The sequence below is a fragment of the Balaenoptera acutorostrata genome, chromosome 2 (genome assembly GCF_949987535.1).
Source record: "Balaenoptera acutorostrata chromosome 2, mBalAcu1.1, whole genome shotgun sequence".
Taxonomy (NCBI): Eukaryota; Metazoa; Chordata; class Mammalia; order Artiodactyla; family Balaenopteridae; genus Balaenoptera; species Balaenoptera acutorostrata.
The window spans coordinates 158,777,370-158,848,291 of NC_080065.1; the positions used below are offsets into that span (position 1 = coordinate 158,777,370).

At 48.5% G+C, this 70,922-nt stretch overlaps 1 protein-coding gene and 1 long non-coding RNA gene across 3 annotated transcripts; one reads left to right on the plus strand and one right to left on the minus strand.

The window, feature by feature from the left end:
* Positions 1-13,768: 13,768 nt before the first annotated feature.
* On the minus strand, positions 13,769-23,721 carry BOD1 (biorientation of chromosomes in cell division 1). Of its 2 annotated transcripts, XM_057541077.1 has the most exons (5): positions 23,253-23,721; positions 21,713-21,775; positions 19,556-19,680; positions 15,535-15,731; positions 13,769-14,558 (listed from the first exon to the last, which is right to left on the minus strand). In XM_057541077.1, exons 1-4 carry the CDS (start codon positions 23,487-23,489, stop codon positions 15,536-15,538), a joined length of 621 nt encoding a protein of 206 aa, XP_057397060.1. In that variant the 5' UTR covers positions 23,490-23,721; the 3' UTR covers positions 13,769-14,558; position 15,535. The 2 variants fall into 2 exon arrangements, with proteins under 2 accessions (XP_057397060.1, XP_057397061.1); XM_057541078.1 differs by lacking the exon at positions 21,713-21,775 and having other exon boundaries at positions 23,253-23,719.
* A 156-nt stretch (positions 23,722-23,877) lies between these two features.
* LOC103007615 (uncharacterized) lies at positions 23,878-34,410 on the plus strand. The gene is made up of 3 exons (XR_451762.2): positions 23,878-24,008; positions 24,409-24,557; positions 33,549-34,410. It is a non-coding gene; the product is annotated as an uncharacterized LOC103007615 (long non-coding RNA).
* Positions 34,411-70,922: the final 36,512 nt, after the last annotated feature.

The following is a 70,922-nucleotide window of genomic DNA, read 5'->3' on the forward strand; positions in this document are numbered from 1 at the left end:
ATCATGTCTGAACATGAACCAAGGGAGCCAACTTTGAAGCCCAAGTGTGGGACACCACTGCAGAAACAGCAGATACAGAAAAGCAGGGACCGCCCCACAGTGGTTTATGTGTCCATAGGGCTGTGCAGAACTGGTGTTCAGCAGTGCCCCCTTGTGGTGCAGAGAGGCAAGAGCTCTTATCAAAGAAGGATGTGGGCTTTCCAGTTCTCCCTGCATCCGGTATTTCAGAAGCAGGACTAAGGCCCTGGCGTCTTCGGAATATTCAAAAGCAAGATATTAAACTTTATAATAATAGAGTTTGAGAGGGAGGGAGGATTCAAGTGATGAGTTAGGAAAAAAGAGATATGCCCAGATTCATATTGGTGATATAGGGCCTACCAGTTCCTCAGGAAAAGAATACATCTGCATAGCCGTTAAGCAACTTGGTAATAAAAGGATTTCACCTGTTCACATTGGCTAACTTTTAAATATATTCACAGTACATAAGAGCACAGGCACACCTGAATATCCACAGAACATGGCACAAGACTTTAGTGGTTCTCTCTCTCATAAAATAAAATGCTTCAAATACTTTTTTTTACATAAATTTGTTTATTTTTAATTTTATTTTTGGCTGCATACGGTATTTTTCTCTTTTTGGCTGTGTTGGGTCTTCGTTGCTGCGCTTGGGCTTTCTTTAGTTGTGGCGAGCAGGGGCTACTCTTCGTTGCGGTACGCGGGCTTCTCATTGCGGTGGCTTCTTTTGTTGCGGAGCACATGCTCTAGGCGCACAGGCTTCAGTGGTTGTGGCTCGCGGGCTCTAGGGCGCAGGCTCAGTAGTTGTGGTGCACGGGCTTAGTTGCTCCGCGGCATGTGGGATCTTCCCGGACCAGGGCTCGAACCCGTGTCCCCTGCATTGGCAGGTGGATTCTTACCCACTGCGCCACCAGGGAAGCCTGCTGTGAATACTTTTTAAAAGTGAAAATCCAAGGCAGAACAAGAACAGGGGCCTCTAAAACGCGTGGCCTGGAGCAGGGGTCCTTTTTGCCCAGGTCTAGAGCCAGGCTGCCTGAGCTCAATCACGGCTCCACCATCCACTAACTGTGAGCTTGGGGCAGGTTATTTTCTCTCCTTGAGCCTTACTTTCCTCACCTGGAAGATAGGGGTAATGATAGGACACACCTTACAGGACTGTCATGAGGGTTAAATGAGTCCATCCATGTAAAACACACAGAATAAGGCCTGACACATGAGAGCTATTATTTTTATAAAACTCAGCCACTCTGCGTGCTTTCAAAATCATCCACTCACACATAGCAGCAGTGGTCAATGTAGCCTTTACTCAAGATTTAGTAAGTGGGCCAGAGGCCTGGGGTTACATTATGCTTTCCACAGTAAAAACCCTAAAGTTCTCCTTTCAGGAAGTTCTGTTCTCTGCATTCTCTTTGGTTATCCTGCCAGCAGGCTGTCTCTCCGGTGGCCCCCTGGCAGCCCCTACCATTCTCATTCCTCATGAACAGAATTTACCCTCTTTGTCCTTGGAGAAGACTCATTCCCTTTCCTGTCTCCTGGTCTCGGAACCATTCAGTCATATCGTTTTTTTATTTGCACATGTGCTATGGGTCTCACCCTCCATCCCGATCATTCTATCAAAGTACTTCTTTCAAGGAGATAAAGCGTTCTCCCTCTGAGGATCCTGGCAGAGGACATTTTCTCCGTCCTTCTATGTGCGGGACTGAAAGCAGGGCCTTGACGGGCTTGTGAGGCTCAGCTACACTATTTCAATGCTGCCTCTGCACCCACAGTTGAAGTGAGCTCCCCAGAGGCAGGCCTGACCCCTTATTACAGACACCAGGGCCTGGCTTCCAGAGGCACAGACGGCGGGTGTGTGTGGAATGGCTGTGTGGGCGCTGCCCTTGGTCTCTGATGGGTCCCCAGGAGCAGGTGGTCTCACCAAGCTCCCTCCCGGGAATGGCCCCTTTCTAGTTCCCACTAGTCCCTTGCATTTTTTATCTTCACCCGAGGGCTTCTGAGAAGCTCTGCTCTCTGCTTTTCCCTAGCAACACAATGTTCTCAGCCTTGGCGTTTAAAACCACCCCTTTTGCGTTGTTTCATCTTAAATAGAAAGGGAGCAAAGCAACTCAAGCGCCAAGATTAATGGGGAACACCCCCCCCTCCGCAAGGGTTCCTGATCAAGGCCTGATGTCCATCTCTGATGTAAAACAAAATATAAATTAAGATTTTGTGCAAAGGTATCTAAATCCACAAGCAACCGAGAGGTAATATTTTTTATCAGGTCAGATACTAGCTTAGAGAACTGCATAATTTTAAAGGTTCACACAATGTGACCTCCAAAAATGAATTGAGACAGCTATGAAGTAGAGTTATAAATATATGTATATATATATATATCTTTCTATTATATTGAGAACTAAAACCGAATCAGTAAATAAAGGATTTTGCAGCCTTCAAGCCATTATATTACTGCCACTTGGGCAGTGAGCCCTGAGGGAACTCAGGATGGAAACAAGGATTGCCCGCCATCTAGCAGTCATCAGACTGCAGCCGCCCCCGGACTGTGCACCTGAGAAAACTCAGGATTAGAAAGCAGAGGATACTGGCCCCAGATAGCTGAGGTGCATATCAAAGGAATGACTTCAGTGAGCCCAGGCTCTTGCATCTTCCCATACATAGAAGAGCACTAAATTCCTTAATGTGAGATATCTAGTTTTCTTTTATTAACAGTAACCTTTTGTTCTGAACTATCTGGTTTTGTTGCAAAAACTCCTATATGTCCTGGCTCCCCGCCTTCCTCTTCAGAACAGTTTTCTCAGCATTATCTGAGTTGCTGTCTCCCAGGCTTGAAGTCCTAAGAATGTCCGCAGAATGAAACAACTCTCAACTTTTAGGTTGTGCCTTTTTTTTCAGTCAACCATATATACATATAACTTTTTTAACTTAACAAACATTTCATTGGAACTTGTTTTGTGCCAGGAAACGTTCTAAGAATGTTACAAATATTGACTCACTGGCTCCTCATATCAGCCCTCTGAGGCGGGCACTACTATAACCCCCATTTTACAGATGGGAAAACTGAGGGACAGGAGAATGAAGTAACTCACTCAAGAACACACAGCTGGTTGGGGGCAGCTGGGATGAGGAATCTAGGTCGTGGGGCTCCGGATTCCAAGCTTTTTACACGTATACTGTCCTAGAACTTCAAGGAGCCTAAGAAGTAATCTGTTTACCTGTGGGTCTATTCAATGACCAGACTCGTGGTGCTCACCCATGCTGGGCCAGGTCCATGCCGGGTGGTGGCCCCACAGAGGGGAAGGCGTTTGTGGTCCTCACCATGTCAGCATCTCAGTCCCAGGTCCACACTCAGCCCTGCCACTTAAGAACAATGCAATCCTTGGGCACCTTACTTAACCTCTAGTCTCCATTCTTTCAGTTGTAGAATGAGGATCAGACCACTGACCCGATCGGGTGGTCTTGAGGGTGAAATGAATGAGCACTTGCAAAGCAGTATGTGAAGTCCTGATGAGTGCTCAATCCACGCCCTTCTCCTTCAGAGAAACATTTCCCACTCGGATTCTTGTTTCTATATCCATTTGTAGAGCCGTTCAGCAAACTTGCTTGTTTCACTGGGTGTTGGAGTGTGATTGGTGCTGACAAAAGAAGGGTCAGCAGAGCCTGCGTGGCTCTGAGGGTTCACTCCAGGGCAGGTAGAAGTGATTTTCCAGGGTGGAGCAGGGTGAAACCTGGGGTTTGGAGCCAGACTTGGATTCCAATTCCAGGCACCCCTCCAACTTTATGATTTGGGGCCAGTCGTCTTACTGAGACGTCGTTGCTTCATCGGTGATGGTACCCATCACCTCGGATGGTGAGGGTATTCACGAGATGCTGTGTGTAAGGTGCCCGGGGTGTGTACTTTTGTCAAGGCTGCTGTTGTGGTCACTCCTGGGGGCAAGGCCGGCGGGGGGCACTGAGAGGCAGATGCTAGCTCTGGGGTGGGGCGGGTGATGCCAGACCCAGTTGGGGTGGCGAGACAGAAGCTGGGGACTCAGCCTGGATGCCCTCTGGCTTCAGCACCCGTCTTGCGGCTTTGCCTGGCCAAGGGTCTTTCGTGGCCTGCCCTGTCCCTGGGCTCGGTCGTTATTTCCATCCAACCAGGCTGCCACCCTCCACCTGAACTCCTTCGAGGCCGGTGGCCTCCAGGGCCAGCAGGGAGCGCGTATTTACTTACACTGCCTCTGTCTGTTTATAGCGGTGGCACTGATGAGACCAGCGCTGTGGTTGGGCCTGGGTGGCTGCCCCACAAAAACAGGTTTCAGACCACACTCGGCTGGAAAACTGGGGGCAAAAGCAGGGTGAGATAGAGGTCAAGGTCAGGCCAGGATCTAGCTCAGGCCGAGAGTGAAACAGACAGGCAGTAATAATAACAACTACTCTTTTTAAAGTCCTTACTACATACCAGATAGTTCTCAGGGCTTCACATGCATTATCTCAGTAATTTATGCCACATGGAGGAGCTCTGCCACACAGAGGAGGAAACAGAGAGGCTGAGAAACTTGTCCAAGGCTGCTCAGCTACTTCTTAGGGGAGCTGGGATTTGAGCCTGATCTCTCTGAAGTCGGAAGTCTGTGCCTTCTCCAGCTTGGTTATTTTGCCTCCCCAGGTAAAAATTAATAACAGTATTTCTGTTTAAAGAATTTCTATAGTCCTCAAGGCAATTTTATAGACGAGGAAACTGATGCTCTGAGAGGACCAGTCGCTTGCCCACGGTCGCACAGGTGGAAGTGACAGAGCTGGGGCTCATCACCCAGCTCCTCCAAATTGCGAGGGAAGGAGCCAAGCAGCTCTCTTCTGATAGAAACTTTTCCTCTAGGAAAATGCATGGCGGAGTCTCACTGGTTCCTTCTCCTGTCATGACCACGTGGAGTGGATCTGAGAAGGACGGGTCTGCCATCTCTCTTTGGCTCTACGATAATAACTGCAGCTTGGTTGAGTGGTGATTAAGAGCTGCGTGCTGCACGTTATTTCATCAATTCCCTCAGCAGCTCCGTGAAGTAGGAACCACCATTTCCCCCGTTTTACTGAAGAGGAAACGGAGGCTCAGGGCCTTAGGAAGACTTGTCCCAGATCACCCAGCTACTGAATGCGGTGCATTCACCCAGGTGGGTTTCACTTCAGAGCCCAGACCGGTTGCCGCTGCCTCCTGCCTTCTGCAACACCCCCCCAAAACTGCTGGGGACCCTCCTGTCCCCCAGCTCTCCTCTCTCCCTGGCTGTGTCCACGCCTCACGCTTCCTATCTCTCTTTTCCCTTTCCCCCCATCTTTTGGATCTTGCTCTAGTTCCACGTCTTCAGCTAGGCTCCCTGATTTCCGGCAGGAGACAAGCCCTTGCCCCAGCTCTGTGGCCCTCAGGGCAGCAGGCAACCAGGCTACTTCACAGCTCTGGACTTCAGTTTCTGTAAAATGATATAATGGCTAGTCTGCACTCTGGGGTGTTGGTCAAATGAGTCACCAACAACAACGCCTACCGCTTCTGTTGCTACTATGAGCAATCACAATATTTAATGAGTGCTTACTATGTGCTCTGCAGGGACTGGTGCTCTGCAGGCACGGGTAACTAAGGGATAAATGATGGAAAGGGGTGAACTAAGGGACGTGAGTGTTTCTGAGTTTCCTCTTAGCTGCTGTTCCCTCCCCTATTCCTATTCCTCTCCTATTTCTATATCCTATTCCTTTTCTATCCCTGCGGAGCCTGGCCATGAGTGGAGTGCCACATCTCAGAGCCCATGGAACGAGAAAGCCGCCAGATAACAGAGGTAGTGGTTGAGTGAGGCGACCCTGTCCCTCGAAGATGTAGCTGTGTCACTCCTCACGAATGGATAGGCCACAAGTCAGTCTTACATGAGGGAACCTAAAAACCATCCCCTAGGTAACCTCTGGTAACCATGCACCTTCTATTTCCAATTATTTTATTTTATTTATTTGTTTTTGGCTGCGTTGGGTATTTGTTGCTGCGTGTGGGCTTTTCTCTAGTTGTGGCGAGCGGGAGCTACTCTTCGTTGCGGTGCGCGGGCTTCTCATTGCGGTGCCTTCTCTTGTGGCAAAGCACGGGCTTTAGGCACGGGGGCTTCAGTAGTTGTGGCACACGGGCTCAGTAGTTGTGGCTCGCAGGCTCCAGAGTTCAGGCTCAGTAGTTGTGGTGCATGGGCTTCAGTAGTTGTGGCTCATGGGCTCTAGAGCACAGGCTCAGTAGTTGTGGCGCACGGGCTTAGTTGCTCCGCGGCACGTGGGATCTTCCTGGACCAGGGCTCGAACCTGTGTCCCCTGCATTGGCAGGTGGATTCTCAACAACTGCGCCACCGGGGAAGCCCCCTGTTTCCATCTTACAACAACCCTTGACAGATTTGTGGAAGGCCTGCTCTTGCCTCCCTTGGCCCCTCCAGTCCCCTTCACTCTGCACTTGGGTTTATCCCACCGAGGAGACGCCCCCCTGGCCAGGGGGAACAGCCCTTGTTGGAACAGTTCAATTCTAGGGCCCTAGCGGGGTGGCAGGGCTAGTGTGAAGTCGCTGGTCTCCACTCACAGGTCCAGTGCCCTGGTCGTTGCCTTTCTCTGTCATATGAGATTAGAGTGGGCACAGAGGTAACTCTGCTCTCTCAGCACAGGCCCTGGCATCCTCTACCTCTTTTTTTTTCTGTTCTGGAGGCATCTGATGAGAACACAGCCTGGCTCTATAGGCCCTGGTAGGACCTTCTCCATATCTCACGCTGTCCCTCCCTCTCTAGCTCCAGGACTCAGCTCTGCTCCACTCCACGTGCCCCTCCTGCTGCCCATCTTTCTCCCTCTCTTCCTCTGTCTCAGGTGGGAGAGGCCTGCATCCCCCTGGAGTGGTAAGTTCCAAGACTTGGGTGTAGCACAGGGAAGCAGGCAGAGCCACCTTCTTCAAGCTGGCTTTGGTTCAAGGCCGTGCCATCCAAGAGCTGGCTGGGGTGAACACAGCCCCCGTGTGGTCCAGCTTGTCTCCCTGGAGTTCTGTGTCAGGGTTTGGGGCCAGAGGCTCTGCTGATCATAATGGACCACTTTGCCAGCGTCAACTGTGCAAACATCTCCTCGAGGACTTGTAAGGAGGTGGGAACCTGGGCCAAGGCAGGAGAGAAGTGGTCCTGGGTCTCCAGGTTGCATAGGACTCATCTTACAACTGCAAACCACAAAATGTTCCCAGGGTGAACTTAATGAGGAAAAGTGCAGTGACGTAACACAATACTCCTTTTACGGCGATTTCAGCGAATAATGTTCTCTGTGTTTTCATCCACGCTTGCCAAGCGTTTATGGAGAGATTTGTGCTTGGAATGGACATCAGTGAAATCCTAGCTTATTAATAACTTATGGAACATAAATAAGTTTCTGATAGTTTCCACAGCTTGTGGACTTTTGCCAAACTGGTGGGTATTTTCCAGGTGGTATAACTTGGTGATGAGGAATATGCAGACATCAGAAAGACAGGCGGCCTGCCACCCAAGGGGCTGACACTGAGCCATGGCAAGAGGACCCAAAAAGTGGATGGGGCGGGGTGGGGATGATGAGACAGCATGAACAAAGAAAAAAGAAAGAGTGAGCTTGACCCCAAGGCCTCTCTCTGTGGTCCACACCGTCCGGGAAGTGACCCTACTGTTTCCTCTTGCGGACAGGCCTGAAGTCGGCCAAGCCACCTGCTTCACCGGGCAGGGGCTGTCACGTGTTGTGGATTCGATTCCACTGCTCCTGCCGTTTCATCTCTTCATTGTCACCATCCGCTGGCCCATTCATACCATAGGACTTTGAAGTGGGGATCAGGTCAAGGGTTTGCAAAGTCACAGGGCCACCAGGTGGGACTGAGCAAGGTAAGCGTGCATGGAGATGGGAGAGTGGGGGCAGAAGATCAGATTGCGGTGCCGGAGGCAGAACAGGGTGAGGGCGTCAGTGGGAGCTTGAGGTGGTGACAGTGATGGGAGATGGGTTCTGAATAGTGGTACTGATCCAGTGTTAATGTGTTTAGGATAATGGAAAAGCAATAGAAAAATAATTACTCTTAAAGGAAGGAAGGAAACTGAAGGTCTGCAGGTTAATGGTAGTAATGTATTAATGTTAATTTCCTGATGCTCTTATTGTGGCTATGTAGGAGACTGCCCTTGTTTGTAGGAATTACATGTTGAAGTACTTGGGGGTGATGGGGCATCAGGTCAACAACTGCTCTCAAATGGTTCAGGAAAAAGAGTTATTTGTACTATTCTTACAACTTTTTGGTAAGTTTGAAATCATTTCAAAGGAGAAGGAAAAAGTTTTAAAAAGATATTAAACATCTACTAAGAGTCAGGCATCTTTGCTCAGTGCTGTGGTTGAAAGCTAGGCTTTGCAAAATGTGCTGTGTGCATGCCACGGAATATTATACAGCCTTAAAAAGGATGGAAATTCTGACACATGCTGCAATATAGATGAACCTTGAGGACATTATGCTGAGTGAAATAAGCCGGTCCCAAAAAGACAAATATTGTACGATTTCACTTACATAACGTACCTAGAGCAGTCAGACTCACTGAGACAGAAAGTGGAATGGCGGTTGCCAGGGGTTGTGGGAGGGGGAATGGGGAGTTATTGTTTAATGGGTATAGAGTTTCAGTTGGGGCATATAAAAAGTTCTGGAGATGGACGGTGGTGATGTTTGCATAACAAGATGAATGTACTTAATGTCACTGAAAAAATGGTTGAGATGGTAAATTTTATGGTATGTATATTTTGCCACAATAAAAGAAACTGGAGGGGGAAAAAAAGCTAGGCTTTGGAGGTGAACAGCTTCTCAGCTCTGACACTTGTTACTGAGATCTCAGGTGAGTGCTTGTTTCTTTCTTTGTTACTGGTGACAAGGACACTGTCTTCATGGTGCAGAGTCAGAGACCCCATGGGGAAGCCCTTCGTGTAGCGGCTGTAGTGGACAGCATAGAACAAGTTCTCAAAACAGACTACCTCCTCTTATTCTGATCATTACGCATCACTGAATCCATAACTCCGCAGCGCGGCTGCCGTTTTCCCCACTACCCCTCCTCCCACCTCCCAGACTTGTGGACTATTCAGCCCCCAGCCCACTATCTTTCCCTTCCTAGGAACTTCTTCTGTGGACAGTTAGAGAGGTGGAGTGTATCCCAGCTGAAGACAGACATGAAAACTTACATGCTTATATATGCACAGACTGTCTCTGGAGGGGTCTGTATAGACCGGGTAACAGCGAGGGTATCTGGGAGCCTGGAGGGACACGGTGGGAAACCTGTCCTGTTAAACCCATTCGTACCCTTGGGATGTCTTCCCACATACAAGCATTATTCCTTTAAATAAATAAGATGATTAGCTGGATCAATCAATTAAACAAATTACCCAAAGAGGGACCCTCAATGACGACTGAGTTCCTTTTGGAGGATCTGTCTTTAGGCAGGTAAGAGGAGTTCAGAGAAAGCCTCTCCCTGCATTTGCTCGTTTTCAAGGGCCTACAGCTCAAAGGAGTCAGTGTGCTGAAGCAGCTTATTTTCTGGAGGCAGGTCCTCAACTCCCACCGTCATATTTTGGAGCGGCATATTCTGCTACCCTTCACTCTCATTTACAAAACGTTAAGCTGCATACACTGATTAGTTCCACAGATAAGCCTTCTTCTGGCCTTAGCTCGGGGAGACTGCCTCTTGGGGCACCTCTGAGAGGCTTCTGAGAACACTGGGTGCTGGTTTCTGCCTGCTTCCTCCTTGTACCTCACACCCGCCTCTCCATACCGTCTACATCCTGTCACCCTCATGCATCCTTGGGTGGTTCTATGTAGACACCCAGACAGGGATGTGAGGGAACTGCAGACCCCCCTCCTATCTTGAAAATTCTAGAACCAAGATCGGGTAGCTTAACAATCTAGTCTCATGGAAAATTAAGGTCTAGAAGACAGCTAAAGAGATGTTTTTGAATAATTTAAAATAATCACAAGATAATGACCCTCTAGGGCAAGTACTTCCGACTCAAATGTCCTCAGGGGCCAGCAGGGTGATGGAAATGGGTGAAGCCGGCCAGTGGCATCTGCGTGTCCCACTCATCTGAAATGGTGGGCTGCTATCAAACTTGGGCTGATTGTTATCCAGTGGGAATATGAAAGTGTTTCCAAACCTTGACATTTTCCTTTAGGAGCCAGAAATACAGATCTATATGGAAATCTCCCCATTTAAAAATATCGGTAATTAATAGGCAACGGTCACAACTCCTTGGCCAACAGAACATGGTTAGAGGGCACAGCAGAGCAGCCTGTCAGTTGGCAAACTCTGCCCTGTGACATGCACTTGAGTGAGGGGAGCAAAGGCTGGCTAGAACTAAGGGCATGTGTTGAGATGTAGAAGGAGGTCAAGTTGATTTGAGTTGGGCCTGCCTTTGGAATGAAGGGAGGACCCCGGAGGACTGACAAGCTGGAACTTATTCTGTTAGGTAATAGGGTGGCAGAGTAGCAAACGGCGAGGGGGACGGGGAAATATGGGCTTTGAATTCAGAGAGGCTTGGCTTCAAACCTTGCTTCCCTACTTAGTAGCTGTGTAATGAGTAAGATGCGTCACCTCTCTGAGTCTTGGTTTCCTCATCCACAAAAGGGAGGATAGATCCTACCTAACAGGGTCATGAGAATTAAATGAAGTTGTGCCTACGAAAATGTCTACCACCTCGTGGGGGCCTAGTTCACTCGCTTCTTCCTTTCAAAGGTTTGTGAGTGAGGACGATAATTGACGAGAGCAGTGTTTCAGGAGGAATGGCCAAATGGCAGCTTGGAGACTGGAGTCAGAAAGACTGGCTAGGTCTCAGGCGGTGTGACCAGTTTGAGAGGACAGGTAATTATTACTGCACGGCCTTGGAGTTGAGCCCATCCCCAGGGACAAGACCATAAAAGCTGACCCACTGGCTCCTCCACGGGTAAGGTGATGGACAGTGTGCAATGCACAGCGCCAAAGAAAGCTTGGCTGCACCAGCTTTCCCGTCTGCTTCCCAACCCATCTTCGGCAGCCTTAGGGCAGCCAAGGGAGGCAGAGCCTGGCCTCTGGCCAGTGCTGATCCAGGCGTGATTTTCGAGCCCAAACCTCAGTGCCGGCCTCAGGCACCAGCCAGGCCCTGACCTTTGCTGGGTCCCTGCACATCTCTCCTCTGTCTTTAGGAGCCACTGAAGGCCCTTCTGCAGAGCTCCTGGCAAAATTCTGACCTGCTTAGCAAACTCATCTTCAGAAGATGGCTTATAGCTTTTGAAAGCTTAGGAGGTTTAAATTACATGCAGACATTTCTAAGCCAAAATGGCCAAATGCACAGTCCTTGCAAGGGACTAATGGGAGAATTAGCAAAAAAAAAAAAAAAAAAAAAAGAGAGAGACAGAGAGAGATGATAGTCTTGCACCTCAGGAGCAGAAGAGACACTGATTTTATACACTATGTAGACACTATGTTTATCCACTTATCTAATTAAACCGTCATTACCAGTCAGCATCACTGACTTTCCAAAGTTGTCCTGAAGTGAAAATGATTTTTAGTGTGCATTAGAATCATCTGGAAGGCTTGTTTGCCCCTTCACCAAGTCTCTGAATCAGTAGATCTGGGATCAGGACTGCATTTCTAACAATTCCAGGGTGATACTCATGCTGCTTGCCGGTGGTTGGGTGATATGCTTTCAGAAGCACTGCTGTAATGAATCTGCTAGTATTTATTCAGCCCACAGTGCTAATGGGTGTTACAGAATGCATGGGAATCCCAACATCCATCCCCTGATGAGTAGACAGAAGTTAATGTTGAACGACAGAAATAGGATAAAACAATGATTGATTGAAAATCTGATCTAGGAGCCACAAACTTCACTATAAGCCAAGAAAGAGTTAGACAGTCACGACCAGGTGGACATGGCGGTTTGGCAGTACCAGTCAAGCACTTAGGCTGGTAACTGGGAACATGCTGGGGGCAATCGTCTCCAGTAGTAATTGGAGACACTGCCCCAGGTCAAAGAACTGGACTACAAAAATGAGCATGGGGTTCTTTGTATCACTGTGACTCTAAGGCTTTGATGGTTTCTAAAGGTTGGTAATATTTGGTGATGTCTTACAAAGGTTAGTTCTGTGCTTCACGAGGCTCTTGCAAATTGCAGTGGTTTTTCCAACTATACGGAGAGAAGCCTTGAGGTGCGAGACAACTAGATTCTTGTTTAGGAGTGAATATAGCAAGGGTGTTTTGGGATATTTTTGGTGGCCTCATCTTCCTCAGGGAGGAATTCTTCTACCTTATCTCAGAACACATGTATTTTCTAGGCTCTGCATGCCTCACCTAATACACAAGCATGAGGACTCCGCTGAGAATGCAAATAGGCTTAGCGGGTGACCCGTTATTAAGGAGAGGGCAGAGGTGGCTCTGGGCTTCCCAGCCCCTCTGGTGCCGTTTGTCTGGTCTCATTTTCCCGGCCTGCCGATTTAACTACATTTGCTCAAGGGAATATGGGCACTACTTCCATTTCAGTTTGGCTCAGCTAAGAGTCAAAGTCAGCCCTCTGTCCCAACAGTAGTGATGTTTAGTTACTCCTGTAATCTGATGATTTCATTTGAAAAAATTATCTCTAGTCTAGAGTGACTTAGTGGCTGTAACACTGATTTACAAAAAAAGAACAAAACACCTTGGTATCTTGGCATATTTAACATTCTGTGAAAATTAGGGTGTTTCTCATCAGCTGGTACACCCTTCTCTAGTAATGGAAAAAAAGAAAACTGAGATGGACCAAAAACCGTCCACCAAAAAGCATACACAACAGTCACTTGGGCTTTTGTGGGCAGGACGCCTTCTCTGGGTTGCTCTATTCTAACCTGTCACTGGGTTGAGGTCGGTGTTGGATGGGCAGGATTTTGGCCGGGTCGACAGAAAGGGGCTCTGCTGAGGCCTCCCTCCGGTGGCAGAGGCCTCCCAGGGAAGGAGGCTCATGGTCTTGAAGAGGGGATTCTACTCTGAGAAGCTTCCTTGCAGAGCACAGGACTGGTAAGACTGGTCATTGCATGTTTACCTATTAGTGGAGTGAAGAGGACTAGAGGGGCCCTTCTCTGGGTACTGAGGACTTGGTAGTTGAAGCCCAAACTGAAAAGGACACCAACCTGTTTCAGCTGGAAGCAGAACACACTTCAGAAGTAACTGCCGCCTGCCCTAAACACGTGGTCAGCTTGCTTTAAACTAAGGGTACATGTTGCCCAAACATCTTGCTAAATATGGAAGTGCAGTCCTAACTTACAGGTATTGATGGTAAAGGTGGAAGTCTAAACAGGTTAAAGTCTGAGTAACAATATCCAGGAGTAGACTCAACTAAGAACGAAAGACACTTAGTTTGAAGTAATTTTTGATATCATCCAAGGCTTGGGATGCAAAATGCCGAGTCATCACCTGGAACCTGTCAGAAACTCTCAGGTCCTCCCAGAACTTCTGAATCAGAATATGCATTTTTTTTCTTAAAATCCCCAGATGACACTTCCGTAAACAAGTTTGGGAAACACTGATAGAGCACACTATGCTCAACTAAAGACCGGCATCAGGAATAGTCCGGGGAAGAGAGGAACGTCTTGCTCACTTCCAGCTACACCCACTAGCTGCAGGACGACGGTAGTTCCAAAGCATGTCTACCAGCCCTTCACTGCCATTAAGTCGTGTTGTCCACAGGAATGGCATGCAGGCCGAGGAAAAAGGTTACACTGCACACCTGGGGTCTAAGAATTAGTCGAAGCTTCAGAGTATCAAATGATTTAATTACAAAACTTAAGCCACTTATTAATTATTCACCTTCTAAAAAACATAAACATGAGGATAAAATAAACACACCCAAGACTCACTAGCCCTTGCAGGATAGAAAGAAGCCCTGGATAGAGAGCCTGCAAATGTTTTTCCTTATACTTAAGTCTACATTTCCTCATGCATTCTAGGGGCCCATGTTTTGACACCTCTTATAGGGGAAAGGAAACGTAGGCTAAAGAGTCATGGACAAGAGGGTCACGACAACCTTAAAGCTATCTGATGCTAATGGCTTGTACACTCTTATTTGCAACTCTGAGAAACAGTATCAAATAAGCATTGTCAAATACCTACCCCGGCTAACCTTTACTGTCATTCTTTGAAATTGCATCTTTGGGACTGGTTATGTTCCTTCATTGTAGCTCTTGCTTATCCCCAAGAACAAACCCTAAAATTCATACACAGTCTCTAAGTTCAAGTACAAAGGTTTGTTTCAGGACAACCCCAAGTTGATGTAGTGTTTCTTAATGTATCTGTAGTGTCTACTGGGTGTCACCCCTTGGACAGGCTGGCCAGAGGGCAGCACGACGTGGGGCCCACATGGTCAACTCTCCTACTGGCCCACTGGCTCCCTACTTTATCTGGACACCGCCCCAAAGTCAACGTTGAATTGTGAAGTCAGTGATGACCTTGGCCTGTCTTCACTCTGAAGTTGTACTCTTATGTAACTGAATCCAGTTCTTCACCATTAATTCAATGGAGCTTCCAAAACGTGTCAGCCATATTCTAAAAAGAAAAGATAATCATATCAAAATGTTAGTTTTGTGTTATGTTTAATTTTATGTCCCCAAAGGAATTAAACTAGAAAGAAAGACTTGAAATGAATGTTTTACACTCCATAATGGAACTGAGGTCTTCTCCTAATATAGATAGGTACAAAGGGACAATTTCTCTCGAGTGCCCCACGTGAGCCTGATGTTCTCACTTTGTTCACTCACTGATGCTTATTTTATTTATCAAAAGTAACAGACATCTTAAAGAATCTTATAAAGAGAACACCGAAGTAGAATGAGGGGATGAGGCACACCCTGATGGTTACCAACAATGGCTAAGTTAAGAGTCCGCCACTGCTTACTTGGTGATTGCTGCTTATGTTTACTAATGTCTCCCAAGCTCTGCAAAAAGCATTGTTTTCTGCATCTAGCTGATTTTTAAAATTAAATTTCAAATTCAAAAAAAAAAAGGAGTGCTCATATCAGAAGAGTCCCACGGTAACTGACAATGGTGAATTGAAATCCTTACTAAATACAAGGAAACCCAGCAGGGCTTAAAGCAGACTCTGAGCCCCATTTAGGATGCCGCTTTAGAATGCATTGCTTGATTTTATATAAAAACTGTAAACCCAAGTTAACTCATGTCCAGGGGAGAGCCTCATTTAAACAATTTCAGAACAACAAGACTTTCATCTGAATTTGCCTTGTGCACACCAATCATCCCAGGTGGTTTCTAATGAAACATCTATTCACAGCTTAAACGTTCAGCTCTGCTGGCACAGAAAATCATACTCACGGACACAGGAAAACATTACTAATTAGTTCTCAGTAAAAAATGACTCATAACAAAATGAAGTCCATTTGCAGTAAATACTTTTCTGAACAGGCAAGAAACATGACCCTCAATAATGGCTTACCCCTTTTCTATCCATTTTCTATATCTATAAGCCAGAGGTGAATGTTCCTGGACAAAAGATGGGATACTGGACCTTAGGAAGCATCCTGGGATGGAGCTGGAGGGTCCTGGCTTTCAGGCTCTGGAGGGGGTGCTGGCACAGCTTCTTTTTTCTGGGCCGCCAGGAACTCGTGAATTGCTCGTTCTATCTGTGGCCTGAAGATGTGGTTTAGTTTGGGATCCACCACCTGGGAAATAATTCTGTCCACTCCCGCTTCCAACATCCCTGACCTTGAGGAGACAAATAGATCATTCCATTATTTAGCCTCCAAGTGTCATGGGAGAGCCCAATAAATGTCCACCTGGTCCAAAGTACAGCCCCTTGAGGGAGTTCTTTCACAGGGCGGTCCACTTACCACATAGGGTTCAAGCAATGATATCTTTAGAGGGCAATTCACGACCAGCGGCTATCATTATTCCTAATTCACAATCTCATCCACTCCCACCTCAACCTTGTACAAAAGAACCAAACAAAACTGTCCCAAAGACAAAGAGCAAGTAACAATACGGTAGGAAAGAACCGACGGCACGGGGAGAGTTGAAAACCTCAATCTGTCAAAGCCAGCAAGCCTCCCACTTGACTCCATTTCCTTCAATATCTATCCTCTCACAAGTCAAAGCGGGAGAAGCAGCCTCCAGCAGCAACCTGGCTAGTAAGCCCTAAATCTTATATAACACAAACCAGTCAGGGCTGGGAATGTTCACGGCACCACCAGCAATTCAACAAGGCCTTCGGCTGTGGTTGTTACCTATGATACATACTAGGTAACCCGGAAGCAAACAAGTAAACAGACAAGAAACAGACTGGTTCTCAGCTCCTAATGGGCTAAAATACATCCCCGATTCTTTCTGAAATAGAGCAAAAATTAGTCAAGATGTCTATATTCAAACACCAGGGGTGGGTAGTGAGGAAGATTATGGTCATAGGAAACAAATCTCATTTGAAAAGTTTGGAAAATAGTCCATGCAGGGTCAAACTGAATTGTTCTCCTCAAAGGATTAAAACAGTCAAATACCATCACAAGCATGGTGGACAGGTTTTACTTACTTTCCTTTAGACTTGAGTTCTTAGGCCATTCAAGCTTTTGCTTGGGTAAAAATAGGTCCTGCAGTAATGGGGCAAATGGTGTGTCAGGGTACAGCCAAGGAGACAACTGGGTAACACACACAGTGATAAGTGAGATGAGAAACAGGCCTTGAACTGGTTAGGCTGAGTAGTGAATAAAGTGCTTCCTAGATCCAGTGGTAACTGACAGCTTATCAACAGAAAGCCTAGATGTAAACAGACCACCACTAGAGTACAGGGGCACTTTTGGGCAGACCCCAACAGACAATGTGTGCCCTTAGAGATGAGCACCGTGGAACACAGAGACGTCAGCAGCAGGCCATGGGTCGGTGGGGAAGCAAAGCCACCTCTCCTTAGGCACAAGCCAACGGCTGTCCACCTACACCACCCTGCTTCCCAGGTCAGATTCACAGGGGACTTTACTGGAGGTGAAAGCCTGACCAAGGAAAACAAAGTACCAAGAGTGTAGCTCCCTTTCTTGGAGATTTTAAAAGTGTTTGGAGAAAACAGCATCTTGTCAGGAGCCTAAAACAGAAGATGAAATGAACAAATATGCAGTTAAAAGACTTATCAGTCATAATTAGGTTCAACAGTAGAGGTTGATTTCCCGTTAAGCCCTCCATGCTGCAGAACTGGGATACAGCTTCTGGGCCTGAACGGCCAGGCCAGCCAGCCAATGCTGAGGGCTGCAGTGTTTCATCTATAGGGTTAAGTAGCAAATCTTCACTTTAAAACTTCATTAGAATTTGCCTCAAATTCAAAATGTTAGCAAGAATCACAGAGAAATGTCTCAGTATCACATCCAAATTCATGTTTTCAGGTTAAATACATTCTAGATCAAATCAAAAAGGAGGAAATATTTACATAGGTGGTAAAACTATGAAAAAAAAAGCAAGGAAAGAACGACCATCCAACTGAGAAGTACGGTAACCTTCTGAGAGGAGGAAGGTATATCAAGAAAGGAGGGAAGCAGGGCCGGGGTGTTGTGGAGGGTGCTGGTAAGTTCAATTTCTCAACCTGGGTGGTGACTACAGGGATGTTCTAGTTACTTGTTATACTGCATCTCTGTTCTAAGCACTTTTCTGTGTTGCACTTCATATTAAAGGTATATAAAGAGAAGCGCCACACGCATACCTCCAGAATGACATCATTGTGCGTTAGAAATTAACAGTAATGTTGACAGTTTTCATACCATTAGTGGCACCCTTTCAAATATTTCAAATATTTGGTGTTTTGATTTCGTTTCTTAATATGCTTGCCAATCTTTTAGAAGGTAGGGTTAAAAAAAAAAGTTTCATCTGATTTGTTACTGCAGCTGTCAAACAGGTTTTTCGTAAGGATTGGCAGTAACACATATAGGGACCAGTGCCAGACATGAAATAGTTGCTCAGTAAGTGGAAGCTATCGTCCCCTTCTCCCTGAAGGATCCCTGTGCCACAGTCTGCTCCCTAGAGAAACAGAAAGGCAATGGGTGATAAATCCAGAATGACAAGGCGCTGGGCATCTTTTGGTATCATGCTTCTTCCCTAACTCTGAGAGCTTTTATAAATTTTAGTTTCGTTTAAAAAGATTCAGATTTCATCAGCCGTACAGCCATACTGAAAGTGCCAGCTTGTTAATAAGCATCCTTTTCTATTTTACAAAACTTATTTTGCAATTATATATCCACAGAAAGTTGCAAAGAATTACATAGGGAGGTCCACGCACTCCTTTACCCAGCCACCCTGAATGCTTGTACTGTGCACAGCTGCAGTACAATATCAAAGCCAGGAACACAGGCAAAAGGAAAAATTCTGTAACTATGTGTGGTGATGGATGTTAACTAGACTTACTGTGGTGATCATTTCACAATATATACAAATATTGAATCTTTATGTTTGAAACTAATTATACCTGAAACCAATATGCTGTATGTCAATTACACCTCCAAAAAAAAGGGGGTGGGGGCAAAAACCCAGAAGACCAGCACGGGTACTCTCCTGACCTCGTTTACATCTCAGTTACAGCTGCACTCATGTGCGTCTGCGTGGGTAGCTCTGCACAACTTTATCATGAGGAGCTTCATGTAACCACCACCACAATTAAGATACTCACCTGTACCCCACCCCCTTCATGCTACCCCTTTCTAGCCACACTCACCGGCTCCCCTGACCCTAAGCCCTAGCAGTCACTAATCTGTTCTCCATCCCTATAATTATATGTTAGTTCACGAATGTTACAGAAATGGAATCGTGCACCACTATATTTTTGATACTGAGTTTTTTTTCACTCAGCACAATTCCCTGATATTTCTGTTTTTAAAGAGGAAGGCCTCACAAGCTTTTAGATATTCTCGGAGAGATAGTGGATCAAGAAAACCTGAACATAAGCGCTGGTATTAAGAGCAAAAAAAGGATTCTGAATGGATTAGAAAAAGCTTATCTTAGGACACTGGATTTCATGAGCCACCACCACTTTTGTGCCAGTGACACTGAGAAGTCACTTGGATGAGCAATCAGTAGCACCTCATTAACTAAGGTTCAGTTTGCTACTGTGAAGAATATACTTTAATAAGACTCCATGCCTTCCTGAAAGCTGCCATTACACTTTAGAGGGGCCGTGTGGATTCAGAAAATTTGTGTAACCCACACTGACTTGTGAGAAAATCCAGCTGCTCTTGCCCAAGACCCAAACATTGATGTATTGGTATGAACTCCAGCGTATGTTCACATTACACTGAAAACTTCAGAGAGTATGAAATATGTCTTACAATTTGGAGTATCTTTCCTGGTAGAGGTGTGCATGGGAGGCCTATGTGGGTAGCAAGAATTTCAATTGAGCTCTTTTGCTTACTGAACCTTAATTTTAATAGGGGCGGGGTCTGCTGTAACTTGTATGTCATATTTGCTGGAAAGTACCATGCTCCTTGACCAAACAGTGCCTTGCACTGGCCTTCTTGCGAGTCACACTTGTGATTACTGCCTTTTCGCTCTCAATTCTGCTTACTTACTGAACCACACTCTGCCTCAGACCATTTCGCAATTGGTTTTTGTTCATCGTAGGATTCCACTCCTGCTTGTCCAGATGTGTTGACACAAAATTATCCACTTTCTGCCTCAGGTTTTGGTAAGCTGGCTAAAATATTAAAAAGAAGGGGCAAGGTCAGAAGTTACATGCACCAAAGTTTTGGAAATTAGTCATTCAGAACACTGCTTTTCATAGAAACGCAGAATTTCAGGTCCTTAAATACACTCCCATCGTGTCCATGAAGATCACCACGCAGCATGGCAGAGCATGGATTAATGACCAACATGTGTGCCTGCTTCATGGTAGGTAGGTACAATGCCAGATGCTTTATCACCCCACTTACTTTTCAAATAACTCTACGAGGGAGGTCCTATTGGCTCTCTCCTGCTCTCATGTTAGAGGATACAGGCTTAGAAAAAGTAAACAACTGGCCTACAAGGCTACAATGTGGCAAAGCCAAGGTGAGACCCAGGCCGTTTCCAAATCCAAGGAAATGGGTTCTAGTCCAGCTCCACTGCTTACTAGCTCTCTAACTTTCAACAGGTCAGCCAACCTGAGTCTCAGTTATTTCTGTCTGTAAAACAAACATTACTGCCCTGCTTACCTCATAGGGTCTTCTTGGCAACAAGCAAGGCCTCAGGAAAGTTCTCCGCATAAAATGAAGGGCCACCCAACCCTCAGCATGACTCATGAATGCAGACTGAAGTCAAAGCCTACGGAACACTGGGAAAGGCTGAAGGGAAGCAAAACTTAAGTCCCAAAAGGAGCCTGAGAGGCACTTATCGGTCTCAAATGTTCTAGACCCAACTAGGATCAGAACAAAATCAGAAAGGAACTTGATGAACACAAGGAATGCATGTGAACACAAGGAATGCATGTTCTAAGCCTCCAAGACCTTCTGGCACCACCAGCTGCTCTTCTCCAAACCAGGTGTAGCAGTGTGCACTGCTGTTCACACTTCATTCCTCTCTCCTCCCACTGTGGGCAGAGAATACTTCCCTACCCCAGTGACGCTGCGTTTAGCAGTGTGATTTGCTCTGGCCAACGGGGTGTTAGTGACAAGAGGTCCTAAATGTGGCTGTGCCACCTGGTCTGGCTCTTGTACTCTGGTGACCTTTGATGACGGTATGTCCTTTGCAGCCCCTGTCCATTTGGCCTGGGACTTAGGATGAGCACTTGTGCAGCAGACCTACCCCAACCCACAGCTTGGACCCAAGCCCAGGCCACCTACAGCTGAGCACCAAGCCTACCTAGATCAGAGGAACTTTAGCTGGCTTGTCGCCCCATCAGCGCGAGAACAAATGCTTGTTGTAAGTCACTGAGATTTGGTTTATTATGTAGTGTTACTGTGACAAAAGTTTGCTAACAGTCAGGTAAGTGAAACTGACAAAGGACTCAATAGGTCTCAATTCCATGAATGGGCTCTTCTCAAAGGCCATGACTCACAGACATAAAGACTCTCCACCAAACCTGGAGACAGTAAGGCAGGGAGACGGGTGAGGACTAAAATTCACAGATACCCATGTACTGTCTGCCTGGCAACTCCTTTTTCCTGGTAACCATCTTCCCCTCTTCATTACCCACTACCGTGGGTAGGGCAGTGGGTGCCACGTTCTCCTGGCTACAGGGGTGGGTGCCTACCCGTGTTGAGACAATGCAGACACTTCCTGGGGTTTTCTGAACTGGAGCTGTTTCTAGAGGAAGAAGCTGTAAGGTGTAACCAATAGATACTAGTAACCAAATGGATGACCGTGCTCTGCAGCGACAGTTAAAAGGTTGTGAAGAATAGGCATGAGAGACAGCCCTAGTGGAGCATTCCTGGTTCCAAATGCATCCCTGCCCTTCCGGCAGTTTGTTCGTTCTGTCTTTCCTTAGATCCCATGAGCCAACAGATTCTCCCCTTTGCTTACAGGAGTTAGAATTAGATTTGTAGGTTTTAACCATTAATCCTGATACTATACCTTCTATGATTCAAAATAACTCACCCAGTTTTAGATAGAAACGGTTCCCGGGGAAAAGGACAAAGGACAGCTAATGTCACCACCAAACCTTAATAGACCCTGACAATACAGAATAATCCCTTCAGTTCATGAAGTGAAAGGACCTAATGTGCCTGCCACTAACATTTTATTATACTTACTATCGCCATCTCTCTCTCTTCTTCACCTATCAGTTTGTTCTGTTTGTTTATATTTTGGATGCACTGCAAAGTAAATTACAAACACCATCAGTTCACTTTTCCTTAACTACGTTTGCAGTCTGGGGCGGAGCCTAACAAGATGTAAATCTGACAAGCTGTCAGGTGATGCTGATGATCCAGGGGCCACACTTTGAGAACCACGGGACTAAAGCAACAAAGGGTGTGCCTAAAACACACTATCTTCAAGAATGAAGACAACCAGGTGACTACCAGAAAGAACATCTGAGGAGGTGTTAAGTGGTGAAGGCTCCAATTCCCTCTCCCCCAACAGATTCTCAATAGCGATTTAAAGAAATGTATACTACATTGATCAAGCTGCACAAAACCCAGTGAGACAAATGAAACATGAGTGGAGAACTTGCAATGGGAAGTTGAGAACACCCAGTCCTGGAAAAGGTGAAAGCTATGTCAATATGGACCTGGGAACCTCAAATAAGGAAAATTAAATACCCCATTTCAAGGATAGCACTTCTCCTTGAGTTTTTAATCTTGGAGAATAACAGCATACACCACTTACTATTTATACTATCTGGTCTACGTTTCAGTTTTCTACCCTAGAATACGATCTTTGAGGACTGGGTAGTGACTTGCTCGTTCCTGTATCCACAAACCCCATCAATAAATGTTTAATGGGTACGTGGACAAGGTCTTTCCCTATTTTTAAGGCCTAGTTTTAAGCTCACAATCTTGCTGTGAGGTACGCAAAAGATTTCCATGATAGGCTCAGAGAGGAGAAATCACTTCCCTCTAGTGGCCCATTCAGTAACAGAGCCTCCTAAGTCTACAACCACAGTCTTGTTGGAGAAGCTTCTGAAAAGGGAGTAAACGAATATTCCAGCAACTGCTGTTTGTCTGACACTTAACGCACGTGACTTCACTGAATACAAATGAACCTTGGCAAGTAGGTAAAGTGAAACAGCATTGTACTAGCTGTTGACGTGGCTGACCTATGGCATTAGGATCTAAAATAGGCACCAAATCCCTTTCAATCAATGATGGAGAACAAAATAGGGCGCTGGTTCTACAACAATGTACCTTAATTAACTGTGCATGCAAGTCTGCAAATCACTAAGCTAGAGAAAAGGAACAAATAGTTATTATAGGCTGATGATTGTGCATTCAAACCATTCACGCTTACTTACCTGGTTTTCTCCACTGTTTTTAACATACTGAGATTTGTTACTGAGGGCCTTAAAGGAGTCCCATCTTGGGAAAGACAGGAGATAGGCTGCGAAACCGGTACTGGATCCCCAAGTTGAGAGATGCGACTGGGCTAAGTCGCACACAATAGTGATGGGCCTGGGAGCCGAACCCACGTGGGCATCCCTCAGAAAGCTTCCTATACTGCCCTAAGCGGTCTCCTCGCTGCTGAGATTTTTAAGGTGTCTTTTGTTTTCCTTTCTCCTTTGGAAATGTGAAATGCAACCCTGGCAGCCTCATGCCCAGCCCGGCCCGCCTGAGCCCAGGCGGCCTAATCTACCTTGGTGTCCACGTCGGCCAGGCAGTCCCGGCGGAAGCTGTCAAACAGCCCCCGGCTCTTGAGCTGCTCCACGATGAGCGCGATGAGCTGCGGGTCGCCGGGAGGCAGTGAGGCCGGGTTGATGGGGCCGCCGCTCCCACCGCCCCCCGTCGCGCCTGTCGTCGCCCCCGCCGAGGCCTGGCCGGCGCCGCCGCCGCCCACCGCGCCGGTGCCCCCTCCGCCCCCGCCGTCCGCCATAGCTGCGCCCCGTGCCCGCGAAGGAGACTGAATACGGATTCCTCTCAAGGACAGAGGGCCTGGGTCGTGTAGAGGTGGCCGAGGGGCAGGAGGAGGAGGCGGCGGGGGAGGAGGAAGCGGTGGCAGCGGGGACGGCAGCGGCGGCAGCGACGGCAGGTTCTGAGGCAGCAGAGGTGGTGGCAGAGGCGGCAGAAACCGCCCACCCCATCCAGGGCGCTCTCCGGGTGACGACACCGCCGACCTCTGCATTGTGGGGCAGGAGGTTTTCCGGCAGTCATCTCCGGCTTTCTTATAGGCAGAGGTCTGGCCGACGGAAACTACATCTCCCGGCAGGCTCCGGACTCTCGTCTCCAGTTTGCGGGGCAGTATGGGACTTGTAGGCTTAGGCCCTCGTGATTGCTGCAGCCTGGGCTGACCTTCCTCGCTCCGTTACTGCCCTCTCGCTTTAAATCAGCGCGTCCCCAAAGTGCCTGATTATAAGAATCGTCTGCTAGGCTGATTGAAAGTATAGATTAACAGGTTTGTCCCTTAGAGATTCTGATTCAATATTTCTGGGTCGGGGCCTAGGAATCTGTGCTTTTAACATGCATTCCCGCGCCTTTCTTGAACAATACGATCCAGGAAATGTGTGAAGCAGTGGACTAGTCAAATTTCTTTTATTCAGAAATTGTGGGTTTATTTCCCCTTCTGATTTTAATAGAAATGCATACTTATTTTAGAAAATTGAAAAATAATGGAAAACTGCTGTAAAAAAAGTTTCCCTGATTCTCTATTTTATGTATTTCCTTCCAGATATTAAATATTGTCAATAATAATAAACGAATATTGAGTAATTGGAATATTACAGGCATGATGCTAAGTACTTCACATACACTACTTCACAATCTAAAAAGCAGATCTTGTCATCGCTATTTTACAGAGGCAGAAATGGAGGCACAGAAAGTTTGTTACCCTGATCACGTAGCTAGAGGTGGAAGAGGAGGGTTTGAACAAAGGTTTCCTGAATCCAAATCTTGGCAATGTTTAACCTAAGGTGTACTACATTCTGAGAGCTAGCTGGCATCAAAGGTAAGGCTTTTTTTTTGATTTTTTTTTGTAGCCCCAGTTTACCGTTGGAACTGCCACCACTGTCCTCTCTTCCATTCAGCCTTTTGTCCATTATTGACTGAACTCCTGCCCACAACCCCTGGCAATTCTGCCTGCTCTTGTTATTTCCTCATCTTCCATAAGCAGTGGAGGGGTTGTAAATAATAAATTCTTCAATATCCTTGCCTTCTGGGAAGAGGCATAATAGACAGAGATCTGGGATGCTCTCCACTCCACCATTTCCTATTTAACAGAGTTTAACCCTTAAAATGAAAATCGGGATGTTAGTTTATACTCTTCCTTTAACTCAAGCTAAATCTTCCTCAAAGGTTAAGTTAATGACCAACATTCTCTCTTCATACTTCACCGTCCTGGAGATTACCTAATGACCATTCCTCCTAGTTGTCCCACACTCATCCCCCACCTTTAGCCCCAGGAGAGGCCCCATTCAGACCGCCTGGGCCTCATGTCCATTCTCCTCCAAGCTCCCTGACTTTGACCAGCCTCTTCTCCATTTTGGCACAGCACACCTTACTCTCTTTCTCCAGGGTAACTTTTCTGACCCTCTGACCTAATCTGGTCTTGTCTCACTGGTATAGACCCTCAGAGCCTCTTTCTTGTAGCAATTATTGTAATCAAAAGTGAATAATTTATAGGCTAATTGGCCACCTGTTTCCCCTGCTACAGTGTAAGCTTTGGAGCTGGGACCACAGCTTGCTCTTCATCACTGTGTTCCCAGCCCATAGCTCAATGCCTAGCTCAAAGCAGATGTGTAAATTTTTGTCTGTTTCCTATAATCATGGGATAGAGTCAGAGAGAGAGAGAGAGAGTGAGTGTGTGTGTGTGGAGGGGGGCAGGGGGGTGGAGGAGGGTGTCATTTGTAGCCACTACTTTCAGAAAAGAAAGTAGGAGATGATGGATTAATCCATCATGACCAAATGGGTAAGTGATCCTGGAGATTGGCAGCAAATGGTTTAACCCTTTGTCATTCTCATGGGGACCTTGTGTCCTAGTTGCTAGAATCTCAACTGTGAAAAGAGGCTGCACCCTATACCTGTGACCTTGCCTCTGGAACTGATATAAATTGGGTGTGGTGGCGTCGGGGGAACGAGGAGTGAAGGAAATCAAGACTAGGGGAGGCTTATTGTTCGTCCAAATTTGCTGTAGGAAGCTTCCACTACATCCAAAATGCATTCCTCCCCCAAGTCAAGGAGCATGTAATACACAATAATTGTCACCAGGGAGCGCCATTGCTGTATTAATAATCCAGGACCTTTAGCAATTTCTATGCAGAATACTGTTTTAATTTTGGCCCAGGTGGTGATCTCATTTTCAGATATCCTTTAGGAAAAAATAATTGTTGCCTCTCCTTGTTAAAATTTGTCTGTAACAAGTTGCCTGAGCCCAGTGAATTGTACATATTAGGTGTTGGAATATTTTATGTCAAAGACTGCAGGCCAAACCCAGATCTCAAAGGAGAAGGGGCAGAAACTAGAAATGAGATACACAGTTTGCCAAGGGAGATGTGAAAAAGCAGCCAAGTGCGTGGGCTTTTTGCATCAGGTGGCACTGGATTGGAAGCCCAGCTCCATCACTTTGGGGTGGTGTGACTTTGGGAAAGCTGCATCACCTCTCCGAGCCTCAGTTCCATTTTAGCAATCCATTTAGCATAATTCCTGGTCCTCAGCAAATGTTGATAACATATTACAGTCACAAATTCACGTCTGGGTTGGGAAGTTATTTGATTAACCACTGTCTCCTCTGCTAACTTCTAAATTCCATGAAGGAATGGATTGTCTGTTTATCATTGTGTCCCCAGCACCTAGAACAGTGTCTGGTACATACGGGCTCTCTGTAAATATATGATAGATGGATGGATGAAAAAAGTAATGAATGAGTAAATGGGAAATTTGCTCTTCTAAGTATAGGATCAGGCCATTCAAGATTCTTGATATCTTCCTCCACCAAATGGAAGAATATACTCAATATTATTGACTATATATACAGAGGGGTCAGGTGTTCTAGTGAGCTTTCCATATGTGTGACTGAATTGGACTAGGAGCCTGGGGCTGGGAGCAGGCCCCAAGGTTAGAAGTCAGTCTATGTGTTGCCTTGGTAACCTTCCAACCTTCTAATCCAAGATCCGGTTATTTAAGCAAGAGCGTTCCAGAGCCCAGGGCTGCATTTAGACACCACATCCACTTGGGGTAGACAGGTTGTTGGTCCTTGTTCATGTTCATGGTGTGGCCCTTTTTCTCCTTGCTTCCTTGTTTTCATCCAAAGAGCCTTACTAATTCTTAGGCTGGACAGGTATTCATTTCTTAATTGACAGCATCCAGCGTTTCTCGAGATTGCCTGTCTGTAGTGTATTGGTTACATCTGCATCAGAGGATCTTGGCTGCTTTTTGTTTGTTTCTTTGCCATGTTTTCCAGCATCTCTAATGACAGATTGGATCCAAATACACACTCAGAAAACAGGGCTTTGATAAGCAGGCGTCCTCAGCACCAATCAATACTACCACTGCCTCTCCCACCTAACAAGCATCTTAGATAACATTTCAGGCTGCAGTGTTTTTAACACGTTGTCATTTTGAATTATTATTACTAAAGAATGCTGAGTGGAAGAGGCAACCTGATATAATGTAGAGAAAAGAATGGGAAGTTTGGAATCTGGGTTGGGTTTGGATCCAGCACCTCTGCTATCGTCTATGTGACCTAGGACAATCTTCTGAGCCTCAAGTTTGTCGTGAAATGTAGAGATAATATATATGCAGAAGGTGGCACATGGTAGGCACTAATAGTTAATAATATGGTCTTGAAACAACATCCTAATGTACTCATTTGTAGTCTGTTGTGGGCAGAAGTCTTGAATAATATATATTCAGAATTAATAGATATTCAATTGCTTTGCTAGTTTTAATCTTGTGATGTCATAGAGAACCACTCAGCCAGTCCCTAAATTGGTGGGCTCAGTGAAGCCAAGTTCACAGTCGAGCCCTCCATGCTATTGCTGCTGTGGTCTGGATCCATCCTCTGCCTTTGTCTTCACACCTGCAATGCCGTCTCTCATTCTCCAGTGACACACATATCGAATCATTTACTTCTAGTTGCCTATCCAGTATCCATTCCCCTTCTTTATCAACAGAACCCAGTTTTGTCTGGGGCTTCGGTGTGCCCTGTTGAAGTGGTACTTCCCTAGATTCCTTTGTTGCTAGGAGTGATCATAAGTGCCATTTCTGGCCAAGGAGATAGAAGCTGAGGGTATCTGGGAAAGCTTTGCCTTGCTGATAGAAGCACTGCCCCTTCCTGCTGTGGCGTCGAGGGGCAGCAGTCCTAAACCAACACCCTTAGGGTTAGTTAGGGGCCAGTTACAAACTGGTTCTGGCCAGCGAGTTGTGAACAGAAGTGAGAGTTGTGTCCCTTCTGGGCCAGGACATTTAAGTACCAACATGAAGCTGATTCACTTTGCTGTACAGCAGAAACTAACACAACATTGTAAAGCAACTATACTCCAATAAAAAATTTTTAAAAATGTACCAACATGAGACCCTCCAAGAATTCTCCTTTCATCTGCCATGATAACCAGCACAATTTGAGATAGTGGCTGATCTACCATCCTGAGCCCCAAAGTGAGGGGACATGGAGTAGGGGCCCTGGTTGGCCCCTAATGGACCAGCAGGAGTGAGAAATAAACCTTGGTTGTTTTACGCCACTGAGGTTGTGGAGTTGTTTGTTACTGCAGCATAATCTAGCCCATCCTGACTGATATAACCCTGACCCCATTACTCCACTAAACCCATCATTTGTGGAATGACTGAATGTAAAAACTAACTAACAAATGACTAACTAAAAGCATGAATGAATTAGCTTCCTTCTCCTGGGCCCCATCCCTTCAGATCATGTCTAGGAATGACTATAAATCCACCTAGTTTACTCTGGGTACCTTTGTAGACAGCTTAGGTCAGTCTTTCTTCAACTTTGGTGTTCATCAGAATTCTCTGAGGACCTCATTAAAAATATAGATGCCCCGCCATCCCCTCAGACCTGCAGAATCAATCCTTAGAAGTGGGTCTTGGCCATAATAAGTTTCCTAGGAGGTTCTGACAATGGGCCAAAGTTAGGAACGGTTGCCTCTTTGGGTAGAAAATTCAGACCCCCATCAACAGGTCTGAAAGGGTGATTGTTTTTGGCGTGTGGGTTTTTCAGCGTCTCTCAGTCATCCCTGCCTCAGCTCCTACTCGCAGCCCTCACCCTTGTTCCCAGGTGGCCACCTCTACCTAAGTAATTACCTTTGATTAAAGGTTCCCTTGAAAATATCAGTGACATCTCCCCTCTGGCCCTTGCATCTCTTGTCTGTAAAAAGAAGGGAGTTTATACCTAGAGGGAGGCCATCAATAGTGGTGCCTGAGAATGGAGGCAGGTACGAAGGGTGCAGAGGGGTGCCGGTAACTGATCGAGGCAGCTCTGGGGCCATCCCACAGAAGGTGGCATTCAGACAGGGTCCTAATGAGTGTGGAGGGCATTGCCCTTCTTTGTAGAAGTGCCTTTGAGCATGTTCCTGCATTTGGGCCCTCCCCACCTTATGAGTCTTGGCAGGATGGGGAGACCCCCTTCTACCTGGGAGCCCAGAGACTTGCTTTCCCGGCTTCCCAAACATGTGGTCTTGACTTCAGCCATCAGAGGCCAATCTGGCACTTGACACAGCAGGTGGCATGTGAAGAAGCAAGCTCCATAATTGGGGGAGGTGGTGTCTGCCTCCAGAAGGGCCACGGTGGGGTCCCGCAGGGTGTCCGGTACCTGCACGGGCAACATCAGAGGCACCTGATGCTGTTCTGTGCCAGCATTGGGACAGTGGCATCTCCATGGTGTGATTTGGCAGTGGCTCCTGTCCATGTCGTCTCCAAGCCTGGATCTCTGGCCCTCCCAGGGATTCTGGAAGCCACCCCATATTCTTTACTGCATACCTTTACTGATTAAAACAGCCAGAATTCATTTCTGCTGCGACTAAAGGACCTTTCCTGGATAAGTAGGTAGAGAGGAGAGAGGTTCAGGGTCCCAGGCAGAGGGTACAGCTTGAGCAAAGGGCCAGAGTCTTGAAGAGCGTGGATATATTCTGAAAAGGGTTGCCAGTCCCATGGGTTGCAGAGCATGTATTTGGGGTGGAGTGGGGACCAGAAAGAGATGAGGTTGATGAAATAAGCTGGGACCTCAAATGCTACCATTTCAGAGGTTGAACGTGACCTTGGAGAGGAGACAATGGGTTTTAAATAGGACAGGAGCTGCATCAGATGCAAAATTGACAGAGATTTCTCTGGGACAGCACAGAGTGTGACTGGACCCGGTGAAGCTGGGGGCCGGGAGATGGATGAGGATGCCAGAAGAGGCATCTCATGTGGTAGGTGTTGGCTAGGGCGTCCCTGCCCCTTGCGATCTGGCTAAGACTGCTCACTCCTTCCTCATCACCTCCCCCCCGCCCCGCCCCGCCCCATTGCCTTCCTAGGCCCTGCAGAAAGCCAAGCGGGACCCCGTCCACAATTTCTGCAACTTCTCCATGGTCATCTCTGCTTAGGAGCTCCTGCCTCTGCTGTATTCATTTTAGTTTATGGATTTTCATGTGAAACTCAGCACCTGGATTCTTTGGCACAGATTGAAGTTCTGAGAGTATCAGAGGGGAGACTGACATTTCAGCAACATTAAAAACAAACAAACTGCAAATTGTGCTTTCAACCGTCTTGTTCTTAGAAGACTCTACATGTCCCGAGGGATTCATGGTCAGCTGTTTCTCCTCATGGGTGCACCAGCCTCAGTGCAACTCATTACCTCCTCTCTCCCCTCCCCGGCTCCGCCTCCCTCTTCACTCCCACCCTCATGGTTTGCCTGTGAAATGCCGGATACTCCTGATGGGATGCACCACAAGTCAGCCCTCTCAAGCCCTCTCTTCCAAACTCAGCTCCAGGCCCACTTTTGCACCTCCAGGCCCATGGAATAGGCCATCCAAACATGAGGTTATCCTCTTAAAAAGCTCCACACCCCTTTGAAGACAGGAGTGTTAACAGTTATTTTTCTGCCTCTATGATAGCTTTTCACAGTTGAATTTTGCTGTTAGTAATTGTTTTATTTATTTATTTACTTACTTTATTTTTTTGTCTGGCCGCGTGGCTTGCGGGATCTTAGTTCCCTGACCAGGGATTGAACTCGCAGCCTCGGCAGTGAAAGCGCAAAGCCCTAACCATTGGACTGCCAGAGAATTCCGAGCTGCTAATAATTGTAAACCACAAAATAGAAGAATTTTGTCTATCTCATGTAAAAGTCTGGAGGAAGGCTGACAGGACAGATCCACGACCGTGAGGCTCCCAGGCTCCTACACCATCTTGAGAGCTCTGATCCAAGGTGGCTGCCCAAGTCTCCAGGCCCGAGGGAGGAGAAGGCAGGCAGGCGGGGAAGGCCGGGAAGTGTTGCTGGACCTTTTTGGTACAACCTCTGGTTAAAATTTGGTGTTCATGTTATTAAGGAAGAAGTGGCAAATGCACATTGGGAGGAAACTAGTGGTCTGTGCTGTATCTACGAACACCGCTTATCTCAGAAGTTAACCTGCACTTTTCCCTGGACTGGGTATTGAAGCAAGCTTAAATGTTTAGTCTGTCGGTCATGGTGCACAATGGTACCAGTAGTTGTTCTCACTCCTTTAGAAGTGTCAACATTACAACTTCAGGAAGGGCTGGGGGCCAGTCAGACCCGGGGTGTCTGAGGCCCCTCATAGGTACAGTACAGGCAGACCCTCACTCATAGTGCTTCGCTTCCCTGTGTTTTCCTGGGACTCAGTCTGGCCAGTCACCTCTCTGCAGCTGAAATAGAGTATGGGCCCAAGAGGCCTGTGGATACGCCAGATATCTTAGCTCCTGCTGCCCGTAGAGACTTTATTTCCAGAGGGATACTAGGGCCACTGAGAAGTGCCCGTCTTTCTGGGGAGACAGTGCAGTGGCTAAGGAGCCTGTGAGTGAGGACGAGGCTGGCTTGGCTCCTGGCTCTGGTTACTCCTGTCCCCTCCAGCGCTTCATTGGTGGGCTGCGCTCTGAGCATTTGCTGCTGCCACGTGCAATTTGAGTGGACCACTTCCGTGATCACACTCCAGAGTTGGGGTTTCCTCTGTCCCTTAGGGATGCTAGAGGAATGTACAGGTCCCAGTGACTCAACCTGGAATGAAACTCGGGTCTCCTGACTCCATTTCAGTGCCTTTTTCTTCTCCTCCCTCCCTAGGAAAGCTCTGGTTGGCAGGCTCCATGTAGCAGACTGTGGGCATCGTTAATGCTATTCACTGGGTAGTCCCAACTCTCTGCTTTCTAGACCCAAGGCAGGATTGTAACTGCTGGCCCCAAGGCAGGACCGTGTGACTAGTTCCAACCAATGAGCCATGAGTAGAAGTGATGTCACTTCTGGACTAGAGCCTTCAATCGCTGCTCCAGGTCTCTCTTTCCATCTGCTGAGGTGACCGTGGGCAATGATGGTGGGTGCTCCATCAGCCTGTGACCGGCAGCAAAGCCCCCAGCTGACCCCTGATGGATCTGTAGAGTGAACAAGAAATAAATCTTTGGTGTTTTAAAAATTTAGGATTTTTTTTTGTTATCACAGCATTACCCATCCTAACCTAACTGTACACACCTACCATCTATTTGGTTGCCTGGCATCTCAATGCCCTTCCTATTTTGGGGGTAACCTCTACCCTCTTGAGACTTGTTGGGAGACAGAGCCTTCCTATAGATGAAAATGCCAGGTACCACTTTCCCAGCTCGCCTTGCAGCTCAGGTGCAGGCACGTGGCCAAGGCCAGAGAAGATAGTGCTTACAGCGGCAGTACCATGGGCTCGGCATTTGTAGCAGCTGCAGTGGTGACATTGTTGGGCTGGTTCCGTTGCAAGAGTTTGGGCTGTGATTCTGGCTGTGTGACCTCCCTTATCTCTTGCCTACTCTCTAAGCCTAGTTCTCCAGCCTTCCTGTCTCATCTGTGAGCTGCTCAGTATCCTTTCGATAAATTCGCGTTCAATTTAAATCACCGAGTTCATTTATGTTGCTTCCCCGACTAAGAGACTTGGATGGATACAACCAATTTAGAGGGCAGCGTGGGGCGGCATGGGAGCCAGGAGCTGGAAGGAAGGATCTGGCGAGATGCACCTGACTTCTCTCCCCTGCACGAGCTGCTTCTCTGGGAGCAACCTTTGTCTGTCTTAGGCCAGAGCAAGCCAAAGGGTGCTGGGCAGGGGCTCTGGTCAGACTTGGTCAGCCTTTGGGCATGTGAACCTCACTTTTCTTATCTGTAAAATGGGGCCAATTATAGGACCTCACTTATAGAATGGTTGTAAGGAATGTATTTGTAAGAGAATGTATTTGAGAGAGTTCTGGGAACCATAAAACAAAACCCCAGTGCAAGTTCACCACATTATTCTGTGTTAGCTTGCCCGAATATATCCAGCTGGGGAATCTTGGTTGGCGTGACAGGGTTAAATGAAAACTGTTCTTCCTGATGCCACCGTTCTATCACTTACCTCTTGGAAGGTCACAGGCCAGTCCTTACAATTCAGATCCATCTGAGAGTCTGCTCAAGAGACCAGAGACCTCAGACTGGATGTAATGAAAAGATTCCTGATGGGCTTGGTAAAGGCAGAGAAGCACAGAGATGAGAAAGGATATTAGGAGTTGTTTTATTCAATCCCCTCCATTTTCAGAGTTCAGAGAGGGAGAGCCACCAACCCGCAGCCACACAGCAACTCTGTGGCTGAGCTTGGGGTTGGGATGCAGATCTTTTCACTCTGACAGTGTACCTTAATCTGGAGATATGTTTGTGCTGTAATCCAAGGATGCAAAGTGAATTTTGGGAATATGACAACTCTCCCTCAAGTTAATAGCCCCCTTTTCCTATGATCCTTATCCCCCCTACAGAAGGATGCCTGGAGTACCCCTTCTCTTTTTTCTTTCTCAGCCCTCTAAAACACTTTATTGAGGAAGGGTGAAAAATTGCTGAATCGATCTTCTTCAATTAGCACGGGATCTGAATCAAAGAAATTTGGAAGAAGGGAACTTTCTCATCCGAGTGGCTGCCAGCACCCCCGCCCCAGCTGAAGTGCTCCCTTGTTCTCGCCTGCTCTGCCCCAGATTCATGGGCCACTCTCCAAATCGCTGGCAATTTTCTCTGCACTGTCCTGACAACCTCCGGCCATGAAAATTAAAAAACTAGTTACCGAATCTCGCTCCTAACGGCTTTGTCCTTGTCAGCGATTCGACAGAGAAATCTGGAAGAGGGAGCCTCCTTACGCCTGCAGTGGGCTGAAATGCCACCAGAATGACAATGGGCTTTGCTGTGGGAGGAGGGGAGAATGTGCAGTGTGCCAGGAGTGAATGAATGAATGAAAGGGAGAGAGAGAGAGAGAGCGAGCGCGAGTGCACGAACTTTGGGCTTCAAATTAAAAAATTCCAGTGTCTCAGCAGAGGTCCTGGTGTCTGTACTCCAAGACCTTCTGCCAAATGCTGAGCAGGGCGCTTTTCCCCACGCCATTGCCCTCTGGTCCTCCGCCAGGGTACAGAGCTCTGGGCTGGAGAGGGGGGCAGTCAGAATTTGGTGAGGAAATGGCTCCAAAGTGGGGAAAGCCCTGGGAGGCCGGCCCACCTAGTCAGCTTGCTGTCTGGCCAAGCTTCCTGCACCACCTCAAGGGTCTCCCCTGATTTCAGACATTAGTATTCACTCCACATACCATCACCGCCCCCCCTCACCACCCCGCTAAAGGAATTTTAAGAAATCCTCAAAAACTGGAGGAATTTTAATTACCCTTAATTAAGAGAAAACTTTCTAGAAGACCACTGTGATGGGTGACTCACTGCGACATGGGTGTCCCTGAGCTGCAGGAGGGTGAGGCTCAGCCTCGTGGCTCTGTGTCCCCAGCCCTTGGCTTTGGGACCCACACAGAACAAAGGCCTGGCAGGTGCTTGTTGGGTGAAGGAGTAGGAACGGCTTCATTCAGAGAGTTCTCGTTCCTGCCTCATCCCCCCGGGGCGTGGAGTTGCAGACTGACATGGGGATTTGCAGGGAAGCAGGAGAGAGAGGTATCTAAGCACTGGGTCCTCAGGGCCAGGCCGAGCGAGGTCTGTGGCTTCATAGCCAAGAGACCTTGAACAAGTCGCTTAACATCTTCAAGTGTGTCTCCTTATCTCTGACATGGGAATCACCATGGTGACCATGCAGAGGGAGGCTGTGAATTAAACAAAGGCCTGCATATCTGCTTGCTGTATAGTCGGTGCTCAATAAAAAGAAAAACTTAACCAGGCCTAGACCCAGAGCCCATCCCGAGATACGGAGACTCTTCTCAAGAGCTTCTGTCTCATCATCCACGGATCCTGGGATTAGTCTCATTACTGGACAGGCCTGGCATCGAAGGGACCCCGGAAAGCTGGGCTGGTCCTTGCTGTTTAACTGAGCACGTGCATTCACTCAGTCAGTCTCTCATTCGTTCATACAAATATCAGTATTTATTGAGTGCCTTCTACATGCTGCCTTGTGCTGGGGTTTGGGCTAAAAGAGTAAGTGAAAGGTGGCCTGATCTCAGTTCTTGAAGCTCCTAAACCAACAAGGAGCAAACAAGCAAAGTCAAGATCAAAATCATTTGGGGTCCAGAGCAGTAGGTGGTCAGGGAAAGCTTCTCTTGCCAGCAGTATTTGAACCGAGATCTAAATAACAAGGAGCGGCCATGCTCGGGCTGGAGGGAAGAGGGACCTGGGAAGGAAGCAATAGTTCAAAGGCTTGGAGGTGGGGACAGGACTGGTTAGGGGGCAGGTGTGGCCAAGGTTGATGGAACAGCAGGATGGGGGTAGCAGATGGTTTCTGGGAAGTCCCGGGAGAGCTCATTTCATAGGAAGGCTGCCCGGAGGACTGGGGCTGGGCCCAGAGTCCAGAACATGTACTGAGAGTGGAGTGCTTTCACCAATGTCTCCCTGGAGGCCTGCTCTGGCCCCCTCTTTGCCCTACACCTGCTGTGACTCTGCACTAAAGGACAGATCATTCAGAATAGAGGCGTAGCTCCGCCATTATCACGTGTGGCGCACTTTCTCCCAGTGCCTGTCTCCCTGACCTTGGGGGTCACGCCTGGGTGGAGGGGGTGAATATGCCTTCCTGTCTGCCACCAGGCCCTCCTGCTGCTCTTAGCGTGTGGAGCACACACTGGTGCTGGCCGCCAGGGGTGCAGGTAGTCCTGCTGGAATCGGAGGTACCCTTCCCCAGCTGGGTCCTGATCGGGGCAGTGGTCAAGTAAGCTCCACGGTGGGCCCATCCTCCAGGCCCCCAACCTGAGATCACTCCCATGACCAAGACTTCCTTGGTCCCAGCTGTGCAAACAGAGGACCTGCAACCACCCTGGATGTCGGGTCTGGGGTCCCAACACACGTTGGCGTGACCAGCCAATTCACAAAGGGCTACCTGCTTGGGGTCAGGCACCAAAGACCCTCTGGTGATGTGGAGCCTGAGGCTCTTCCTGTCGAAAGGAGCTAAGAGACATTTAACCCAGCCCCATTCATTCATTCGTTCATTCAATAAATGTTTGTTAAGTACCTGCCATGTGCAATGCATTATATTAGTGCCGTGTTATGTACTATACATGGGGAACTATGTGGGGAGCAAGATACAAATGACTCTGGTCTTCACAGACATCAGTATTTTTAAGGGGGTGAAGACACACAAAACCAGGAAACCTACAAATACGTAATTCTGAACACAGTAAGTGAGAGAAAACACAAGCGCGAGACATGCAGCATGTGTTACAGATCCAGTTTGGTCAAAACTGATCTAATGGTCCAGGTATGAAGGCTCAGGTAAGGTGCCAGCCACATAGAAATACCCAGAATGCCCGTAGCATCTGTGAAGTTCATTACTAATAATACTGCCAAAATGAATAAATACGAAAACCATGTTGTTGAGAAAGTCTGAAACGTGGTCAGTATTGAGATTAGCTGACGAATCCTGATGTTAATGAAAGTGGTTAAATTTGACAATCACTGACTGTGTTCGTAAACTCAGAGATGGGAACAGGTGAGAGGTTTATGGAGCATCTGCTGTGTCAGGCTCTGTGGGGGGCACTGGGGGTCCCCAGGATGTTAAATGTTAGCGAGAAGTAAAGTGCTCCTGCCTGCCTGCCCCTTGGAGCACCTCACGGGGCCTGCCCGCGCCGTGCCATGTGAGGCATGGCCAGGCTGCAAATTCCCGCTTGTCTGTTTTGTTTTGCTTCAAGATTTGACCTTGTTGCCAGATTTCTGTCGAGATTAACCTGACAGAGTTCCGAATGTACTTCATTCTACGGCGGGTTAGGTTTCCACAGTCGGTGAAGTCAATTATGCCTACATCTCCGTGAAGCAGGCGCAGAAGGGGAGGTTTGCGTGGCAGAAAAATCTCTTTTTAGATTGGGCAGAATAGAATTCATGCTTGAGAAGAGTGCTATTTCTGTCTCTAGTCTCATTTTGTACCCATTTCAGTTTGAAGCTGTGTCCCATTCCAGTGCAAAACCCTCTTCCTCCTCCTCCTCCCACTCATCTCCTCCTCCTCCCCCACTCATCTCCCCCTCCTCCCCCCATTCATCTCTTCCCCCTCCTCCTCCCCATCTCTTCCCCCTCTTCCTCCTCCCCCTCATCTCCTCCTCCTTCCCCCACTCATCTCCTCCCCCAACTCATCTCCTCCTCCTCCCCCCACTCATCTCCTCCTCCTCCTCCTCCCCCCACTCATCTCCTCCTCCTCCCCCCACTCATCTCCTCCTCCTTCCCCCACTCATCGCCTCTTCCTCCCTCCACTCATCTCCTCCCCCCTCCTCTCCCCACTTATCTCCTCCTCCTCGCCCCAGTCATCTCCTCCTCTTCCCCCCACTCATCTCCTCCTCCTCCCTCCACTCATCTCCTCCCATGCCTCCTCCTCCTTTTCCTCCTCCCTCCTCATCTTCTCTCCCCTCCTCCCCCTTATCTTTCTCCCCTTCCTCCACCTCTTCTCCCATACTCCCTTCTGCCTCTCTTACCTCTCCTCCTTTTAAAATCAATCCACATTTATTTGGCTTTGATTTGGGGTATAGTCGCAATTAGGAGATTTAATGTTAGAGGAAAATCAGATAACCGTGGAGCTGCTGACCTAATTTATAGGAGTTCCTCTGTTTTTCTCTGTAAAATGGGAATGGTTCAATACCACATGTATTTGTGCATATATTTGTTTATGCCAGTTTTCTGGGTTCTGTGAGGAATAAAAAAAGGAATTAATAGGACAATATCCTCCCTCTTAATAACTTCCTATCTCAGTGGGAACCTCCTATCTGATGGGGACTTTCTGTCTCAGGACACTCGAGACAGATCACAGTATGTACATAATTGAAAGACAGATCGAGAGGCACAGACATGAGATGCTAGCAGAGATCGGGGTCACTGTGGGCTGGAGGAAGGCTCTGTAGACAATGTGGTGCTTAAACTGAGTCCTGAAGTTGGAAGGATCTGGAATCGGAGGGCTAGGCACTCCTGATTCTGATGGAAGGAACAGGCATGGCCATAGAACCAACTTGTCTGTCCCTAGATTCCCTGTTCCTACACTGCGGGGACCTGCCTTCTTGTTTTCCTGCCCGTCTGCCCTGCACTGCAGTCCCCTACTCCCAAATCTTTTTGGTATCGGGCTTTCCTCTCCCCTTTCCTCTCACTGACAGTGACCAGCCCTGTCAGCTGTGCCCATTGTCCGGGAGAGGTTTCCCTCGGCTCTCCCAGAAGGACCAGATGTCCTAGTACAACGGGAGCAATGAACGTGGCAGGAAGGGCTTGGGCTCTGAGCTCACACTGACTTGAGTCTGGATCCTGCTCTGACTGTGGACCTGGGCAAGCCAGTTGACAAGTTGAGCCCCCCGATCCTCTCCTCTAACCTGAGGGTGATAATCCCCACCTCGCAAAGCTGTTTTCAGGAGCAAATAAGATAACGCATGGGTCTGGTGCAGGTGGAGACTCTCCCAAAATACTAGTTCCAACTTTTCCCCAGTTCATTTCAGCTAAGCGCGATGGATGGCAAAGAGAACCAGCCAGGGGGCCAGAGCGAAAGCCCTCACACCATGGAAGCTGATCACACTGGCCTTGGTTCCTGGTTCCTGGGTCAAGGAGAGGTATCTTTTGGATGAGTGACTTATCCACTGGGAGCTGCACTTTCCTCCTCTGTCAAACAGAGGTATCCAGGATCCCCCCAGGGCCGTGCTCAGCGTGAAACTAGACAGTGCAGGTGAAGAGTTGCACCCAGTGGCTGGAGTATAGAAAGTGCTAGCTCTGGTGACCGTGGCTGATCCAAGGCCTCAGAAATGGTACCCTCCATGGCATCGGGCAGAACTTTTGTACCAATCTTAGAAAGATGATTAAACGAGTTGGAAATGGCATCAGGTCTTTGCATGGAGTGGCTCACCATCTCTAATAACGGTATCTGCAGGCCGGAAGCATGTTTGGAAATAGGACTCGGGAGCCCGGATGTAACTGATTTGCTTGCGTTGCCCTTTGGAGCTCATGCACACATCCTGCGCTCCTCAGAATTCACACAATCCCAAGAGCTCATCATATCTGGAGAACAGAGTAACCAAACCTGAGGCAGCTTGCATTCTAGGGCGCTTTGTTCACTGACCTTAAAAACAAACCCAGCACGCTGACAACAACCCGCCAGCCTGCTTCAGGCGGGGCAGAGCCCAGGGACTGGAGAGTTCTCCTCACCTCTGATCAGAGTGACAGCAGCAGAGATCAAAGTTTAAGGCACTGATTATCTTTCTGGTTCGGGATGCCCAGCGGGACTAAAGGGGCTTGGAGCCCAGAGAGGGTGGTTGGGTAGAACTGAAAAAGGAAGGCCGCTCAGCTGATAACAGAGCCAACCCCACTGAAGTTTTAATCAGGGCTCTGAGTGCCCCGGGCCTTCTCTGCGACTCGCCTGGAGGGCCTGGTTCAGTTATTTTCAGACTTCTCAGGTCCATGGAGGTTTGGCAGGCATGAGGAACAGAACAGAGGGACCCAACTGGAATAAGTCCCCAGGAATAGAACTGCTTGCAGGAAAATCAAAGTAATAAATATCTGGACATATTTGCATGCTTCTAGACCGGCTTAAAATGCATCATGTTACCAGAGCCTGCCCTTATGATGGGAAAGTGGGCCATGAAACTGATAAGAACAGGAAGGTGTTCACCCCCTCTCCCTCAATGATATTTGACAGCAATAATTATTATTATGATAACAACAGAAGCAACTTACACTGATTGAGTCCTTCCTATGTGCCAGGCAGTTTTCTAGGCACTTGACATACATTAATGCATTTAATCCTCACCACAACTCTATGAGGTAGCGTGCTAATATCGATTTTACAGAGGGGGAAACAGGAGGCTCAAAGAGCAAGTGCAAGAACCAAGAGATAATATTCTTAGACCAGTGTGGTCCCAGCCATCAAAGAGCCTGCAGTCCAGTGATGGGTCATTAGGTTTGAGGAGTGGATAAATGAATCAATCAGTAGCTGTAGGCAGACCATTATGCATGACGTGAACGCAAATAAGAGATGCAGACAATTAGAAAGGAGAGGTTGTCTGAGCCTGAAAAGATTGGTAGGATTCCAACAGTTGATCAAGATGGAAGGGGGAAGAAGGGACTTCTGGTGGAGGTCACTGCTCAGGAAAAGCCCGAAGCAAGTCTGGACAAAAGGATCCTAGTGTGGCTGGACTTGGGATTCATAGAAGGCAGGGCTAGGAAAGGGAGGTGGAGCTGGATTGGGAGGCCTTGAATGCCGAGTGGAAGGGACTAGGTCTTTTTTGGTCAACTGTAGGGCACAACTGAAGTTTGGAGCCCTGGAGGCCCAGGACACTGCTCTTCCTCTTGGCTTAGGGAAGGAAGTAGAAGGAACAAAGGTGACCTTTGGAGTCAGGCAGTCGGCTTTAATCTTGATCTTCCTCACACATTTGCTCTGTCATCCTTGAGGAAGTTACCCAACTTCTCCAAGCAAAGCAGATACTTACCTGCATTTCAGAGGTTTTTGGAGACCATTAGATATGATAATGTATGTAAAGTGTAAGGTGTATAGTAGGTGTTCCATGATGGTGGCCAATATTATTTACTAATAATATGAACTCTCTTGTTTATTTTCTTTTTTGTACCTGTTTCCAAAAGCAGGTCTGCAGACTCCTAGGGATTCCCCCAGACACTGTTAGGGGGTTCTTGAGGTTAAAACTGTTTTCATAATAGCTCTGGGACATTATTTGCATTTTTCATCCTGTTGATATTTGGACTGGTGGTGAGTAAAACTGCTGGCATCTTAGTACAAATCAAGGAAGCAGCACCAAAGTGTACAAGGAATTATTGTGTCCTTCACTATCACACATATACCAGCTTCACTTAAGAATGTCCTAAATGAAGCAGTAAAATGATTAACTTTAGAAATCGCCTCCCTTGAGTACCTGTCTTTTTAATGATCTGTGTTTAGAAAAAAAAAAAAAAAAAGAAAGCTACATAGAAAGCACTTCTGCCGCATACCAAAGCACAATGGTTGAAGGTAAGGACGAGAAAAACACGTGTAATTGAATTGTCCACTGGATAGGTCACTTTTTTAATGGCACCTAATTTTTTTTTTTAATAAGAACGTTGGCATATGCCTTTTGCTTTTTTAAAATTAATTAATTAATTAATTTATTTATTTATTTTTGGCTGTGTTGGGTCTTCGTTTCTGTGCGAGGGCTTTCTCTAGTTGCGGCGAGCGGGGGCCACTCTTCATCGCGGTGCGCGGGCCTCTCATCATCGCGGCCTCTCTCGTTGCGGAGCACAGGCTCCAGACGCGCAGGCTCAGTAGCTGTGGCTCACGGGCCCAGTTGCTCCGCGGCGTGTGGGATCTTCCCAGACCGGGGCTCGAACCCGTGTCCCCTGCATTGGCAGGCGGACTCCCAACCACTGCGCCACCAGGGAAGCCCTACACATCATTTTTACTTCAAAGAACAGCTGACGCACCAGGGTTTTCAAATTTGGGCAGATCTTTTCTCAAAAATGAACAAAGTGAGCCTGTCACTTTAACGAAAGCAACAGGCAGTATTTGTCACCAGTGATAAAATTCAAGCTGTTAAGTGAAAATGAGAAGTTTGGAAAACTGTATCTGCCACTCTGAGCTTGACATCGTCTCATGAAACAGTCTCTGATGAGAACTATGGTGATACTAATGAATTTGAATTTTTGATGCTGTGTAACGTGTCAGTATTTGGAAGATCTGCAAGGTCAGTGAAGCAATCCTTTTCAAATGAACAATGTTATAAAATGTTATAAAAAACCATGCCTGGGTAAAAGATCCATTCAAAGTCCAAGACAGACCAGTGGATTTTAATGTGACAGAGTAAAAGAGTTCATCAACATGGTTCAGATCTTCCATTGCAACAACCCCTAACCCTTGTCAAGTTTTGGTGTAGTACCAAAGAATATCAATCATTATCTGAAAAGGCGATTAAAATACTTCTTCCTTTTCCAACTACGTATCTGTGTGAGGCCAGGTTTTCTTTATACACTTAAACCAGAACAAGATACTGCAACAAACCAATTGCAGAAGCAGATCTGAGAATCCTGTTGTCTTCCATTAAGCTGGACATTGAAGAGATTTACAAATATATGAAACAATGACATTTTTCTTAATGAAATGTCTTCTTTCTGTAAAATAGTTTAGTTTCATAAAATATGGTATATGTGAATATGTAATGGGTTTGTTATTATTTTAAATTTATTTATTATTTTTAGGTATATGGCAAAGTGATTCAGTTCATATATATGTGTTTTTTTTCAGATTGTTTTTCAGGTTATCACAAGGTATTGAATATAGTTCCCTGTGCAGTATAGTAAATCCTTGTTGCTTATCTATTTTATGTATAGTAGTAGTAGTAGTTTTATGTATAGTAGTAGTATCTGTTAATCCCACACTCCTAATTTATCCCTCCTCTCTTCCTTTCCCCTTTGGTAACCATGTTATTATTATTTTTAAACGAATGAATGAATGAATGAATGAATATTTGCATAATTCTTCAATTTTAGTTTCTTATATGAGAAATAGAAGCAAAAGTGCTTTGGGGTCCTCAATAACTGTTAAGTATGTAAAGACCGAAGATTTTTGAGAGATGCTGCCTCATGGCCTGGCACATAGTAGGTACTCATTAAATAGGTGTGGAGTCCAGGCCTTTGGGGGTGATGGCAGGCCAGGCTGCTTGGTCCCCATGTCACTCTGTTTCTCTGTTCTTTGAAGGACAGTGTCTGGACTGCCTGGTCCTCCCTCCTGTGACTCTAAGCAGGGGCTGGACGTGGTGACCTTGGAGCTCCCTAAAACCAAGTTCCGCTGCCCAGTTTATGCTAAGTAGGATTACCCGGGAGCCCTCACATCCACATCCCGAATCGCCTCTGCAGACTGCAGGTTCTGATTCCATTTGTTTTCGGCCTTTATCGCTGGGTTTAGGCCAGATTGGGAAGCCTGCAGAGTTGCTGAGACAGTAATTTGCAATTAAATGTAAGACATGTTAGGGGTCAGGCCTGAGGCAGATGTAGGCTATTTTTATAGATGGGCCACTTAAGAAGAGTAAAGGTGGACCACTTAGCACTAGGGCCTTCCTCGGCCTGGCTTGGGATACTGCCTTGTGCAGGAGGGGAAATGCTGATTCCGCTCTCCTTGCTCAGAGGCGGAAAGAGATGGGGGAGTGGTGACTCTTCCCTGACACCCAGCCATCCAATCTCCTCTCTCCTTCTCTCCTTCTCTGGGCTGCTCCCCATGGGCCTGAAAGAGAGCATCTTCCCCAGTGGCCTGAGCAGCTGCCCGTCATCAGAGTCAAGGCCATGATCCACTTGAGGAAACAGCAATGGGGCCTGGGAACAAAGCTAATTAGCTAATGTACTAAGACATATAAATAAAGAAATCCAACCACCTCCAAGGTTGGCTTGTGGAGGTTGAGGTGACCCTGGGGCTTCAGTGCCGCCAGGGCCCTTGGAGAAGGTCGGATGCACCTGGGCTCCCTTTGCTTGGGTCTTATTGGGGTGGGACCGCCGGGGAGACAGGGCTGGTTGGGGACAAATGCTTTTGGACAGCGTCTTAGGTGGAGTTTCTCAGGCAACAGACTCTGAGACAGATGGGGTTTGGGGGAGCGGGCTTGGGAAGCACACCTGTGAGGGAGGGAGGGGAGCGAGGCTAGCCAGAGAAGGTGGGCTGGGGTGCAGCTGCAACAGAGGCCCCGGCCCATCCCCCGGGGAGCTTTGGTGGCCCCGCAGATTTGTCCTGAATTGAATCCAGGGGTTTCAGTTTTGTTCCCCCATAATGGTCAGTCCCTGCTTGCCAGCTGCCCCCAGGGGGAATGACTAGAACCGACATCCACGCAGTTCTCTGCGGTCTAGTGCAATTCCCAGTGAAGGACTCAGTGAGGGCCACCAGCAGCCGACAGCGCTGGAAGCCAGAGGGACGAGTGCCTGGGTCCCGATGGGCCGTCTGGGCAGTGTACCATGGCACAGCCCACAGAGGCAATCGGAGGCCATTTGAGGATGCAGGGAACAGAGGGATGCAAGTCAAAGCACGCAGGGAGCTGGAAACAGCAAGTTTCATTTAAAAATAAGCATTGCTTCAAAGGAACCACAGAAGATACTCAATGCATAGCTGTTGAATGGCTGGATGAAAGAATGAATAGAAAAATGAAACTGTATATGGGAATCCCATATGTACCAAGGATAGAATTGCTCTTGGGCAGGTATTTAACCTTTCTGTGCTTCAAATTTCTCATCCATAAAATGGGACTAGTAATGGCACCATTGTCATCAATGTTTTTGTGAGGATGAAGTAATTTAATATGTGTAAATGCTTAGAACAGTGCCTGGTGCATAAGAGCTATATGAATGTTCACTCTGATGGTGGTTGTTAGTACCATTGCGAGGGTTGTGGTTATTGCTGTTATGCGAAGTGCTCGCCCATCGCGGCAGGCCCCAGGTACAGCCGTGGAGCTCGAGGTCTCCAACGAGCATAGTTACAAACCAACAGCTGCCGGGAATGGTGGAGACACGTGTATGGGGTTTGGGGTTTGGCTCAGATTTTGGTTAGGACAGAGTTTCCCCAAGTGTTGGGGACACTAGTAGTATCTGGGGTTCCTGTGGTGGGGGACGCAGACAAAGCAACAGAGAGAGCATCTCTCAACCCTGATTATATCAAGAAGCTCTCAGGCTGGTGCTGGGGTGTCCCTAACGCCTCCCTAACAGTAGCTCTTCTCTCTTTTTGACGACAATGAGAGAGCAGGCTGCAGACTTAGCAGCTCCCCGAGTTGCAGAACCTGGCTGGGTTTCAGGAACGTTATCTTGTTTTCAATGTTCTTATTTTTATGATGATCATCTATCTATAGCAAGTGAAACCTATTTTCCAGTTGCTACGATGAGAGAAAGATTCTTCTTAACATAAATTTTATAAAATAGAAATCGGTGAGTTGATTTAAGGAAAACTGTGACATCACTAAGAGCCCAGGTCCCACATGGATATGGCAAGCATGCAAGGGGTTTCCACGAGTAACTGAAGTTTGAGAAGCCCTGGGTTTAAGGAAACAGACAGGAAGTGTGAGGGAGGCAGACTTGGCAGGATTGGAACCTGCTTCCATTGCTTTGCAGACAGAGAATGCCCCTGCCTTCTCACCTCTGTGTGGCTTGGATCCAACACACCCTTCCCATCCTGGCTCCAGGGCCACTTCCTTCACCAGATTTTCCCTGGTTCCATCCCAGGTGACAGTTACCTGTCTCCCTGCTCTATCCCCATAGCACTTAGGAGGCAGTGAGGCTTTTCTGTTCTGTTAGAGTAGTGCACCCCCAGTTCCAGTCGTTTGCAGTGAGCACAGCACAGAGCATGCAGCAGGTGCTCAATGAATGTTCACTCTGAATCTGCACCTTACTAAACCACGGCCAGGTGATAAGCACGTGCACTGCTCCAGGTAAATGAAGCCAGAGATGGAACCCATGGCAGAGTGCTGTGGGACCCCCAGCTGCCCGTTGCATGGGCATCCTGTGGTTTAAGACTTTGCAGCGATTGCACATAGCTCAAGCTGAACTTGGTGGGAAGTGGGCCTGAGGGCTGGGCGGTGAAGGCCAGAGGCGAGCAGCCACTATCCCTGTTTCTGTGAGGTGCCGTGGGCAGCTAAGGGCCCTGGGAGTTCATCAGAACTGTCTGTGGCAGCTCTTGTCCTGTCATCTGCTCTTATCAAAGCCACTCATCCTCCTTCTCCCTCCTCAGGACACTGCCGTGTCCTCCTCCCCATCGTAGATGACTAGTGCTCTGCCCTGGTGGTCTTAGCTGCTCATTAGGAGGGGACAGGAGCTTTCTTCTCTCAACACCATGATTACCTTTCTCCTGTTCCCATCTGGGGAGAGATAGTTTGGCCTGGTAGGAAGCTCCCCAGGGTACCCTGATGCCATGCAGACTGGGTTTTGAACCCTAGCTCCTCCAATGATGGCCTTGTGACCTTGGCCAAGTGACCTCCCTCTTGGAGTCTCGGGTTCTCCATCCTGATCCCTGCCCTCCAGGTTGTACCAACGGGACCGGCGTAGTGATGGGCGTGTGGCAGGAGCTCCTGCTCGGCAAAGCTTGGGTTCCTTTGCCTGCTGTGCTCCGAGGTTGCAGTGGGGTGTGGGGGGTGGCATGGCTTGGGAGGAAAATGCTAAAGGGGAGGTGCCCCTGCCCCCATTGTAATGGCTGCAAACGAAGAGTTTGATTTCCTCTTAAAATGGAAAACCCAGAATTTGTAATCCTCAAATTTTAGTGAGCGTAAGCACCGTCTGAGGATGCTTCCTAAAATGCAGATTCCTGGGTGCCGCCTCCCGAGAGTCTGGGTGGGGCTGGAGAAGGCACTTTAAATAGTCCCCTCAGGTGTCTCCGGCAGGTGGTTCCCGGGAACACCTCTGAGAGCCCTGCCCTAGGTCACAGGGCTGGGCCGTCTAGTTCAGAGGTCACAGCTGGGGGACCACCCCTCGAAACTGAGAGTTTTCCATTTCTATTCAGCTTTCTGGTCCTTTGGGAAAATGTGAAGCATTGGCGATCGTGGGCCTGCCGTCCTACCTGACAAGGGGCCGGAGCTGGGTTGCTCCTGTTCCCTTCACACGGGGCTGCCGTTGCTATTTAAAGTCCTGGCCTAAACTCTGGTGTCATTGGCATTTGTGGCCTCTGGCTGGTCCAGTCCCCTCAACCCACAGATCAGGAAACTGAAGTCCAGAGCGAAAATAGCTCAGGCGTGGAGAGCCAGGTTTGGTGAGGCTGCAGAAAGCAAAGGCCAAGATGGGAGCGTGAGGAGAGATAGTCCTCACGATGTTACTTGAACTTCTGGATCCAGCTTGTTTCATGAGTTAAAAGTACCCACCCCACCTCGGGTCGCCAGATGAAACACAGGTTGGCCAGTTAAATTCGAATTTCAGAGAAACAATGACTCTTTTTTTCTATAAGTATGCCCCATGAAATATTTGAGACCTATCTATACTAAAAATTATCAGTTGTTTATCTGAAATTCAGATTTAACTGAGCATCCTGTATTTCTGTATTTTTATTTGCTAAATCTGGAACCCCAACCTCACGCCTCTTTTGGGCTGAAGCCAGTCTGGTTGGGTTTCTGAGTCTTAACAACTAAAGGGATCCCAGTGGAAGCAGGCAGTTGAGAAATGACTCAACTTGCCTGGTGTCACAAGGCCAGCAAGTCACAGTGGCTGGATTGGAACTCAAGTCTGTGACTCAGGAACCTGTGATTACTCCTCCGAGAGGCTGGGGTGTGGCGGAGAACAGATGATCGGAAGCTCATGTGACAGAATTGGGCTTGAACAGAACGTGGGGCAAGGAAGAGGGCGAAGAGAGAAGGAGATGGGGACTTGTACCTTTGCTGACTGAGAGATGACAGTAGTTTTCATTATTATTTGCTAATTCGCTCACTAAATATTTATCAAGTACCCGTCAGGGACAAGGCACTGTGCTTGTTTCTCTGATATCTGGAATGGGCTGCTACTATCATTGTGTATCTTTGGCATTGTATAGGATGGGAGAGCGATGCTCAGCGAGGCCACAGGGCTGGGAGCTGAGGGAACTGGGGTTTTTCCAGGCCTCCTGAGCTCCACGCCCCACCCTGCCAGCCCACATGGAGGCCAGTCTGCTCTGCCACTTGCTGCATGTTCAAACCTGACTCCCCATCCCCTGCCTGGGCAAAGCAATGCAAGTTGAAATTGCTAGTAAAGGCTCAGGCTGCACCCGCCCTTGGCAGGTGCATCTGTTGTGAAATAGCTGATGTTTAATCCTGACAGCCTGTGTCCCACACCTGGCCGCAGCCCTCCTTGCACACCCGTAGTGTGGGTGCCCAGCTGTGTCTCCTTTCTGTGTTGTGGGATGGAGGATGCTGGGGGAGGGAGATAAGAGCTCTGGGCCTCAGCAATGCTGGAAGTTGGATCCAGGCCTCTGGTGCCATGGTGACGGTTACTATAGCAACACACGGGCTGCACTCAGCACTCCTACCGGGATCTGTGGGGGGTTTTCATAGACTGGAGTTGATAGAGAGGGGGGACTCAGTAGTGGTTAGAGCCCTCCTTCCACAGTGAGGGCCAGGTCTGTTCTTGGGGCTGCCCCACCTGTGTCTCCGTCTGCCTCTCCTGCCACTTCCCCTCCCATCCCCTCCCGTTACCCCGAACAGTCTCCAGTCCTGGTGGCTTTGGCTGTGGCACTCTCAGCCTGGAGGACCCAGGCTTCTTCCCTTGGCGAATTCCTCCTACTCATCCTCCAAGCCTCGTCCTGATACTCTGTTTCATTCAGCAAATATTTATTGAGTGTCTGCCAAGTACAGGACACTGTTCTGGCCACTGGGGACCAAGACAGACAAGGGCCCTGCTCTCATGGAGCTGCCAGTCTCGGTGGAGAAACAGGCATGAAGGAAGCACCCAAGTAAGTGCACAAGAATATATTCCGACGGTGCCGTGGAGAGAGCGAGGAGGGTGACGAGGCAGATAATACGGGCCTGTAGGGGTTGGGGGTCAGGGAAGGTGTGCCTAAGGAGTGACATCTGTCGTCTCTGCACCCTCCAGCCATCTCACCTGCATAGTCTGGTCTCTGAATCACAGCACTGATGACACTATAATGTCACTGCCTGTCTCCCACCCTAAACTGCTTCCTCCTTGAAGGCAGGAGCAAGGTGTCATTTGTCTCTGTGTCCCCAAGGTCTGGTGCATAACAGGGACTTGATAGGGCACACACACTTACCGGCTGTGACCCATGGGTCAGGCAGTGTCACACATGGCCTCCCATTTCCTCTTCATCTTGAGTCCAGGACGTAAGTATAATTTGATTATTTCCTATCACTTTAGAAATAGTGGAGCCAAGCTCAGCCAGGTTAGGAAACTAGCTTCACGCCCCGCCTAGTCCACAGAAGGGCTGAGAGTCAAACCCGGTCCGCCCTCTTCGTGCTCCTTTTATGTAATGTGGTAACAGCTTTATGGAGATATAATTCACACACCGTACAATCCACCCTTTTAAAGCGTACAGGTTAATGGCTTTTAGTTTATTCACAGAGTTGTGAAAACATCAGAACAATCAGTTTTAGAACATTTCAATTGCAGCCCCCCAGACAACCAAATTCCTCCAGCCAGGGCCCCCAACCTGAGCCTCGTGGGAGGGCTTGAAGTTCAGAAGTTGGCTGCAGTTGTAAATTTAGAGCTGAGGGGTTCTGCGTGGGATGGTTGCCTCTCTCTTGGCATAGCAATAATGAGCTTTTGCTTGTTGGCATTTTAAATGTATATGCTTGGCTTCTCTGAATTAAGACACTGATTCTCTACTGAAAATCTCAAAACAACCTACGGACAAATAAGTTGAATTCCAGGAGAGCCTTCAGAAGGCTTTCCTCGCTGGGACATGGCGGGTGCTGTCCCTGTAGTGGCTCAGAATGTCTGGAATTCACCAGACTCTGCATTTTTAAAGCCTGAAGCTTTCTGGAAGCCTGACTTTGTGGCATGTGCTGGCATAGAAGGGACTGCAGCCAGGAGGAACCGGGGACTCTGTGAACCCCAGGACCACTCTGCCCCCACTCTTCATGAAGGGCCCGTGGTGACCAGTTTAACCCATATGTCCAGATCACTTAGCCCCAGAACCAGTGAGTGGAGTAGGCGATGGATTTATCCTTTCCTCAGTGCCAGGGGAGGTTCCATTGCCCCAAATTTTCACATCTTTCCCCCCTCCCTCCTTCAACTAACCACAAGTGCCTGAAATTCACCTCTGAAGATGTATTTATTAAACTATTGAATGGGAGTGGTTTAACTTTTCCCCCAGCTTGGTGCACAAAAGAGGTCACGTGTCGTTTTACCATGCACACCACAGCCCCCAGTCGCCCAGTTTAGCAGAAGGTTTAGAATCTCTCTCCTGGCTCCATCTCTCCCTCCCTTGGGATTGTGCAAGAGATTCAAGTTCTTCATTGGTCTCCAGGGGTCAGGCTGCAGTCAAAGATGGGTGAGGCGAGCTCTGGAGAACCTTACCAGTTCTTGCATCCTTTTGCTCATGGCCAGCTCTGCATTCTCTTTCCCTGCTCAGAAACAGGAACCAAACCTGGCCAGTTGAAGCAGGAAAGGATTTCTAAAAGGTTGCTTGTTGGCTAGCTTCCAGAGTCTTTCCGAGGGCCAGAGACCCAGGCTTGGAGGTCGCTCAGCTAGGAACAACTTCCAAAACCACACGACTCTTCCTCCACTGGGTACAGACACTGCCCCTAGCACCACCAACACTAGCAGGGCTGGACCCTGCATCTGGGCCTGCTGTTGCCACTGGAAACCGGATTCAGCTCGTGGCTGCAATGCCCTCCATACAGCCCCTGCTTCCCTGTGTCATTAGTGCCCATGCTGTCCTGAGAGGGCATGTCTGATAGGAGAAGCCTAGCTCACGTGCCATCTCCCTAGCTACACTCCCCCAGAGGCTGGGAAGTGAATTTCAGCTTTTGTAGTGGGAGGTGGTCTCTGCCCCCCGGGTAGACTCATGGGGTGGCGAATTCTCCCTAAAATGAGCCACTCAAATGAATACTCAGTTACCAACGGCTTCTATGCAAATCTGTCCATCTCCACCCTGTACCTCTGTTCCATGGGATTTGAAGAGCGACAGCCACTGGCCCCTCCTTCCCCCTTCCCCCAGGACCATGAGTGTCTGCCTGGCATTTCTATAACTAAGATGAGCCACGCATGACTGCACAGAGTAAAGAAGCCTCCTTCAAGGTGACCATAAACCCCGCATGGACCCAAGTGGGAGGAGCTGTCCCCCACAGGAAATCAGGGTACCATTTCCAAAAGACGGGATTCTGGGCAGGAAAAACCACACGTGTTCACCACAGCTGAGGAATCCTGGGGCAAATCAGTTAGGAAACAAAAGTAACACATTAGAGAAGACACAGAGGGGTCTCAGCGAGTACCAGTATCTTCAGTGGAATGATCTGGAAAGCGCATGGCTCTCAGCCTGTTCTTACACCCCTGTTGCCCCCTCAGGATTCCCTTTCCTCTCCTCTTTGTCTTTCAGGGGAGGCCTTTCCCCATTCCATCCTACCTGTTCTGGAGAGGCTGTGATGCCCTCATATGGGTCTTCATCCCTGACAGGTGGTGCGCTCTGGGCTTAGAGGTCGGGCTTTGGATTTGAGCAGATCTGGGTTCTGCTTGGACTCTGCTCCTTTCTTTTTTTTTAAAAATTTTTTGGCCACACTGTGTGGCGTGCGGGATCCTAGTTCCCCGACCAGGGATCGAACCCGCGCCTCCTGCAGTGGAAGCATGGAGTCCCAACCACTGGACCACCAGAGAAGTCCCAGACTCTGCTCCTTTTTTGTAAGTTGGGCAGCTTTACCTTTCTCAGCCTCGGTTTCTTCACCTACAGCATAAATAAAATGATAGTATTTATGTCCTAGGATTGTTTTGAACTTTAAATGAGATTGTTCAGGTAAAGTATGTAACAGTGCACGGCACAATAACTTGATAAAAGGCAGTCGTTTAATATTACTGATGGTAGCATAAATAATCATTATTATCATTGAAGAGTTGGGGTAAGTTATTCACCACCTCTGAGCCTCAGTTTCCCCCACAGTAAAGGGTGTGAAAATATGGGTCCCCTGTTGCTTGAACCGTGTTTAGTGCAGAGCAGTGGTCCAGGAAATGTTCATTATTCAGTGACATCGTAACAAAGCTTTCACAAATGTCTGTGGAACGAGGGAAGGGATTATTTTACAGGGGGATTGGTGCTTGTAGCTGTTCAGGGTGAGGTGGAAGGGATGTGCGATTACTGACTCTATGGGCAAAGCATCTTGGGCCAGAGGGACCCCAGGGGCACTGTGTGGGCCTTGATCAGTTTAGCACTTCCTAGGATTTTGACGTCCTCTTTCCGTTCTTTCATGACTCCGGCATCCAAGGTCACCTCGTTTTGGTTCTGTGTGAAGACAGTACCCCAAAGGGGCCATCGATTTGGAACATCTGATCGGCTTTCTGAGTCGGATCCACTAGCTTGTAAAATCCAATAAATGTCAAAGATCTGTCAGGCCCATTAACCTCTGGAGGTCTATGAAAAGACTCTGCTTTTGCTAAGGAGATTCTGTTTCTGTCACACAGACGCCAGGGCGGCCAATTCTAAAAACCCTGGAATTTAGGAAGTTAGGAAGGGGGCAGGTTTAAAACGGGATCCCCTGGTCTCTACCAGTTTTGCCTTAAGACTCTGCCACCTCTTCCACTGGTACATACAGAGCCTCTGTCAACATGACCAGCCCTGTGGTAGGTATGTGGGTGGGTGGCCTCCTCCAGGAAGCGGTCCAGAACTTCTTCACCTGCCTCCAAGAAAACGAACCCAGTCCTTCCCTTCAAAATAACCCTCCCCCATCTCTGTTTTACCCCTTACAACACTGAAGCATGATTATTTGCTGCACGTCGGTCCCTTCCATTAGTTTATGAGGGCCGCAAGAGTGGAGTGTTTGTAGGGATCTCTTTGACAAGAAGTGAGGGAAACCCGAACCCAAATTACTTTAGCAGGAAAGGAAATTTGGTCGGCGCATCTGTCACAAGCCCTCCCCATGCATGACAAGACGGGCGCTGGCCGATCCCATGTGACGGCAGGGCTGCCTGCAGCAGCTGCCGGCATCCTGCGGCCAGCCTAACATTCCTGTGAAAAGGGACTTTCTTTCCCAGTAGAGCCAGCCAATCTGCCAGGCTGATTTCCGTTGGCCCAGCCTGAATCCACCTTCCAATCCCCATGCATTCCTCTGGCGAAGCACTTAGCATGTTGTGCTGTAATTACTGCTTTACTTGCCTGTTTCCCACCTGGAACTGTGAGTTCCCTGATGATTGGAACCAATTCCATCTTCCCAGTGCCTAGGTTAAGGCCTGGCACGCAGTGAGCACTTACTAAATGTGTTATGAATGAAATTAACGTTGTTGACAGTCTTCTGTGTATTAGGCACTGCAAGAGTCTTTTTGGAGGAAATTGTTTTTCCAAAGTGGCTGCAAAAATAACCCCTACCTCCCATGCCTCTTTGTGAGGAGAACTGCTATGTCCACACCAGTGGCAGAGTCCATTTGCCCTGGCGTTGAATCCTTTGGGGCTGGCCCTCACACCTGTTATGATCAACAGAATGTGATGGAGGTGACACCGGGTAACTTCTGGGCCTTAAGAGAGCTGTAGCGTCTGTCTTCACCTCTTGCAATATCCCTCACGGCCATTCTGTGAGGAAGCACAAGCAGCCATGTGGAGAGGTGCATGGAGGAGAACCAAGATTCCTGGCCAACAGCTCCAGCTGAGATCCCAGATGGTGGTCAGAGCTAACTACTAGTCATATGGGCAAGGCCATTTTGGACTTTCCAGCCATCCCTGAGCCTCAGCTGCACCATGTGAAGCAAAAGAACCACTGAATCAATCTACAAAACCGCGAAACATAATAATAATACAATTTTATCCTCACATCAGTCCTATGGAAACAGGCTCAGAGACATCAAGCAGCTTTCCTTCAGTCACACAGTCCTTAAACAGTAGGGCATCCGACTTACAGCCAGGATGTGCCCGTGGAAACTAATTTTGCCAGCAATTAATCATGGAAATCAGTAATTGGAAAGCAATCCATTTGGCAACATCACAGGACTGCATCTTAGAGCGAGGCAGTGGATTTGGTTTGACTCTTACTGAGGACTTTAGCATGGTAGCTAGATTTAGCATAGTAGGACATAAGGTAGGGGCTACATCAGTACCATAGTGGGAGAGATGTAGGCTGCTGTGCTGTGATAGGGGATGGTGAGGACTGTGGCAAACAGGAGAGGGCATGCCTCATCTAAAAGAGATAGCCGTCATGAAGGCCATGCCTTTTGCTGCTAGGTGTGTAGGTTGGCCCAAGAGCACCAGCTCCTTCAATACTTCAAAAGCAATGAGTATTCAAATCCCTCAATTTTGTCTGAGCCGGGGGGAAGTGGGATGGAGAAGACATTTGCATGCCAGATCTGACCCACGGAAGCCCAGTGTCTGACTTTCTTTCCAAAGAGCCATCCCAGTTTAGGCTCTAGAGAGAGAAACATACCCACTGCCTTTGTTCCAACAGAAAAAAAGCAATTTTTTTCACTATAAGCTCTAGAAAGGGTTCCAAAATGTTCCAATTTTATTTTTCCATAGTTAAGATAATTCACAGGGAACTCCTGGCCCATCTTCCACCTCCCAACTGGCTTTTGCTTCTCTGAGCTCTTTTCATCTTGTGAAATGCTGCTGCTTCCCAGGGAAGGTCAGCCAGGGAAACTCCTTTTTGAGAGGCAGGCAGCTCCTGTTTCCCTAGGCCTAGCCAGCCATGGGTCCCCATCCCAGGCACGGGGCCCCTGGCAGTCTGAAGGGACGTTGTACTCCCTGAATACATGTGGTCCCATGGAGCCATCCTGGGCAGAAAACATCCCACTAAGTGACTTCGCTTACTGGGTCCATGACCTGAAGGTGGAGGCTTCTGCAGAGAGCCTGATCCAGGCCTGTGATGGCCTCAGAGACTCTCAGAGAGGCTGGGTGGTCATGCTGTCCTCATCCTTGACCTTGCCTTATGGCCAGCCTCAAGCTCACGGCCTTTGTTTCTATGTGTTCTTCTGCCCTTTTACAGAATGGTAAAAACCTCCCCCGCTTCTCTCTGTCTCCTGATGCTTCATGCTGCTGCTTGGGTAGCTGTTTACAGCTACGTCAAGTGTTTCACATCCATGAACTGATTTAGCATTTACTGCTGCCCATCAGTATTGTAGTGGTGACTGACCAGGGCTCCAACGGTAGGCAACTTGTTCAACATCATATGGTGAGTGAACGTAGTAGACCCAGCTATTCTCTGATTATTTCTCTTTTTCACTCAGCAGATTTTAAAAGTAATAGTGATAATAATAATTCCTGTGTTAATCATTGAAAAGTCCCCTTTCTTACCCTGATTCCCCTATGCCCAGTCTTCTCCTCAGAGGCAGCTGCTGTTACTGGCTTTCTGTGTGTCCATCTGGATATCAAACGTAATAAAATTACATGAAGTTGGGGCTGGTTGGGATTAGCCAGGCTCCACAGCCTCTTGACTAATGATCGCTGCTTCCTGGGGAGAGCCTGGCACGTGCTCAGGGATGCCCATGCTTGGTCACTGGTAGCGGTGACAACGCAAGGCCTTTCACCAGGGTACCACAGTGGACCCAGCGCTTGACCTGGGCATCAGCGGCCTGATTCAGGCCACTCAATTTCACAGGGCGGCACGCTCCACTTTTACAAGATGAACCAGGAAACTCCCAATGTGGGTGTCCATCCGAATTAGGGGAGTGCTTTCCAAAATTCAGATTCCTGGGTGTCACCCCAGGCCAATGGAATCAAAATATCTTTGAGAAGACCCAAGAATCTGTCATTTTTAACCTCCCTAATATCCTTGAGTGAATTCACAAAAGTACACAAAGATTTACCTATAAGGGAATATAAGTGCTAGAAAGCTTACTGCTGCCTTGTTTGAGCACGTAATTAGAATGTCCACAGATGTCCATCGATAAGGGGCCAATTCTGTACGACGGAATACTATGCAGTCATAAAAAAATTAGTTATATCTTCATGTCCTGGCATATGGATACAAACATCCAAAATACACTGATAACAAAAAGAACAGGAAGCAAAATAGTGTGTGGACTGGGCATCCAGGAGTGTAGAGAATAGTTTTGCTTGCACATACATGGATTGCCTTCTGGAAGGTACCTAAGAAAGAGTGGTTGCTTCTGGAGAGGAGACACTGGGGGACTCTTTACTGAATACCCTTTTGTGCAGCTGGAGGGTACAGCGGTGCGCATGCAAAAGGAAACCATTCTCATGCTAGCATCTGCAGAGCTCCCAGGTGAATCGGATGAGCCCCGAGGCTTGGTAAACCGCTGGATTAGATGATTCTTGCCCTCCTGGGGATGTTTCAGCTCTCAAACTCAGGCCCTGGGATTAGTGACTAATACATGTGACAGAGACTTGTGAACTGTAAGGTGACATCAGAAGCACGGTGTCACCATCGCTAACCCCCATGAATCAGCCTGGAAGGGCCGCAGCGATGACACGTTCTCTAGATGGGGCTGAGTGCTACTGTCAGTGTATGCAGTTCATAAATGCCAACCCCTTGCCAGTGGACGCCAAGCATGGGCTGTGCTGGACCCCTGAACAGTGGTTGGCCTCCCCAGCTTTTTAGGGAGAAGGACGGTGATGGGACACACCGGTAGGCCAGAGCCGGAAGGCCCTGTGGAAGAGGCCCTGCCCTGGGACTCCCTGCCCGTTCCCAGGTGAGTGCGTCACAGCTGCCGTTGAGAGAGCGCCTGCTCTGAGCCAGGCACTGGACCAGGCTCCTCTGTGTGCATTGTCCTCTTTACCTCACTTTGTACAGATGGGGAAACCGGGGCTCGGAGAGGTCAAGTGACTTGCCTTTCTGAAAGAACTTAGATCTTTCTGACTATAGAGCAAGTCCTGTTTCCCGGTTTTCATGACCCAAGTGACCTCCTACTGTAATGGGACCTGCTGCCATGGGGTCCCACATTCCCAGCATCCTTTCCTATGTGCCTCTCTCAGAGCCCCCAGTGACCCAACTCCCAGGGGTTTAGGTGACTGGGGTCTCTGGGCTCTGAGCTCAGAGTCACTCCAGTCAAGCGTGTGGGTGGTGGTGATGTGGGAAAGAGGCGAAGGCACCTTGTGGTCGCAGAGTTCAGGCAGACTCGGTAGGTGACCCTGGCGAGTGCCTGAGCTCCGGCTGTACTACGGGATCGCACCTGCTTGGGTTTTGTCTGCGAGGATCAAGCAGCACACCGCACGTGCTTGCAGCAAGCTTGGCACGGGGTAATTTTACACATTCACTCTACCAGCAATGGACCCTTCAAGTATCCCACGCCATACTGCCAGCACCTAGAATAGCGCCTGGTACATAGTAGGCACTCAATAAATATGTTGCCTAAATGAACAAATGAGCCGTTGACGTGTTTGCTGGAGCTGCTGCTGACAAACTAGGTAACGATGGACCGGTTCCTTCCCCTCTCCTAGCCTCAGTTTCCCCAGCTCCGAGGAAGTGGGTCCCCTCCACCAGGTCTCAACCCACCCAGCCCAGGTCTCATCTGAACCAGCCTTCAGGGACCTGTGAGCAGGCCAGAGCAAGTTGTCCTGTTTCCCTGAATATTAGTCTTTGAACTAAACAAATCTATTTGGAGTATTCACCGTTGCCATGGTATTACAACTGCTCTCTCTCTCTCTCTGTCTCTCTCTGTCTCTCTCTGTCTCTCTCTCTCTCTCTCTTTCTCTGTCTCCGCCAAGCAGCTGAGAAGTCCTTTCCTCCTCCCAGTCTCTTCCAACCCCACCCCAGGAGGTGGCCCACGGGCCTTAAAGCCCAGCTCTGCAGTTCCCAGAGAAAGATGTCTTCTGAAGTTACAGGATAGCTGTTGCTTCCTGGCAAGGTGTTCATTTGGTTTTATCATTTGGGGAGGCAAATTGTAGCTATAGGAGCTGTGGAGTCAGGGCTCCCCAAGGAAGTGGCGGCTCTCCCCAGGCTGCAAGTGGTGACTCGCGTACACCTGAAAGGTTAGAACCTCGTGCCACCTGTCCAATTCTCATACCAATATGACCCCAGATGCAAGCTGGGTGGGAAATGGGAATGACCTCTAAATGGGCCCATGGACCAGAGGACCCTGGTTCTGTGAAAGGCCAGAGCACTACAGAGATAGGCCACTCCTTTAGGGCAATAATTAATGTTGGTTCAAATTTGAGACTTAAATTTAGTCATGGCTGCTCTCTGAGGCCACTGCCAGAGCTTGGGGGCTTTGGGGATGGAATTTTCTTTGCCCGCTTAATTGAGATGTAATTGATGCGTAACATTTGTAAGCTTAAGGTGTACCATGTGATAATTTGATACATGGATATATCGCAAAGTGTTGGCCCTAATAAGGCTTGTTAACACATCCTTCACCTCACATAATCACCATGTTGTTGTCGTGGTGAGAACATTTAAGATTTACTTTCATATCAACTTTCTGAATTGTTCCCTGTAGTTGCCATGCTGTATGTTAGATCCTTGGAACTTATTTATCTTGTAACTGAAAGTGTCTGCCCTTTGACCGGCACCTCCCCATTTCCCCACCCCCCAGCTCCTGGTAGCCATCTGTCTCTTCTCTGTTTCTATGAGTTCAACATTTTCAGATTCCATGTCTAAGTGAGGTCAGACTGTATTTGTCTTCCTCTACCTGAATGATTTGGGGTGGAAATTCTTAAAGGCACTGCCATGGTGGGAGGGAAGGGCCAGAAGTTTCCGTTAGTAACCAGATTCTGGCAAAGGTTAATAAGTAATAATACCTTTTTAGTATATAAATAATTATTATAATAAATGAAATTTGTGTGCCTGTTGTGTCCTGCACTAAGCAGTAACATACCCATTTCACTGATGAGGAAACAGAGGCTCAGAGGGGTCCAATATTTGACTGAGGTGATTTGGACTGTGTTGTCCGGAATCCGCTTCCCTGCATGGCTCTGGGTGTGACTGGTGGAAGGAGACATGTGTGCGAGAATCCGGAAGTGGAGGTGAGCAGCGGCCATACTCAGCTCGGACCTCGTTGGATGTGGTGGCAGTGAGATGCTGAAGGGACAGTGGTGCCTGGGGGCCTTTGCTCTCTTTGGCTCTGTGTCCAGCTTTCCTCCCCCAGACACTCTGGCAGATGCACGAAGGCAGCAGCCCCCTGGTTTCTCCCCCACCAGCTCCCCCTTCCCAGTCCCATTCGTCTTCCCGGATCCACCAGCCCGTCAGCCATCTGACCCTCCCACTCCCCTCTCCCAGCCTTCCTTCTCCCACAAGGTGTAAGGTCGAACTCCAATAATAAAGCCCTTATCCCATGACCCTAGCGGCCTCTTCCCCACTTGAATCCTGACTGATCCCTTGACAAAGGCATGGATACTAAGAGGTGGAAGAAACCTCGACTTAAGCCCAGCTCTGTCCGACTGGGAAACCTCTATTCTCCCGGTGATGTGCTCTAGGATTCTCATCAATAGAGAGTTGTTGGTCAGCCAGGTGCCCGGTGCTGTGGTAGACCACGGGTGACACTGAAGAAAGAGAAGCCAGGCCTTCTCTCAGGGAGTTTTTGTCTGTTAGAGAGAGAAAATGAACAGACACGGCACTTTGAGGACATATATGTCAGGGTCTTTCTTAGCAGAGATGATGTCAATTACTAGAGTTTAATTCCATAAGCTTTATGTGTAGGGCATAAAGCCACACCCTGGAGGGGCTGCAAAAGTGAGCCAGCCGTGGGTCCTGGTGGAGTAAGGTACGTAATTAAAGACGTACAGCCAAAGAGCCGATGACATCTACTGTGTGTGCTTGGAAGGCATCCAAGCCCTCTTCGTCCAGAAACTTGTTCCTTTGGGAAAGGATGCTTCCTCTGGTCTCACCCCATGTGATCCAGGCGTGGCTGACCCGTCTCTCCGGCCACAGTGAGCGGTCCAGGCCGCTGAGGGTCAGTTGAAGGACTTTCACTGGAGCTATGGGAAAGGGGGCTCTTTCCATGGACTTGTCATGCTGGCAAGAAGTGAGCCTGGGTCCTTCAGGGGCTGCCACCTGGAGAGAGGCTGCCCAAAGGTGGGCGGGGAGGCAGGGTGAGAGGTGTAGAGATAGACAGCTTCCTGCCGTCCTTACACCAGCCCTGGGTCTGCTCTGGCCCTGGCAAGTATAGATTTGTGAGTCTCTTCTCCCAGTTGGGTTTTGTCATGGAAAACCACCTGAATTAAACACAAGGACTCAGGAGGGAGTGGTCACACTTGGTTAGGGCCTCAGAAAGGCCTCCTGGAGGGGTTGGCTTGGGTCCTTGGGAGAGAGGTCAGGAAGGGACAGATGAAGGCAGGGAGAAGGGAAGGTGTTGGCGGGAGTGATGAACTAGGGTAGGGAAGGGGACGCTAGTTCCCTGGGAGATGTACACTGGGGCAGTTTGGCTGGGACCAGGCTCTGTGGGACAGAAGAGTAGGGTGAGGTAAGGAGGGCACAAGGCCAAGCTGGAGCAGGCCTTGAGTATCAAGCCGAGGCCATGGAGAGTCATGGAGGGTTTTAGATCAGGGGTGCAGTGGGTGTCATGCCTGGTGTTGCTGAAGATGCTACATGTTCAGGGAGATGGGTTTATCACCATCGAATGAGCTGGGGGGGACGTCTGTCAGAATTCGAAATGTGTTCCATGGCACCTGAACTGGGAAGAGGCCCGGGTGACTCGCTCCACACCTGGCTGCCTTGGTCTCCAGAACATTGCTGGGTCTGAAGCTCCTCCACCTCAGAGGACAGGATTGGGTGACCCAGATGAACGGGGGCCAACAGGAGGCTTCCCTGCATTCCGTAGTGGGAGGGCCACAACCCCATCAGGCCAAGGGCTCAGGAACCCTCTTCTGTTTTTCCTCTGTGTCTCTCATCGCACACGTGATCACCCAGTAGGAGGATTATCTGATGACTGACTGTCCGTCTCAGGTGCTGACAGGGGCCAGAGAGCTAATAGGACTGAGTGTAAGTCCACAGAGAGTGGGGGCGCTGATGGGTTGCAGAGCTCATGACCATCTAGGGGGGCGGCAGAAATTAATGCCAAGAGGGAATGGAATCCTCCAGTTTTTTTTTTTTAAGAGAAGCCAGAAATCTAGACTTTGATGTGAAATTGCCTGTTTTAAATGTTGGAAGCCATTTTCTTTTAAGAATAAACCAAACATGCCCATGGCCCAGGGTCTTTTAGCACCCCACCTGTTCACGCTGCACTAGCTCTAAATACCACGGGGACAGCACCAGCTCTGTTGTAGCCCCGGGGCCCAGATCAAGGAAGACTGTCAGCGTCTGCCGTGTGAATGAAGGAATGGATGAATGAATGTTTTCCATGGTGTGTTTCTGGCTGGGCCATGGTGTGAGGATTCAGAGGATCCTCCGTTCTCGGATGCATTGATATGACTGCCAGGACCCTTTGGCTGGCCTGGGGGCCTGGAGTCATCACGAGTAAGACTACCTACCTCTTTGCCTCTCGGGCAGCTGCAGAAATGTTATTAGCATTGTACAGCCCACCAAGAAGGCATCCCCCCATCTTCCCCAGCTGCCTGGCTGGAATTTCTGGAGCCCGAGGAAGGTGCTGGCCACCTTGCCAGCTTCCAGGGCCCTATTGAGCCTTGGGCATCCTTGGGCATCAAAGCTTGTGGGAGGGACCGAGGTGCCGCCTGTCTATGGGTGGCAGGTGTCAGCACCTCACCTTCCAAATACCTTCCCCAGGTTTGTTTCCTCAGCAGTCCAAACTTGCTCGTGGAGAGAGGGGCCCTGCAGTGAGCCCAAAGCCATTTTCCAAAGTCTGCCCGCAGCAGGGAAGAAGGAGGTTAGTGCAGCCCTTCCATCCCAGAGAGACTGCCAAGGCCGTCCTTGCATCACTCGGTGTGGTGACTGAGACCCTCGAGGAATGCGTCCTTCTCCCCCACTCGCCTACAGGTCCCATCTGTGCCATACTTCCAGGCTTTAGCATCTACCCATCCACTCAAAAAAAATTTACAGCAGGCTTGCTGTGTGTAGGACCGGGGATGGATGGGGACAGTACCTACTCTCCTGTAGCTCCAAGTGTCAGACTGAGCAATCACAGACGTGTGTGCAGAAGTGTCAACTTTGCTGAGCGTCAGGGAGGGAAAGAACAGCAAGTCATGAGGCATGAAACAGGGGATCTGACCTTGTCTGGGGGCGGGAGCCTCTGTCAGGGAGGAGTGTTTGAGCGGTGCCCTGGGAAGCGGTTTCCAGCAGGGATTCTGATGTGCAGAGATGAAGGTCACCTTGCCTGCTCCAGGAGCGCAGGGTGATGGGTGCGGAGGCACCGTCAGGAGCCTGTGACGGCAGTCCAGGAGGAGCTGGGGGCTGCGGGAAGGCGGGCGGCAGCAGCAAAGATGGGGCGGAGCGGTGGGCAGATTCGCGTTATATTTAGGAGGATTTGGTGACAGCTTGGACGAGTGAGTGGGCAGGTGCCAGGGTGCCGCCTGTATTTGTGGCTTGTGACCCTGGGGGGCTGGTGGTACTTCTGCTGAGACGGGGGATCCTGGGGAGAAGCAGGCTGCAGGGGGGGCGCTGAGTGGGGAGGGGGACGTCTGAGCCAGCCACCCGACGTTATCCTCTTTCCCCAGATGTGCTCTGCTTCTCACATGCCCACACTTTTCCACGTGCAGCTGCCCAGAAAGCTCTTCTTTCTGCTCTCTTGGCCAAATGCCTGTTCACGCTCCAAGGTCCAGGTCAGATGCCCCTTCCTCAGGGATACTCAGCTGCACCCTTGGTGGGAGCTCAGCATCTCCCTTTGCTCGTAGCCTGAGTCACACTGGACCCGAAGGAACATTTCAACTGGGGAGGAAGGAAGTGGGGAAGCTGGCAGCAAGCTGAGGGTCACCTTGGCTTCTGGGAGCAGGAGGGCAGGGTGTGTGCGTGTGTGTGTGTGTGCATGCGCTCGTGCGCGTGTATAAGACAGTGTGTGTGAGTGTGCATGTGAGAGCATGAGTGTGTGCGTGTGTGCTTGCCTGAGAGAGGAGGGGGAGGCAAGTGCAGGGAGGCGAGGACGGGGAGGCTGGCCTTGCCTATCTCTGCCAGTCCTGGGAGGACTGTATATGCTGTTTGCTCAGGGTCATGGGCGATGGAGACAGGTCCACCCGGCTTTGAGTCTGAACTCTTCCTCATCATAAGCCCTGTGACCTTGGGCGAGCAATATTACCTCTCTGAGCCTAAGGGGACTTGTCTGTAATGGGATTATAATGGCATCTGCCCCACTGGGCTGGTGTGAGAAGTGAATAAGATGATACTTGTAAGAATACTTAGGCAGGACGTGGCATGTGAAAGCACTCAAACCTAGTGGCCGTTCACTCCAAACTCCCTCACACCCCGGACACGCTGCCTACCACACAGGTCTTGTCTCCTGGTTATTCCTGCACCCATGCGCTCCCAGTGACACTCAGCAAAGCAACAGTCTTGTGTTTATTTATTTATGTATTTATGTGGTTGAAGTTATCTCCTCCGTAAGCTCCAAGAGGGCTGGAGTGGGGTCTTGCTTTGCTCGCTATTGTCTCCTGGGCACCTACTGTGAGTGGCACATAATGGATACGTAACAAGCTTTTTATTCAATCAGTTAATGACTGTAGAATGGTTGTCTCTTCCCTCCTAGTCTCCTTCCCTCCCTCTTTCCTGTTTTCTTTGACACTGCACCCCCACTAGCAGAGCTGACCCTCACACTCGACCCGGGACAGGACTCACTGTCCTCTCTGGGTGGGATAAAGCTGGTAGCCGGAACCTAGAAAGAGAGTGAAATGGCCAAGACAGATCCTTGGCTCCCCTGAGACTTCATGGTATGGCCAATGTCTGTCAAAGAGCTGGTGCTTCATTATTTAATCGATGGCTGCTGTCACCTTTCACACCTCTGAGCACACTTCAGAAATTACACTTTCCTTTTTTTTTTTTTTAATCCTGAGGCTCATTATTATTTTTATTACTTTTAAGACCTCGTTCCTTGTTTTAAGCCTCCTAAATTAAGGCCACTAATTTATATCTGGCCATAATGGCAGAGTTTTCTAATTTGTTAATTATTGTTGAACTCTAAGCTGCTAGGAGATCTTACCAGAAGTTATCTTTTGGCCTGGAGAACCCTTAAAATTGTTAACGAATTTCTTCCTGCTGTGAGTCCCGCCAAATAAAACAAATGCAAGAAAGCATTTCACTGCCATCTGAAAGATTGATATTCATCCTCCCAAAATAAAGCCGCTTCTTTCCCATTATATTTGGGAGCTCAGGCTCCAGATATTTACATGGAAAACGAGGAGCGGCTAGCAGTTGGATTTTTTTCCCCTTTTTTTTACCTTCAGGAAATTGCTCTCTTATGCAAGAGAAATGCAAGTTCACTCACAGCAGAGCAGTCATATGATAAGAAATCTGTTTGCAAGAGAGGGAGGCTCATATCGCCTTTGAGAAGCTGCATTTGTTTGAGGGAAACACGGAGAGAGAAAGCATTTTTCTGGGGGACAGCGAAGGGATTAAGGTATCATGACAAGCACATGGCTTAGAAATGAGCCCAATTAAAAAAACATGAACCCATCTGACCCTCATAGGAAAATCCGGAGCTGTCACCATTCACTCCTTGATTTGAGAAACCAGCACAATTATTCTGGAGATCATTAAGATTCTGGGGGAATGAGTTTTCTGATTTTGCCTGTGATTTCCATTTTCTCATTACTGACAGAAGCTGCATTTATGGATCTTTCTCTTTTAAACAGGAGCTTCTCAGACTAGAGTATTAAAAATTGGCCTCCCCCAAAGGTATCATGCCAAAGCTTAAATGGGTTCATCTCGGCTGGTTCCGTGAGAACTGTCCCCGTCCCCCTCACCCCCTCACTTAAAACATTTTTTTTTTTTTTTGCCTTTGGAGATGGATTCACAGCCATGGGCAGGCAATTAGATTTCAAAGCCAGAGAACTCCGTTGCCCTTTGCCAGGAACTGCTGAAGCAAGCAAGACAGCCCATGGGCTTTCAATGCCTGGCCCCGAAGCAGGCCCTCCCAATGCAGCTCTCCCAGGATGGGCTAGAGGAATGTGTGTTTGTCTTTGTTCTGCAAAGGGAAATCTAATTTCATCCCTGGAGCCCTATCTGCGTGGTAATTCCGTAGCTAGGCGATACTGGCACGTTCAAAAGGCTGGGAGATAGCCGAGCACATGAGATGCTGAGAGCTGGCAGGGTTTAGGAGGGGGTCAGTTTCCAGCGAACAGGGCAGCCCTCGGGACTGATTCTCAGGCTTTATCTGTGGCTCGGTTCCTTGGAGGGCTGCTATCTCTCTGAAGACTGAAGGCACCCTTGTGTCCCCAGCCCAGCCTTCTCTCTTGCTGCCGACTGAGTCACGAGGTTTGGGAATGAGATCTGGTTTCCAAAGTTGCTGAGAACAAAATGCCAGCACTTGTTCCAGAAGCAGGCTGGTGCTGTGGCTAGAACTGTGAACGGGGAGCCACCTGGAGATGGACCCAGAATCGGTGGGTTGTGTCTGTGACCCCAGACAGTGCTACTCCTCTCATGGAGCTCATCTGCTCACGGGGAGAAGAAAGTGCACAGCTAAGTAACTAGAAAGATACTGCTAGTGACGAGTGCTGTGATTACTGAGTGATGTGAAAGAGCAAGAAGGGAGGGCTTCTCGGTGGAGGTGGCATTCAAGGCGAGACAATGAGAAGGAGCCAGCCACACAGAGATCTGAGGGAACAGCCTCCTAGGTAGAAGAAACAGCAAGTGCAGAGCCTCTGAGCAGGGAGTGATCTTGGCATGTCTGTTAAGCAGCGAGGAAGCATGTGTGGCCGGAGCCTGGGTGACCAAGGGGGAAAGGGCATGAGATGAAGTCGGAGAAGTAGGCACAATCATAGGAAGGAGTCTGAGGGAGATGCTGAATGTGTTGTGGTAGTTTGGAGGCAGGGGAGAGACAGATGACCTGATTTATGTTTTAAGAGTATCACTCCGCTTTCTGGATGGAGGATGGATTGGATGGACACAAGGCAAGAAGCAGGGCTGCCAATCAGAAAGCTACTCAAGCACTCCAGGTGGGAGAATGGAATCATTTTATCTTCCAATGACAGAGACACCTTCCACAAAACAAATACGGTGCCCTTCTTCAAGAAAATATTTCTAGGGTTTTGCTTATTCTGGACATTGAGAGCCACACCCCAGTGGAGAGCTGGATGGAGGTTTGAGTGCTCTCTGACATATGTTTTACTAACCAGGCCCCAGAAACTCACCTGTGGGCAAGGGTCTGATTTTTTGAGCACCAGTAGCCCTGCAATAACAAGCCAGTGAGAGTGGACTTGAGCACGGTGGATACTCAAAGCAAACCCCCAGTGGAATATAGCGGAATAGCCACAGTCTGTGTTGTGTAACTGTGAGGCAAGGCAAAATAATATAAGCCATGTCTTATTTTCAGGGATGCGTTCCAGACCACAGGTCTGATGCCTATCTGTCTACAAAAATCAACATACACAGGGATAAATTTAAGACATGCTATATACCTACGCACTACATATTTCGTAGCATTCTGACACGGTTATCAATTACGCTGTACAAATGAGAGCAAATCATGCCCATATTATTGCATGTGATGCTGGACAACATTCACATTTCTTAAATTCTTTGTGATTTCCCACTCTTCACAAGCTGAAAAAATATCAATGCCAAAAAAATCAGAAAATTTTCTTTGAGAAGATTTTGACAGTCATTCTCCCAATTGCTGTGTGGCTTTGAGCAAATTAGTTAACCTCTCAGTGCCTTAGTTTGTTCTTCTGTGAGGTGGTGTCTCCTTCTCAGGGCTGCTGTGTGCATCGAGTCAGATCTTGACCACACAGAATTCTCGGACAGTGTTTGGGCCATAGTGCATGCTGGAAAAGTGTTAGCTGCTCCCGATGAGACAGCTTTTCTTCATATGAGTAGGGCTGCATTGGACATGAAATGCCACAGTTGTAAATGCACAAAGGATATAAGTGTGACTCTGCAAATCAAACTGCTAGCAAGTCAAGGGCTACATGTCAACAACAATGGCAATAATAACTATACAGTGAACGGAGATAGTGCTACTGTCGTAAGGTATATTTACCAGGGTCCTGGCAGGAAACAGAACTTCATTCAGATGATTCTATTCAAGAGAGATTAATGAAGGCACCACTCACATGGGAATGGAAAATTAAGAGAACCAAAGAATTTGAGGTATCCAAAAACTATGGTGCTAGATTGCAAGTTATGGTCACAGATTCTTCCCACTCCAGTATCCAGGCCCCTTTGCAAAAAGACTTTGCAGTTGCTCCTATTCAAAGACGAAGTCCATTTTCCCACTCCCTGACTCTGGCCTAGTCTTGGGACTTGCTTTGGTCAAGTGCTAGAAGTGGTGTTGTGCTAGTGCTAGAAGTGGTGTCGTGAGAGGTCCAAAGCAAGGCTTCTGGAAGCCTTCCAACTTCTGCTTTCATCTTCTTGGAAGATGACCTGGACTTCCAGGTACAGAAGCCTAGTCTAGCCTACTAGACGATGAGAGGCCACGCAGAGGAGAACCAAGGCACCCAGCCAACAGACAGCACCAATGCCCAATCAGGTCATCCACCTAGTCAACCTGTCAGACGATGGCAGCTATATGAGTGATTCCCTGACCAGCAGAAGAACTGCCCAGATGAGCCCAGCCCTGACTGCAGAATCATATGCAAATAAATGATGATTGCCTTGAATCCCTACATTTGGGGTGATTTGTTACATAGCAGTAGATAACTGATACAACTAATAATAGCAGAAGCCATTACCATCCCCAAGTCTGAAGAGTCACACAACTGCCAGAGACCTGTGCCTTAGGAAGATGGCAACGGGGAAGAAATGCCCCAACCTCTCTCCCTTCCTCACTTCCCGTTTCGTTTTAGTGCCTCCTGTTGGGCAAACAACCAGAAACCAGAGGCTGAGTGAGGCTGAGTGACACAGTCCAGAGGGGTCAACCTTCCAGGGCTGGGAATCGCTCTGGGGGTGGGTGGAGGGCACAAAGGGAAAATAGCCAGCAGATAAGGATAAGTGTGAGGCCTCCCACTTATTCCACAAGAGTCCCCGGTCCCTGTGGTCCTGTGGAACCCTCCATCCTCCAAAAAACCCAAACACACACAGGGCCAGTCCTTCTAGACATCACTTGATTTCCTGAAGAAGAGAAAACAGTTTGAGACTGCTCTGTTTGTTACTGTTTTTCCTGAGCTTTAAGTGGGTGATTTTCTCTACGGTCTGTGCCATGCTCAGCACCACCCAGACACTCCCCATTTCCCGTGAAATATGAGAAGGGGGAATGCGCATACATCAACCCAGGGACTTCATCTCCTGCCATCCTTGCCTCCCAGGCCATGTTTCCCACAGGGGAGCTCGTCAGGCATCCTCCAAGCTTTACAAGAACTCCTGAGTCCCCATTGTTGGGTTGCTGGTGAGCACTGCTCTCTTGGTTTTACCCTCTCTGCAGGACTGTGCACTCCTGCTGCAAAATCCTACTGGCGGTGTTCACCAAATGATCACAAAGTCGGTGACCGGTGGGAACAAAAGGAGCTTGTCATGGCCGACGGACCCCAAAGTTCTGCTCTCAGGCTTGGAAGGAACCAGGGGGCTTTTCTTTTCAATCCCCACCCTTGTGGCAGGAAAAATGAAACCACATTTTTAACACTGCTCTTTCACAGGCGGCAAGGAGAGCCTTAGCAAGCTGGTGATAATTTAAACTTGATTCTGGAAATGTGGAAGAGATCATCATTTTCCTGTTGTTTTGCCCTGAAATGCCATCAACAGACTAGAGAGTGGTCTAGCTTTAGAAAGTATCAGGGCAGGGCTCCCTGGAGGAATGGGTTTAGTGTGACAAATGCAGGGCTGGAGGAAAAAGCCCAGAGAAGGAACGAAGCAGTTTGCTGACTGGGGAGCAAGAAGAGTTTGCAGAAAGACCTGGGTATTGAATACAAACAAAGTAACTCTTTAGCTTCTCACAAAAGAGCCCAAAGGAGGAGCCAGCTGAAGTTGGGAGGGCGGAAAGGGGGCTGTCTGAAGATGATGGGGTGCCTAAAGATGATGGGGTGCTGGCCAGCTCTAGCAGAGGTATAGCCTGACTCCCCGGACCAGAGCAGGGGAAGCGCATCTCAGATGTTAACCCCCAGGGTGGAAAAGCAATAGAAGGAATGTGAAAAGGAGCTGCTCCCCTGGGAGACAAACCTAATAGGCCTGCTTCATCTTGGGCCTCATGACGCTGGGGTCCTGTTTCAGGTAGTGACTTCTTAATGAGGCCCAGTGTGGGGAGGCTGCACGGCTGTGCTTATCTATCACACAGCCGTAAACAGGGCTCCACTGTTTCCTGTCCTTTGCCGCTGCAGAATCCAGTCCCATCCATCCTCCTAAGTGATGAACCATGGTCAACACCCCGCTTTTCCCATCTATGGCCGGGGGATAACGATGCCGGTTCTCATTGTGCTTCCAGACCTTGGGACCCGAGGGATGAGGCTTTCTTTCCTGCCAGAGATAGGGAAAGGGTGGGCCAGGGTTTCAAACAAACACTTTCCCTTCCTCCCGTTGAATAGATGTATGGAGGGGTGTGGAAAAGGGAGAGAGGCAGTCTGGAAGGCTCTGCAACCGGGCCAAGAGGAGCATTCAATCAGGGACCTGACATTTGCCTATTGACCTCTTATCGGAGTTGCTAAGTCACCGAGGCTTTTGTGCTGCAGAACTGGGAAGGAAGGGATAGCGGGGCCCAGCCAGTCGCGCACCCAGCTCCCTGCCCGGCGCCCGCCATTAGCATTTCCCTGACATCTGACTGATATCTTCATTTCACTTTGGTAAACAGGCCACCTCAAGGCCAAGGTGACGGTGACCTCTGGCGCTGCAAGCAGCACAGGATTCTCCCTGGAGACCCCGGTAAAGCACTTTCACATGGGCCAGGGCTCTTATTTCCCATCCCCACCACACTGATGAGTGCTGACAAAAAAAATAAATAAAAAGCCATCCTGCAGAATAGACAGTGGGGGGTGCCATGCAGAGAAAGAGATGCGAGGGAGGGCGCCAGGGAGGGTTAAGCAAAGCAGGGGGAAGGTCGGCCTTGGAAGGTCGCCTTTGCTTCTCTGCCACTAAGAACAATGCGGCTGCCCAGGAAACGCTACCAGAGACAGCCTGGCTATTGATAGGCTGGAGCGCGAGGCCGGCCAAGCTGCTGCATTTCTAACGTTTGGGAAGGGTCTCCAGTGTGAAGTTGCTCGCAGGCTCCGATTCTGCAAAGACAATTAAATATAAATCCTTTGGGGTGAGGGGTGGGTGGAGTGTAAGCCAGTGCCACAATGCAATTTAATCCTGAATGTTTCCGTGGATCTAGTCACAGGCTCAGTGAGTGCATTTGAGCACGTACCGTGTGCCAAGTGCAAGGTACACCCAGAAGAAATGCACCTTGCCCCCAAAGAAACCCGTGGTCCAGGGGGTTTCCTTCCTCCTTCTTACAGGGGCCAGGCAGGCAACATAAATAAATGAAGCAGACAGGGCGTGAGACAGTAGGGAGTTGTTGGGTCTGCGTGAAAAGTTCTGTGTCCTCTGCACGGGAATCAGGGAGCCACTCAGTCCCAGTTGACTGTTCCTACACAAGAGTAACTGCTCAGTATGGCTGTACTTTATGATTTTCAAGGAGAAAACAAATATCTGGAATTTTGTATGATTTTTCTTTTCTGTCTTCTTTAAAACACTGTGGGCCGAACAATGTCTGTTGGCCTGTTGGGCCCAGGGAGGATCTTACAATAACATACGATAAGAGCTGAAATAGAAGGAATCTCAGAAACTTATGGGAGCCTGGGGTGGGGGTGGGCATTAACCCAGCCAGTGTGGGGAATGGGAGTGTCTTCCCAGTGAAGATGAACTGAACTGAGTCTTGAATGATGGTAAACGGAGCCTAAATCATGACAAAAAGATTGGGAGAGCCATTCCAGGCAGAGGAGTAGAAATTTCACTGGAGACATTGCCCATGCCTGCCCAGCCGAAGACTGCATTTCTCAGCCTTCCTTGCAGCCATGTAGCCAACGGTGGCCATCTGACTAATGGTGTCTGTCTTGTGTCCTTAAAGAGGGGAGGGCATGCACTGCTCCTGCCTCACCCCGCGCATCTTACTGAAGGGTATGGTCGCCAGGAGCACAGATGGTGGAGCTGGTGATTCAACCTCTGTGTTTTCTGTAAAACTGAGATACTACTATCTAAAAGAGTCACAGCTATAAAGCGTTTAGAATGGGGCCTGGCATGTACATGTGCTGCCAAAGCATTATTCCATCAATATGATTCTGCAGCACTCCAAGGAGGGCAGAGCAACAAGA

Bases quoted from the DNA above. Each gene is read 5' to 3' on its own strand.
- BOD1 (XM_057541077.1), bottom strand. From the start codon at position 23,489: ATGGCGGACGGCGGGGGCGGAGGGGGCACCGGCGCGGTGGGCGGCGGC. The intron at 19,681-21,712 runs GTAAGTATAATA...TTAATATTTTAG, and splicing joins AAGAGAGAGAGATGGCGATA to CCAGCTTACCAAAACCTGAG. The intron at 15,732-19,555 runs GTAAGTAAGCAG...TGTCTCCTCAAG, and splicing joins CTGAGGCAGAGTGTGGTTCA to GTCAGGGATGTTGGAAGCGG.